The sequence below is a fragment of the Pinus tabuliformis genome, chromosome 7 (assembly GCF_031772625.1).
Source record: "Pinus tabuliformis cultivar Carrire ecotype Pingquan chromosome 7, CPIR1, whole genome shotgun sequence".
Classification (NCBI taxonomy): domain Eukaryota; kingdom Viridiplantae; phylum Streptophyta; class Pinopsida; order Pinales; family Pinaceae; genus Pinus; species Pinus tabuliformis.
Window position 1 is genome coordinate 921,875,919 of NC_142293.1, and position 72,089 is coordinate 921,948,007.

Genomic DNA, 72,089 nt, shown 5'->3' on the forward strand with positions numbered 1-72,089 from the left:
GATTATGGACAAGTCTTTCTTCTTGCCCCCTTGACTCGAATCTGATTTGGATTGGGATTTCTTCCCTTTCCATTTCTTTGCCTTTCTAGCCGAGGCACAATTCTTCTCATCCTCGCCCTTGGATGAGGTGTCGTCTCTAGTGTTCTGCCTTATTTCTTCCTGCACTAGATCGGACCATAATCGCTCCCAACTTGGTAGTTTCTCTCTACCATTTATGGAATCTTGATAGCTATGCAAACTCTTGGGAAGGCCCAAAAGGGCTAGAACTACCAAGTCTTCTTCAGGGACAGTAACATAGATCCCGCCATGTCAATCATGACACTGTGTAAACCTGCTAAGGTACTGCAGAATTGTTTCGTTCTTTTGCATCTTGATTCTTCGAAGCTTGCCCTTGAGTGCCAGCTTCATGTGGTCACTATTGTTCTCGAATAATTCGATCAATGCTTTCCACATTGCAAATGAAGTCTCTTTTCCGTTGAGATTCGAGACAATATGATTCTCCTCACTTTGGCCTCATCCTTTTTCTACTGAGCGAGATTTTGGGAATCAAATGCTTCTGGTTTTGCTACATCTGTCTTAATGTATTCTAACAACCCATTATCATCCAATACTGCCTCCATTCGGTCCTTCCATGCAATAAAGTTTGAGGTGCCTTCCAAGGCATACTCGAGCCCTAGTCCATTGAAAGCCACCTTCTCAGTCCTGAAGAAAACCTACAGCAATGATCTTCAAACTTGAATCTCCTGCAATGACAACTTCGAAATCTCTTATCTACAGTGATTCCAGCTCTGATACCATGTAGAAATTATGTGTAGATTCAATATTGCTCATGAAATTTGCTAAACCATGAGACTTGAAGCTACACTATTGATATGCGGAAGTTAATTCACCATCTAAAACAAGAATCATTGACATGCAAAAGGAAACATCACACATACACAGAGATTTATCCAGGGGAAAGAAACTGCTCAAAACCCCTTACTATCTATATTTCATTAATCAGGGAATAGAGAAGAAATACAATGCTTGCTCAAGCCTGAGCACACTCTGCAAGTGTGTAGTCTATCTCTCTGTTTGACTAATTGAACCTGGTCCAACAATTAGCCAATTTCAAGACTTCTCAAGATCTTCTTTCCTTGCGTTGTTCCCTTGGGAAATTGCCCCTATTTTTTTAGGAATTTCACACCAAGGAATTGCGTAATAGCCTTAGGGAAATCTTTGACTGCATGCAGCACCTATACACATGGGAATATGCTACAACTGAAAGTACACTTCCTTGGAATCTCCATCTCAACTGGGTAACTCAAATTATCTACATGCAACAATTATTTTAGGTTAATTGATCAGTTAACTCATTGATCACTGAGTGTGGTTGAAGTTACACATCCATAACTTGACCTTCACTAATTCTTCTGATAGTTAGAACTAGTTAAACTGACAATAACTCAAATTAATTGAAACAGATTGCTACAAATTAGCAATCAATTATGTAGAACTAAACTCAAGTGTCTCCAACTCGGATTTACTAAGTTCATTGAGCGACAAGATCTGTGTCACCTCAGTTAACTACCTCCAAGTATTCTGCTGAAATAGAATTTCAAATTTTAAGCTAGTTTGACCAAGACAAAGTCACAACTATATATATATATATATATATATATATATATATATATATATATATATATATATATATATATATTGTTGGCTAAAATATTTTCATTAGTTCATAAAAAAGTACAACAAATATTCTTGAAGACCTATGCTCTCCTGGCTTCACTTCGACCGAATTTGTTAGCTAGGAGAACAATGCAGAAGCTGAGAAGAAATTGCCATTTTTTCCATGAATCCTAAAGACAAAAAATCCAGGTAACCCAAAACACTTGCAAAACCAAAAAACAACCAACAGAAAAAATAAGTTAAGGATGAGGATTCAGTGTATGAGCAACACCTGGGGCCGCATGAGGGCCATGGCCTTCGTGAACATGAAAATCAATATGAGCGAGATGAACTTCCATCTCGTCCAACCATTAGCTAACACAACATTGGCTTCGATGCATAGACACTAGACAGTCCAAAATGTCCCCTTAACTGTATTGAATGTCATTTATATAAGCAATGGTCTTGTTCCTATCTTCATATCTCTGTTGACGAATAACCTCCAGGGTAGTCGAGATATTCCGCAGTTGTTCGACGATAAATTCCAACATGTGCGTCTACTTCACGTGTCCCAGTGGCTGAGCACGTTCTTGAGCAACTTCCCCTTTCATGTACCCACCACCCACTGCATCTTCCTACATCTCCTCCGCTAGACTGACTCACTCCCTAGGCTGGTCACAAGGCCCTACTCCTCGTTGGGTGTGACCACGTTGACAGAACACAGTCACTGGGCCGTCTAAATACCATGGAGGGGGCGTCAAAGAGAAAAAGAACAACATATTCCCCCAATCCTTTTATTATCTCTCTTGAAAGAGCACAACTACACTGAAATTCCACTGCCCGCTGTCACTTCCGACACACATGTTGTAATTCAAATTAACACCAACAACAGAAGAGGGGTCCTTTGCAGAGCCTCCAAGATGAAAGTACCACACAAAATTGCCCCTCCAACACCCTAGAACATAATTTAACCACAAAACTACACCCTTCCTAGTAGGGAACACATATGAAATGACTAGACACTTGCGAAGCACAAAAATAGGAAGAAAACAAGATTGGATAGGAAGAAACCTCCTTAACAATTTTCTGTCGAGGGCTGAAGGATTCGCCCGAGGAGGAGCGTTGCAAAATGATACCACACCGTGGATGCTGTCGTAGCACACCGCATGCACCCACAAGCTCTCTTGCCTGGATCCCACACCACCCTAGTTATTCGAACAAGCCCATAACTATAAGCATAACATCTGCCACTAGCATCTCTCACTATGACACAACCCAGATAAACAGGCATGCACAAGTGGAGACCCTATGGACACTCAACCTTAGAGAAACCACAATCCGTATCGCCCATACCAAGACTCCAAAAATCACTGAAACAATTGAGTTCCTCGCTGCATCTTCTTGGGACTTTGATCTTGTCACCACTTGGCTTGGTAACCCTCCCACTTCGACGAACACGTCATATTGCATTCTTCGCCCACTGCGAGTCAGGCTCCATACTCCTTGTTCACCCACCCCATCGGGGTATATATATATATATATATATATATATATATATATATATATATATATATATATTTATTTATTTATTTATAGGTTATTGCTGAAGGCTTCTTATTTCAACTTAAGGTGGATGAGGATCTGTTGACTTTTTTTTATTTGTTCAATTTCCGGCTATATTGATGCTCAAGTGAATATACTCAACATATGCTTCATGTGAATGCTTATCAACCACTGTAGTGTGTTACATAGTTTGTTAGGTTGCATTAACTTTTAATAAATTATAAAAAATAGATTCGTGCCAAGTGGCTCCTTCCCACGAATTTCCTAGGGATTTGAGATTATTCCAATTCTAATAAATTCATATTCAAATTAGATGGGGAAATTAATATAAAAGCAGATTTCATTTAGCAAAATGATCCATTTTACAATAAGATTTTTGCTAAAGGCTTCTTATTTCAACTTAAGGTGGATGAGGATCCGTTGACTTTTTTTTATTTGTTCAATTTCCGGCTATATTGATGCTCAAGTGAATATGCTCAACATATGCTTCATGTGAATGCTTATCAACCACTGTAGTGTGTTACATAGTTTGTTAGGTTGCATTGTCTTTTAATAAATTATAAAAAATAGATTCGTGCCAAGTGGCTCCTTCCCACCAATTTCCTAGGGATTTGAGATTATTTTAATTCTAATAAATTCATATTTAAATTAGATGGGGAAATTAATATAAAAACAAATTTTATTTAGCAAAATGATCCATTTTAAAATAAGATTTGTAATTTTTTTTTTTTGTTTCTCTAGTTAAATTAGATTTGTGTCACTTGGCTCTCCACCCACCAATTTCATAGGGATTTGAAATTATTCCAATTCTAATAAGTTCATATTCTAATTAGATGGTAAGTTAATATATAAGCAAATTTTATTTAGCAAAATGGTTCATTTTACAATAAGATGTGAAATACCTTTTTTTTTTCCTCAAGTTAAAGTTGATCCATAACCTTTTTATACATGGTTAATCTGGTCAATGTGTGTATTGGTAAGACATTCTTCGTGTTGCAATAGTTTTTTTTGTTATATTTATGAAGCCTTCGGCTATATCAACTACATTAATATTTTTAATGTGGTTGTACTAGTAAATATTGTTACTAGATAAAATTAAAATTACATTTTTATATATTTTTAGTTTTAATGAGAAAAATGAATTACAATTATCTTAAATTTAATTTGAATAATTAATGAAAATAACTGGGCCACAACCAGGAAGATTTGAACCTTGGGTCTCTCAGTTATGGCAAGAATCACATTACTTCCCTCACCAATTAAGTTGCCCCTTGAAACTAATAAAAATATAATTAAAAATATATGTTTTAACAATTATATAAAATTGCAAATATTTTACATTTAGTTTAAACCATTAATAAAAATTATACATTAAAAAAATATTTTTTTTTTTCCAAATTTTTAAATTTATAATTAAGATATTTTTTTTTAACAATGTTATGTTAATTAACTTAAATATATTTAATATGATAACATTTAACAAAATTGTAATAATATTAAAGAATCTCAATTAATTTTTTTTTTTAAAATTTGGTAAACTATATTGATTTTAATAAACATTCATAATCATCATCACTCTATCAAAATAATATTTTATTATAAATTATATATTAGAAAAATTAATATTTAAATATTTTATTTAATTAAATAAAATTACTTGAAAATTATGTTTTTAATTAATATAAAATATAAAATTTTATTTTAAATACATTAATACCATTTAAAATAATGTAAATTGTTGAAATTTTTAAATAAATATTTTTTTAAATAATTAAAATAATATATATATATATATATATATATATATATATATATATATTTTAAATATAAATTAAAATAATATTTATTTTATTTAGAAATAAAAGTCATTTTTAAAGAATTATATTATCCCAAACCTAATCTAAACTACCGCTTCACACAATTCTAATAATGGCATCTAATAAGTATATCACTCGTCTATCCCATAAATAAACTAACCTTACATTAAATAAATAACATGTTATTATTATCAAAAGTATATTTAACTCTCGTCATTATAATATATATATAACTTATTAGGTTGAAATTAAAAAATAAAATCAGTTTATCGATGATGATGGTATCTGTTTAATAAATTTATTAAGTTGAATTTGTCTGAAAAAGAAAATAGTTTGTCCATTACCACATTTAACTCCTCCCAATATGACACCATTTTTTTAATTCTGTCAACTTATTAAATTAGATTTGTCCCAAAATACTCAGTTTGTCCAGTTCTTTCTGAAAGATCGATAATAATAAATTGGATCAGGAAGGTAATTAGTTCACATGAGGCTAACCGTTAGAAAAGCATACCATTATTGTCTAAACCACATTTAAGCCTCCCCTGTCAATCGCAGTTTTCGTCAAATCAAGCTACAGGCCCAAGAAGAGCAAGCTGAGGAACAGCACGGTTCTCAATGGGAAAAAGGATGGCAGTGCAATGGACCCAATCAGAAGGCTGGCCTGTCCCTCTTTCAAACTGTTCACAGCACGGAACTCAAGCCTCCTGCTTGACAGTGCCCATATACATAAACATATATACATACATACCCTGTCACTTCAGTCTCAATTGCCCGCTTACCTCCCGCTATCACCAACATTGCCCTGCTCTGCCCTGGAGCTACAAACCCCATAAAATACGATACAGCATTCTAGGATAACATACATTGCTGGTTGAATTTAAGGTCAGCCTTTTCTCTGTGTAGGCTTTTGGATACTGTCGTTGCAATGATACTGACCTCCCCCTAAAATCACAACTTTGACGTCAGAATCAGACTACCCATATTGAATCCCAGGTGGGTGTGGTCCTTTCAGCCGCGAAAGAGCAGTATTGTGAAGTCTAATAAGCAGGCAGGATATCGATTAGACCAGGCTTCTGGGTCAGATGGCTCGTTGAAGTGAAAGGATTGGCACCCATTACAATGGAGAATACTAGTACATGGAATTCTCTCCATGCCCTTTGATAATTTGTGTTAAAGACGGGGGCAGTTTATTTGCAGAACTACCATGTGTTCTGTATCTCAATACAATAATCCAGCATAGCTTCCACACCATGGCTTAGAAGCTGCTAATACTTCACCGTAAGTTTAGTTTATATTGGTTCAGGTTGGAAGCTGGTGTCGAAAAATAGAACGTGGGCTGAGGTTAAACTACAACTACTATCTTAATGTACTAAAATTTCACTGTCATTTGACTTGGGGGAGTTTATCTTCAAATGTGTAACATCATGACTTGCTCTCTGGAAGCCAAGATGTTAACTAATGGCACTGGCTTACTCTCTGCTTCTGCAAGTAAGAACATGAATATGAACCATAATGGTGGTGGTTCCACAAAGTTAGCTGTCAAGTGGTGGTCGAGATCTGCAAAGAAGCAGAATTCGTCAGCCTGTCCACAGATTGGACAAACATGGCACACAAAGGCACTGGCTATATGGGTTCTGGTTGCGTTCATAGTATCTGTGTATATCTTTCGTTCCATGAATACTGATATCATTGAAAGGAGAAACGAGGTGCTGGTTAGTATGTGCGATGAGCGTGCCAGGATGCTGCAGGATCAGTTTGTTGTTAGTATGAATCATGTTCATGCCTTGGCAATACTGGTTTCTACTTTTCACCATAGGAAAAAGCCCTCTGCAATTGATCAGGTCGGTTATCAGTTCCCTTTTTTTTCCCTTTTTATGCCACCTTTTGAGTTCATAATTACAGAGAAATTTTCAAATTGTTCAGAAAAGAGAAAATAATATGATAAATTCAAGCCCTAGAGACCTGTGTTCTTCGCGTCTACTATAACGGCGTAGGTGGTCTCTGCGCTTTTATTCAAGTAACGAGTTTGTGGGCTATGAAGTATTAAGCACCCTGTTTGCAACTAGCATCCTTGACTGCTTGAGCGGCCACCATAAATAGCTTTGAGTTGATTTTCACTCCCAAACTTTTCAGCCTATGCTGTTCATTTGAGTTCTGTTTGTCAGCAGCTTGCCTTATATATGGTCGTGCAGCGTTATGCCATGGATACCGGTCTTCGGATGGCCATTTCCTGCACTGTGTGCATTGCATGACACTTTTTCTTGCATCCTGGCAGGAAATTGGACGTTGGCCGAGCCTATTATCTGCAGAACAAGTAGGATTGAATTGACAATTTCTTTCTACTTTAATTTAGCAGATCCTATCGGTCAAATAGTGCTTGCTATTCTGATCCATATCATGTGCATACACAAATAGGCTTCAATCTAAGAGGTGGATATAGGAACTGCAAGGCAATTTGACTTGTTTGTATTAGCTCTGTCTCTGTTTTGAGATAGTCCTAGGATATATTGATAACGTTTTGGAATTTTCCCTTTGGGTGTAGAGAAACCTTAAAGGAATTTAACTTTTGACTTACCTTTGTGTTTCTTACAGAAAACTTTTGCTGAATACACTGCAAGAACTGCTTTTGAGAGGCCCCTAATGAGTGGTGTGGCATATGCCCAAAAAGTTCTACATGTGGAAAGGGAAAAGTTCGAGAGGCAGCAAGGATGGACAATCAAAATGATGAAGTCCAAGGAACCTTCACCTGTGCAGGATGAATATGCTCCTGCAATCTTTTCACAGGAGACTATTTCCTATATAGCATCTCTTGACATGATGTCTGGAGAGGTATGAGCACGGACTTCAGGTTATGAATCTAATTTTTAAGCTTCAATATGGATCAAAATATAATTACATATTTATTGTAATAAGGCTATGCCTCTATTATCAGTGGATGAGCTCACAAATCTATGTTGTTGTGTAAACAGGAGGATCGTGAAAATATCTTGCGAGCCAGAGCTACTGGAAAGGCAGTCCTTACAAGTCCCTTCAGACTTTTGGAGTCAAATCACCTTGGGGTTGTTTTGACATTTGCAGTCTATGATACTGATCTTTCTCCAGATGCTACAGAAGAGGAGCGAATTAAAGCAACTGCAGGGTTGGTCATAGACTTCCAAATTCCTAGTAATACTGATTTTAATGTCCTGAATTTTAGATATTCTTTCTGATAAAGGAAATATGAATTGTGTCATTTCAGTGATCATCTTGTCTGGCTAACTTGCCCATTGGTTCCAACTCTGCTTTAATGCTGCATCAGTAGAACTCTTATGACATTGCACTAGATTACAGTACCTTATCAACGAATTTGACCTTCTATCTGATTTATTTGGAACTGGAGAAGACTCTGAAGCTTCTATTTTCATAAACCTTAGATCATAAGCCAGGTTTCGTCAAAGCAGGTGCCATAGTAACATACAGCCAGTCATTCAAAAGTTTCTAAAAGCTCAGTCCCAAAGTAATGTTTGAGTAGTCCTTACACACACAAGTGTCATTGGTAGACCTTCTGATTGTAAACTATATAGAATGGGAGGCATATTTAGACCGAGGCGAGGAATAAACACATCTTGAATGATTGGGTTATTTACCATAGATTTTCCAATCTAATGGAAGTAATATCTAAATACCACACTTCTGTTAGATAATTTTGATACACGAAGAGGCTGATACTGACCTTTGGTGTGACTATATATGATTCATAATTTTGTGGGTGCTGCCATTTGGAACTTGAGGCCTGGGTGAACCTCAGGTTTAGGGAATTTTCCATTTAATAGGAAATAATTTTAGTCAAACTTCCTTGGCAGCTGCACTTCCTGGGTGAACTTTGAGATAGTATGCAACAAGAAGTGATGGTTGGAGATTTCTTAAGGATTTATTTGTGACCAGATAAGGATTAGATACCAGGAAATGAGAATGGTTCTTTTTGGAAGTGCAGGTCACGATTGGACTCTTCTGAAACATGCTCTTTGCTCCTATAGTTTTCAATATCTTTACTATGGAATGTCATTGCTTGAGTTGTATTTTGAAATTGTACACGTACCTCACTTGAGCTCATTGTACTTGAGATTGGTTTCAACTTCCAAATTTAAATGTCTGATCTTTGAGTTAAACAATACTGGTGAAGTGCTTGGGCTTTGTGAAGTTCTTAGCGTTAGATTTGCTAGTAGGAGAAGGACCACAGAGTGAAGATCTTAATTCACAAAGATATTGCTGTCAAGGATGGTGGATAGGCAATGTAACCATTCCTTGGACCATAGATGGCTAGGTGATATGTTAGATTAATGTCGTGAACATTTCTATTAAAAAAGGGTTGCTTATTCTTGATTGGATGAGTTGTCTAATCACATGCATCCATTTGCATTGGCAATTTAGCCCTTTGATGGCGTAATGTTCCTGCAGAGGGATTATCTTCTCCGTCATCTGTGTTTTGAATTTTGCTTTGATTTAATGGCTATCAAAAGACGCAAACATTTTATATGCACGATGTTCATATAATTATTAGCCTAGTATCTGGTTCTGGAGTGTTCATCGTTGGATTCACTAGCAGGAGAAGCGCCAATCAGAAGATTAGGCCTCACATGTTGTTGCCAAGGTTGGTTATAATGTAAAAATATATTATACCATGGATGGTTGAGAGTGATGCGAGGCAATTACTCTGGCGTTGTCTACTCATACATATGCGTTCACATTAATAATTCAGTCCTTCGTCTCCCATTATTTTTCTCCATTGTGTTCCGATTGGAGCTGATATCCGCAAAAGGATTATCCTCTGATTAACCCATGTTTGAATTTTAATTTACGGTTGCAAATAAAATTGCCAACCCTCTGTAGCAAACCGGATTACCTGGACTGTTCTTACAACACTATATTCTTCTCAACGCAACTTGATTTGCACTTTTAGGGGTGCTTCTTTGTAAAATTTGAGGATTAAATATTTTAACATGGTTTTGGTGTTTTGCATTGAATGAATGTATTACAGAAAGATGCAAGGGCTTAATTTCCAGGACCCCATATTTCCATGAAATTTTAATCTTATTTAAGCTCTGATGTACGTAGATTGACTTTTAAACTTTCTTATGGTTCTGAAAAGTCTTTGAGGAATTTTGTACGATGTATTTGCAGGGACATGTTTGACATTTTTGAGGAAGATTTGTGCTACCCATATTTAAAGTGGATTAGGCATTTTTTTTTAAATTTTTAATTTTTCCCAAAGTCACATTTCTCGGGGAAAACCTTTGAATACTTCCCCTCATTCCAAGGATGATAGCCAGGGTAAATCCTAGAATGTTCAAGGCATAAGGTTGGTCAACAGTAACGTTGAAAACCATTACAACAATATACTCATTAAGAGCTCATCATGTTACTTGTGCGAATTGAACTTGAGTGGGGAGGATAACAATCATTCCTCCCAATGACCTGAGCTAGACCCATTTGACAACTTAAGCAAATTAGCTATTCATAAGGAGTTTATATAGTATATATTTGTATACTACCTCATGAAGGCATACTTTACGACAAAGCCATATGTTGATAATTTGTACTATATTTGTGGACATTGTTGTATTATGGCTTATATTGATATAGTATGCCATGAAGATGTACTTTATCACAATAAGCCATATGCTGACAGTTTGTAAAAAATCTGTGAACATAATCGTATTATGACTCGTATCTATAGCTTCATTCATTCTACAATGATTAACTATAGAGTATAGCTACTCACTCAAGCCTTCATTTATAGTCATCTGGCTTTTCTTCTTGGAAGGATCCTCCAAGGAGATTCTTGTATAAAACTTCCTGGTCTATTTATACTTACTGTTTGTACCTTTTTTCTAAGGAAAAAAGCAAATAATTTTATTCCTGTGAAGAAAAAAAATTACAACTGTAAATGCCAATGTAATTCTCTTTGCTGATAGCCCAACCTCTCCAATCATAAAGAGTCTCTTGCTGGCAATAAATTTCAAAAATATAATCAGCTAGAAGCTGTCTTATAATCACAATCTTGAAAACAAAGCCAAAAAGACCTGTTTATCAGACTTTCCTGTACATCAACCTGCAGGAGTTCATAGCTGTTCATATACATTATCATAATATATTCATCAAAATTGTCCCCATACATTCAGTTCAAAAACTTGTCTATTCACATACTTTAGAAAACTGTTCACACAATGGATTTCAAAGGAATAAACGATCTAAATCATCTTAAAGGTTCAGCTGCCCAGCTTTGGAGCCAAGAGTTGTGAAAGTATTCTGAAGAGACTTCCTGGGTTTTTTCATATATCTTCCATGTGCCTATATCTTGACACAATCATGGATTAGATCAGAAAAGATACCAAGCACAGTGTGTTAGAAGGTTGGTGGTGCATTACAGAGTCCAACAGGTACCAATGATTGAAAGTGGGGTGAGAGATGATTTGTACTTCTTTTCATATCCTGAAAGAGAGGCATAAGAGAGTAATTATGCAATGGGAAGTCCTCATTCATCCAATTGATAACAAGAAGGGAGTTGCCATAAATGTGTAACTAGGAAAATCCTTTTTCCCTGGCTAGATGCAGAGTGAGCTTTAAAGCCATTAACTCACTATAGTTGCTTGATGCATGCCCATTTCCGGCTGAGAAAGATATGGTCTGTTGTTCTGCCAGCCCCTCCCTGAGAGGGATTCCCTTGGGGCAGCCCCATCAAAAGAAGCCTAGGTCATGTCCTTTTGTATTATAGTGTCCTGGCATGATCTCAAATACGCAGGAGAAGAACTTTGCATATAGGCTGATAAGACAGCAAGGTTTTGGAGAGCACAATGCATGGGAGAGGAATATTTGTCATCAAATAGAAAGTGATTCCAGGCAATCCAGATACCCCGAGCAACAATAAAGAGGAGAACTTTAAAATTTTTTGTATGTTGATTGCATATCCAACTGTTTAGGGCTTCAACGTTAGAAACTCCACCCCATCTACAAGATGGACCTGTTGTTCTTTGTATTTCAGTCCAGACTGCTAGTGAGAAGTTACAATCAAGGGTGAGATGATGATTTGATTTAGTGTCCTGTCTCCAGAGATTGCATCTTCTGGGACCATTAAAATTTCTGTGTTGAATTTTATTCCATGTGGGAGCCTTATTATGTAATAGAAGCCACATGAACCATTTTGCTTTGGTTGGGCAAATTTATTTTCTCTCACCATGGTGGAGTATCTGCTCTACTTTCCTGAGTCGAGGTAGATTAACCAAGCCTTGGAACATATCCACCAGTGGGGTTGAGGGACCATATGAGATGATCCTCCTAGTTTGATGAAGAAACAAAAGTGTCCTGAAGTGTGTTGATATAGTGATTCCATGGGGGTGCATAGTCAGCTCTGATTCCAACTTCTTTCCATGCCATCCAATGGCATTGATGGGTGGTGTAATCCCTTCTCATGATTTGATTAAGGAAGTAAAGCCCTCCCCTGTTTGGATCTCTAACCCAATGTGGAAAAAGTCGACCTCGAGAATAAATTGGTAAGGGTTCGGAAATTGAAAAAGTCAATAAAGTCGGGAGGTTTTTGAAAAAATCGACAAAAACTCGGCAAAATTTAGAAAGTACAAAAATATTCATTTAAAAAAAATTAAGATGTAAAGTATCTACAACATCAAATAAATGCATTGCCACATAAATATGAAAAGAAAGCTAATATATAAGATGTATAAGAAGTCTAGTGCTACGTCACATATCAACAATGAAACAAGTCCTGAATCTTGAGTCTTGACTCTGTCTCAAGAGTCAAAATATCATCAAAAATAATAATAAATGTATATCATGATCATGAGTCACCCACATGTCATAAAATAATCAGTCACTGAGTTCCTCTGCCCCTCCAAATCCACGAAACAACACTGGTAAATATCCTCCTCTTGGGCAGTGAAAAACACCTTCTCTCTCCATAGGCTCAAATCGCAAAGGTTAGAGTGCAAAATGAGTGGAAAAATCACCCTTTTCTTAACTTATATGTGGCCCGACACCTCACTCATGAGTTTTTCGATAAACTCCCGATTTTATCCCGAGTTTTACCATTAAATCTCGAGTTTTTCATTTTTGAAAAAATTGTGAAAAACTTGGCCAATAACATCGGCGAGTTGAAAAGATCGCGAGTTCCCTATGTTATTGCGATTTTATCGAGACTTTTTCCACAGTGCTCAGAGCATATGGTTAGGGGGTAAGTGATTGTTGTTACTCCCTATCTAAGGATCCTTCCCTATTAGAACTTGGACCCCATTTTTGATCCTCCAGATCAACCACTTACTTGTGAGAGGGAAGGCATTTAAAATGACTTTCCATATGACAGATCCATGTGGCACCTTTTTAACAGGTTTCGTTATCTAATCCACTAAGGAAACCTGAGGAAAGCATTTTTCTTTCAAAATTTGTGCCTTGTATGATACCCCATACTTTTTTGGCAGCCAACATTTCTGAGAAGTGAAATATGTTTTCAATCCCCAACCCCCTAGAGTCTAGACCTTTCAGATAAAGAGGCAAGCACCAAAGAAATGTTATTATTCTATTTTGATTCAGAGAAATCTAAAAGAAAACTGCTTGATTTTGCCCAAGATGACCTTGGGAATTTGGGGTAGTGAGATTCAATACACTGGGATGGCTTCTCAAATAGCTTTCACCAGAACCATAGTACATGCTTTATAGTGCCACTTATTGCACCAAGTGTTACTTTCATTTGCACCCTTGCTAGTAGCCAAAGGCAAGCGAAGTGGAAAGGAGGCAAATTTGTCCATCTTCTAGCCACACGTGTGAACTATGGTTATTGTAGAAAAGGCCGAAATTGCAGAACTGCTACATCAAGCCGAAATTCAAAATAAGGGCCGAAATTTGAGGTTGTGAAACAAGTTTAACTAGTGTTGTCTTGAAAGAAGAAAAACAGGAAAAACCATTGTCGTCATCATCAAGGAATCAATGTGATCTCCCTTTGAGCCAAGGATCACTTCTGAAGAAATACATCTTCACCAGGAAGACATCTATTATCTACATCATCATCAAAATCAAGAAGGCACCAAGCTGAAGATTTCATCATCTAGGAATATCTTCACTTGACAAGTATTTTAATATCTATATTTGAATATGTCAAAATGACTTCATATTGCAAGGAGAGCAACAAATTGGTTGGGTTGTCAAACTTTTTTGCATGGAAGAAGAGGATAGATTTGATCCTCATAAAAAATGAAGTCGTCGGTTATGTTAAGGGTTTAATTGTTGAACCGCCGAAAGAAGAAGCTCAAGCTCTACAAGATGAAGATATCAAAAGAAGAAGGAATAACCTCATACTTTATGAGGGTGTCAAAAATAAGAAACCAACTCCAAGAGTTGGGAGCAATAATGTCTGACAAGGAAATGACTAACATAGTGCTCAATGCACTACTATAGGAATGGGGCAACTTCACATCAAACATCTATGGGAAGAAGGAAGCTACTCCATTCAATGAACTATGGTCATTGTGCAAAATCAAAGAAACTAGGCTGAAGGCAAAAATTGATGTAGAATCAAGCGAGCAAGCTCAAGCATTTGCTTCCATGGCTAGAAGAAAAGGGAAGTTTGGAAAGCTTGGTTCAATGCATTTGTTGTCATGAATATGGGCACTACAAGAGAGATTGTCCAAAGCTCAAGAAGGACAACAACAAAAGAGGAAGGGAAGAAGCCCATATCATTGAAGAAGTGGAAGAAGCTGAAAAGAAGAAATCCAAGAAGGAGGAAGTAAAAGATCTCTACTATGATTGAGATAGTCTTCCTCACCTAGTTCTTTTCAAGTTTATGTTTCAAGTTTTTTGTTATAAAGTATAACTATCATGGTAGGAATCATTAGAAGCATGATAGGATGCATCATGTTAGGAGATGGCATCATAGAAGCATACGATTGAAAGCAAGAGCTCGTGACATCATCATAAAGAAGCATGAAAGATAGTTGAAATAGAAGTCTATGGTTGTCACCTATAGAAGGATGTAGCTCTTGGTAACCTCATTAGAAGCATAAGTAGTACTTATGGGAAAAATAAAGTCATCTAGTATAGAGCTCATCATACATCATTCAAAAAGGAGCATTTGCAGGATGAGGATGATCAAGATCCTCCGTTGGAATCTTCATCAGAAGGTTCACCTACTGGAAGAAGCAAGTGTCTCGTCGAGAATTCCACCTTGTATGGGATTCATGGAATGATGGTATGATGTCAAAAGAAGTGAAGCAGGTCAAGGTGATTGAAGTTCTTTCAATCAAGGAAGCTGCTGAAGGAAGTCTAGATGACCAAAAGGAAGAGATGAGGTATGTATGCTTGTATTTGATAAAATTGAGTCATGTCATATAGTTGCAGATAGCATGGATAAATGCTCCACCTCATGAGCATGATCAAGAGAAAGGGATCTCCTCCTTTGGAAGGATGCATAAAGGCATGGTTCACATATTGACTAGATGAAATCAACATAATAAGTCCTCATATGGAATATGAGGTGGTTGATAAAAATGAAGGAACTATGAATGGAAGTTCCTGAGAAGCAATATGTGAAGAAAGTAAGGAGAGATTGTGAAAGATGCAACTACTGTCACATAGAAAAGGAAATCAACATCTGATAACTAGAAGAATTGATCGTGACATCTCCATGGAAAAGGTATGAAGACTCTGAAGAAGTCTAGAAAGGAAGATGACCCTTGACATTTAATATCTTTTTGGAGATGTGTCAATATGAATGTAGGATGTTGATACAACAAGCAAATGTCATGATGTAAGACCATCACAAAGGTAATTTGATGTTCATTTTTTATTATTTTTGAACAATATCTAGATGGGCTAATGTAGGGCTACCAAGGGAAGAGTTGTAGATGTCATCTACAACTGATACTCATGTGGTGGGATGATAAGATCTTGAAGAAAACATGATGCGGATAAGGTCGCTGTATGAAGGAAAGCCAGATATGGATTAGTGAATCACTTTCCGATGAAAGAAAGGATGACATGACTGACATGATTCATGAATGAAAGTGATGGATGGTCGATGCCCTATGAAGAAGTCCCAAAAGATGTAGGCTCCATAACAAAGAAGAAATTCATGACATCGAAAGAGGGAGTCCTACAAGCAATTGGTTGTCCCATGATCTCCACCTAGAGAGCTGCTGGAAGCAAGTCCCTGGTTAAGGGGAGGCTTGGTCAAGTCCTTGGTTAAGAGGGAGCTTGGGTACATTCCTTTTATAGGAATGGGTGCATTCCTTCATTGGAATGGGTATATCCTCCCTAGTTGAGAGGGAGAGGTAGACACATCATTCTTGTCTTCACTTGGGAAGAAAAAATGGAGGATTGGGTAAGGATCTGGCATATGATACTCTTTGAGAATGTGGTAGGGCATCCAAGATAAGAGTAGTCATAGAGGACCAATATTCTTTGAGGATTGGGAATCCAAGATAAGAATAGTATTGGTGGAACATACTCTGAGAGAACCCGGGTGGGGTATGTTCCGAGAGAGACAATAATGAGGGTGTCATTAAATCATTGGTTTTGCCAACATTGCACTCTGATCTTGTGGAGAGATAGGGCTATTAGTCAAGGCCTTGCTATGTGACAATGTTGGATGATATGATGCTATACAAATGGGCTACCAATCCGACTTTTCTTATGAGAATTCTTCAGATTGAGAATGTCCAAGTACCTTGCATGGATTATGAATACCTCCCTAGTTAAGGAGTGTTGAAATATGTAACTAGGTTCAGCCTTCATAATGGCATATGTAATCATGATTTTATGTATTTGATGAAAAGAGAAAAATAAATTTATTATTTGTGTTCTTGAGGCATGGATTTCATGCTCAAGGGAAATTTATTTTTAGGTCAAGCACCCATTGAGTGCTTCTAGGTTTGTCATAAAGTCAATTCAGTCATTGTCATGTATTTAAGACCCATTTGGGCATGTTACATATTGTAAAGAAAAATTTAGAGTCAAAATAGAGTCAAAAGATCTTCCAAGGCCTCATCATGGCACAAAGATCAATTCGGCCTACACGAAGGGACAAGTTGGCCTCAAGATAGCAATTCGTACCTCTAACAAGCTTATAAATAAGAAGGAATTCAACCTCATTTGTACACTCACTCAAGCAAGTTCAATCTCCTCAAGATAGAAGCTGGAAACGGATGAAGAAGAAGAAGATCAAGTTCGAAGTTTTTGGCCCTCTCTCTCTCTCTCTCTTTCGTTAGGGTTTCTACAGTTTCTGGGCTAGACGAAATTTTGAAGCTGCATCAAAGCTGTGAAGCTGCAAGATCGACGCTACTAGGTCAAAACTACTAAAGCTGCATCAAGGTCGAAGCTGTGACGCTGCTAGGTCGAAGTTGTTGAAACTGCTAGGTCGAAGTTGTAGAAATTGTTGCTGGGGTCGAAGTTGCTAGAAGGTCGAAGTTTGGCGCTGGAAGCTATGTAAGGAAAGCACATCAAGAAGGAAGGATGACTTGGTCTTGGAGGGTCTTGGTCAAGGGTCATAGGTCTTGGAATTTGCCAATTGAAGTTCTATAAGAAGAGAAGGATTTTGGTGGGTCTTCCTCTCAGTTGGAGAGGTTTTGGCCCTGGCTGATCCCCTATATCTTGTGTCCTATTGCCTCATTGTTCTTTATGATTTGGTAGCCATTTGATGAAAGAGAACACTAATAATAATAAAGGAAAGAAGAATTTAATCAAGTAAAGTAAAAATACATCACAAGCAATTATCACAGTAAGAGAAATCAACTACACTTGTTACCCCCTAGATTTCTCAATAGGAGTGATTCAAGTTTGGTAATGAAATTGTGTGATCACCAATTTGACAATGCCAATGCCTAGTCCTTGGGATGATAGAGTCTATGGATGTGAAAAATTTTCTAAACCTTGGAAAGGAGTAAGGATATTTGATGCCCTAGCACAAAACCCTAGCCATTATCTTTGTGAAGGATGAAGGACACTTGGGAGAGCTATTACAAAGGTTCATCAAGGGGATTGCCATTCACACGTCATACATGAGTAATGCATTCAATGATGTTATCTAGATTTTATACAATTGATCTTCAATAAATAAAGGCACAATAGAAAAACCCTAGATAATCAATTCATTCCATACATTAGACATAGGATGTATTTGTTAAATACAAGACTTACTTACAAGACAAAATGCCTGAACAATCCGTTATTGATCCAAGATAACTTCTCCAATGCCAAGAAATAGCTCCAATATAAAAAAATGCTCCATAGAATCACTTCTCCACAAGAAACAAAGAAGGCCGAAATCCTATGTTGCCAGGAAACGTGGGTACGGGGATGGGGACGTGTTGGAAAATGTAACTAGGTTCAGTCTTCATTAAATGTATTTGAGTCATATTGTAATGTACTTGTCAAAAGAATAAAGAAAAGAATTATTATTATTATTATTGTGACTTATTAAGGCATGGGTTTCATACTTGGGTCACCATGTTTTAGCTCAAAGTCCCCATTGAGGACTTCTAGGATTTATTCTGAGTCAATAGAGTCATCTTACTTTTAAAGAGACCCTTCTTGGGCTTTTGGATCATGTAAAAAGGTTTAGTATTGAGTCAAATATAATTTGTGTATCCTCCGCATCAAGTCGGCCTAGAAGAGATCAAGTTGGCCTAAGGGCATCAATTCGACCTCCTTTGAAGCCTATAAATAGAAGCAAGTCGAATTCATTTGGAGTATCTCATCTCAAACAAGTTCGATATCTCTAAGGAAGTCCAAGAAGTGCAAAGTGTGTCTAAGGAAGCCAAAGGAAGTGTGAGTTGGGTGGAGTCTAAGGAGAAGAAGAAAAACGAAATTTTGGTGCCTCTCCCTCTTTCTTTTGTGCCCTAGTTTGGGAGATCTAAGTCTTCCAAGTTTTTTTTGATGTCGGACGCTACTTGATGCCGAAAGTTGCTACATAGTCAAAGTTGTCGGAAGAGAGGTAGAAGATCTGGGAGGTTGACTTAGTGTGGAGGGAAGGTTTGGTCATTTTCTAGGGTGAAGAGTCTCAAATATACTATTGAAAGGAAGAAAATTTTGACTCGGTTTTCCCCTCGAGGGAGGTTTTGCCCTGGCATAGTGCCTATATCTAGTGTCCATTGTTTTACGTGCTTTTGCTTTGGTAATTGTTTGATGAATTAAAAGAAAGAAGATATAAAGAAAACCTAATAAGAAGTCAAGAACATCACAAGTAATTATCAAGTATAAGAAAATATTTCTTCCTTTTTGTTTTTCTAACATGGTATCGAAGCTTTGGTGAAGAAAGAAAGAAAAAGAAAAAAGACAGTCTCAAGCGCTTGATCAAGGAACCATTAAAAAGGATTATCTCAGGGAAGGAGTCTACTATATTCAAGGAAGATGTCTAACACAATCAAGGGAGAGAACAAACTTGAAAGAGCCTCAAATTATAGATCTTGGAAGAAGAGGATTGACCTCATCCTTGAAAAGAACAAAGTACTTGACTTGGTAAAAGAAAAGTAAAGAAGCCTATAGATGACTCTAGTGATGTTGACAAAGTAAAGTTCAGGGAACTAGAATTGGTGGCCATGACTCTAGTGGTGGAAGGAATAAAGGACAACCTTGTCCCATTTATAGACAACATCAATCATGCTTAGGAAATGTATGAAACCTTGTCAAAGTTATTCACTATTAAGAACATTGGTCAAGTGGCAAGCTTGAAGAATGAACTAAGGACCACAAAGATGACTAAAGAAGATACAATGGTCTCCTTCTTTGTGAAAATAACAAGAATTAGAGATGATCTTTTGGCCATTGATGAATTTGTTCCAGATAAAGAACTCGTGATCACTGCTCTATTAGGATTGCCACCTACTTGGGGTCTTAACAGTTGGAAGGAAGCTCCCACTTTTGAAGAACTATGGACTGCCTGCAGTCAGGAGGAATTGAGGATATCATTAGTTGCCAATTCTGAAGATGTTACAAATGCCTACATTGCTCAACATAAAGGAAAGAAATCGAAAGGACCAAGGAAGAAAGTTGACATGTCCAAGGTAGAATGCTATCAATGTCATAAGAAGGGTCACTACAAGAGTGATTGTCTTGACAATCCAAGAAACAAGAAGAGAGAAAGAGATCAAGCCAATGTTGCTGAAGAGGAAGACCTAAAGAAAGCCAAACCCGAAGAATCTGACATAAGGGACTTACACTACTAAGTCCTTTGCTTGTAGCCTTGGATATCTTATTTTATATTTTTGATGTTTTAGAATTTATAGGGTTTTAACATGTTTTTGGAAAAATACATTGTTTGTTTTTGTAAGTTTATAGGTATCCCTCAAGCTTTGGAGGGAGCCCCCAACAACTCCCAAAGATAAGTATCTCATTTCCTTTTAGTTTTTGGTTTCATGTACTCATTTAGTTTTGATTATATTAAATACTAATCATCATTCTCCCTCTATTGTCTTGATTAGGAAAACATTTGCTATATTCTCAAGAAGTATGAAAGAGGACCTCTCAAGACAAGGTTTGTCAAGAAAGAAAGGTATGCTTTAAAACATTGATTTCTTTATAATAAATGTTTATTCATCAGAGAATCCATTACTGACATTGTTGTGACTAGCTATAGTGAATCATATTGATTCTTATTTTGGGTGATTCATCACTTGATAAATCTACCCCACTCCTATTCTTAACTAATTTTATAGAACCCTAGACAGGTTCTCTAGAAAACCCTAACTTAAGGGTATGCTAATGGTAATGTCTGGAACTCTAAATTGCTTAGGGTTTTTGAGAAATGCTATTTGAAGTTTTTATTGATGATGTCATGTTTGAGATTTTGGTATGATTAGGAAAACCTAACTTGTTAGGATTGAATGATAAAGTCTAAAATCTCGGACCTTTGAAAATTTTGGTAATCTTGGGTCTGTTGGAATCTTGGGACCTTTGAAACCCTAACCCTTTAGGGTTTGGTGGAATGTGTAAGGAAGACCCTTATAATGTCTTAGAAATAACTTCCTTGGTATGTGTGTGTTTGTCTGATCAAACCCTAGTCTAATTAAGTTTGTTGTATGTCTAACTCTTATTGATATTTGTGAAGTTGGGTTTGACTAACACATGATATGAAATGCCTATGCATGATGATGAAGTCCTAGATGTATGAGCTGACCTGTTTGTTGGTGGTCATGAATCGTAGGGGTTGGAAACAAGCTCTAGTCAAAGTTTGTCTTTCTAGGATGATAGTATTTGTGAAATTCTAGGGTTTTGGAGTTGAACCTTAGTAGAGTTAAAAAATCTCTGATGTATAATGACAATATGATGATTTGAGATTTGTGTAAGATTGTTGAAATTTGAGTTTTGGTTGGGATTGATGTTTGATTGAAAATCTAGGGTTTGCAACTAACCATAATGGAAGCCGATCATGCTGTGATTGGTTTTGATTGATTCTTTTGTATGAAATCTAGGATTTGTATGAATCCCTAGTGGAAAGTCTACCATATGAATTTTGAAAGCTGTTAGATGCCTTGTAGATCTATATTTGTTTGAATTGTTTCTAGGGTTTGCTATATGTTGTAGTAGGGTATGTCACACCTTTGAAAGAAGCATCGAAACCCCAAATGGAATGAAAGTTGTTATGAAGTAGTCTAGAGTTTATGACAAAGTTCCTAGCAAGATGTTGAAGAGTATGTGTCTCTTGTTTAAGTTTGGGTATTTGATATATGAAATGCTTCCGTAATTCTGATATGGCTAACTTCATGCTTCTATAGTTTTGGTTGTACTTGCTATCTAAGTTGTGCAGGTACACAATCTTCAATATGGTGAAGATGTTCGTTGATGTGATAAACATGATGGGGATGATGATAAATTTGATGAAATGGTTGGAAGCCATGAAAGATTCTCGGATGACAAAAAGAAGAAGTTGATCTCCCTGAGTTAAGAGGGAGTTTGGATAAATGCTCCCTAGTTGAGAGGGAGGGCATAGCTTGGTTTTGATTGAAGGATGAATTTTGGAGGATATGTTGCTGCATGAGAAGTAGGAAAGGAAATTGTATGATTGAGGAATCTTTTGTCAGAGATTCGGTTGATAGTCCTACTATGAAAAGTTGAGAAGCAACATCAAGTTGTCTGGAAGACCCCGGAGGTTTCTATTTGATTATGTACATATGAAAGTGTATTATTGATTGGGGTTGTGTTTGTATAGGTGAATCTCTCGAAGGTTTTGATAACATGTTGGTTACCAATCAATTTGATTGGGAGAGATTGGTCATCCTTGATCTACTGGATCAAGGAGTGTTGAGGCTTTGTGAGTGAAGCATTGCCTAGGAGGACATATGGCCGACACATTGTGTTGATGTCTAGGTCTTGAAGTTGGAAAGGTGGCGTTGGTCTTTGAGCTTTGACATGCACCTGGATTTCTGGGTTGATGGTTAGCAAGTAAGCCTGATGGTACCTAGAGAGGCTGAAAGCTCGAGTCCATCTTAGTCCCACTCGGATAGATTGCCCTGGTCAGAAATCTAGTCCATGGCATTGTGGTGCCTAAATTGTTGAGAGACTAGTGGATAGATTGCCCTGGTCAGGAATCTAGTCCATGGCATTCCGGTGCCTAAAGTTCTTCATGGTTCATATAGTTGAGATCTTCCTTGTACTTGTATATGATGAATACCTCCCTAGTTAAGAGGGAGTGTTGGAAAATGTAACTAGGTTTGGTCTTCATTAATGTATTTGAGTCATCTTGTAATATACTTGTCAAAAGAATAAAGAAAATAATTATTATTATTATTATTGTGACTTATTAAGGCATGGGTTTCATGCTTGGGTCACCATGTTTTAGATCAAAATCCCCATTGAGTACTTCTAGGATTTATTCTGAGTCAATAGAGTCATTGTACTCTTAAAGAGACCCTTCTTGGGTTTTTGGATCATGTAAAAAGTTTTAGTATTGAGTCAAATGTAATTTATGTATACTCCACATCAAGTCGGCCTAAGGAAATCAATTCGACATCCCTTGAAGCCTATAAATAGAAGCAATTCAAATTCATTTGGAGTATCTCATCTCAAGCAAGTTTGATATCTCTAAGGAAGCCAGAGAAGTGCGAAGTGTGTCTAAGGAAGCCAAAGGAAGTGCGAGTTGGGTGGAGTCTAAGGAGAAGAAGAAAAACGAAATTTTGGTGCCTCTCTCTCTTTGTTTCGTGCCCTAGTTTGGGAGATCGAAGTCTTCCAAGTTTTTGCTGATGCCGGAAGCTGCCTGATGTTGGAAGCTGCTACATAGTCGAAGTTGTTGGAAGAGAGGTCGAAGATCTGGGACGCTGACTTGGTGTGAGGGAAGCTTTGGTCTTTGTCTAGGGTGAAGAGTCTCAAAGAATACTATTGAAAGGAAGAGAATTTTGATTGGGTTTTCCCCCCGAGAGGGGTTGTTTTTGGCATAGTGCCTATATCTGGTGTCCATTGTTTTATGTGCTTTTGCTTTGGTAATTGCTTGATGAGCTAAAAGAAAGAAGATATAAAGAAAACCTAATAAGATGTCAAGAACATCACAAGTAATTATCAAGTATAAGAAAATCTTTCTGCCCTTCTGATTTTCTAACAGGACGGGGACGGGGACGAGTATGTCACTTTTTGAAACAGGAAACGTGGGTTCGTTGGGGGTATATATATATATTATTTTATAAATTATGAATTTATAATATATATGAATTTGTATATTTTCCAACTTTAAACAAGAAAAATAAAATATTTATGATTTAAACTTTAAAGATTTAAACATGCACATCATTGAACATTTGTCATTCACATTAAATGTCAAAGTTCTAGTTTGATATCAAGTGAAAATTGGAGTTTACATATTAATAAGAATCATGATACATGTCCATTGTCATACTACATTCAAAATTTGCCTTAAGGCATCTCCAAACATGAACTAGGAAATTTCAAAACAGTGAACAATGGCTTCCTCAAGCCACATCATTAGCATCACTTAGCTCTTCAGTTAGCATGCTCTCTAGGTAGGAATCACTCTCATCTTGAGGTTCCTGCTCATCCATAGCAATTGGAGGTAGCTCAATAAGGCTATTTGGTTGTATCTTCCCATCCACACACATAGCATCATCTGTGTATTGGTCCCATCTCTTGAAAGAACCCTCCTTGTACCTAGGGTCTTTTTCTGTTGAGGAATCTAGGGCATCGAGATTATGTGATTTCTCTTCTATTGATAACTTTCTTGTGAATGCTTTTTACTTCTTAGATTAGGATCTTATTTTACTTATGATATTATATTGTTATTTTTCATCAAACAATTACCAAAGTGTAAACCATAAAGAGACAAGAGACAAAATATAGGATATCAACCAGGGCCAAAACCTCTCCCACTTGAGAGGAAAACCCGAACAAATTCTTCTTCTTATAGAGACTTAAATTGACGAATACCAAGACCAAGACCCTTGACCTATTTGCCACTCCAAGATCAAGACACAAAGCCTCTTTGATGAGATCCTTAGTTAACCTTCTGCTCCTTCCTTCTTCTCGGCTTCTCTTCAACTTCGGCTACCTTCTGCTTCAAACCTTTACTAGTTTTGATTTCCTTGAATAGGCCTTCTCTTTTGCATAGGGACTCCTTCTAGCTTGCCTCGGCTTCCCCTTTGACTTTCCCTACTTTCAATTCGGCTACCTAAGAGGACTGTAATTCCTCTCGGCTCTCTCTGCAACCAACATCCTCTTCCTTCTTCGCATGTGTGTCCTAAAGCAGACCCAAAACATATCCAAATGATACCAAAGACCTCGCTCTTCTTCTCTCCTTTCTTCGCTGATGATAAGTCTCCTTCCCAAGTGATCTTCACGCCTTTTTGATTTCAGACTTGCTTCACTGAAATTGTGTGTTTTGAAATGAGGCTGAGTTGCCTATTTATAGTTGTTGGAGCCTCCATAATGAGCTGACATGAACTGAGGGTGAGCCGACGTGTCCTTTTGAGAGAATTCATTATTCTTTTGAAGCCGACTTGAAGGAGGTGACTTGTGCTTGTCTTGGAGGGCTACTTGACACTTTCATTGACTCATATACAAATGTAACATGCCTAAGAAGGGTCCTTAATATATGAATTTGACTCAATTTGACTTTTATGACTAGATGACAAAACCTAAAAGTTCACAATGGGAAGCTTAACTAAAATAAAATTCCTTGATCATGAAACCCATGATTCAAGTACAACAAAAATAATTTTATTTTCTTCTTTCATCAATTACATAAAATCACATTTACATATGTCATTATGAAGACAACTAGGGAGGTATGCATAATGGTACTTGGTCATTCTCGATCTAGAGAATTCTCATAAGAAGAGTCAGATTGGTAACCCATCTGTATAGCATCATATCAACCAACATTGTCACATAGCAAGGCCTTGATTAACAACTCTATTGCTCCACGAGATCTGGAGCACAATGCTGGCAAGACCAATGATGTATAGACACCCTCATCGTTATCTCTCTCGGAACATACCCCACCCGGGTTCTCATGGTGTGTTCCACCAGGACCATTGTTATTTTGGATTCCTAGTCCTCAAAGAATATCAGTACTCTACGACTACTCTTATCTTGGATGCCCTAACTCATCCTCAAAGAGCATTGGATGCCAGATGTTTACCTAATCCTCCATTCTATCTTCCCAAGTGAAGACAAGAATGATGTGTCTATCTCTCCCTCTTAATTAGGGAGGACATATCTATTCCAATATAGGAATGTACTCATTCCTATGGAAGGAATGTACCTAAGCTCCCTCTTGGCTTAGGAATTTGGCTTCCAAGTTTCTTCCAAGTAAGAAACTTGTTTCCAGGCTCCCTCTCAATTAGGGACCTACAACAACTCCTTAGGTGGAGATAATGGGACAATAGCTGCTTGAAGAACTCCTCCTCACAATGTCATGAACTTCTTTTCATTATTCAGGAGTCTTCATGTTTTGGGACTTCTTTGTAGGGCATAGATCATCCATCACTTTCATTGGAAAGTGATTCATCAGTTCATATATGACCTTCCTTCATGCCATGCTGTGTTCTTCATGCCATGGATCCTTAAGGATATTTCATCCTACTACATGGGCATTGGTGGTGGAAGACATCCATAGGTCTTCCCTCGGCAGCCTTGCATAAGCCCATCCAAATATATGTTCAAAAAATAAAGAAGTGAACATTAAATCAAAATTACCTTTGTGATGGTCTTTCATCATGACATCTTCTAGTTTACATCAACATCCTGCATATATATCGACACATCTCCCAAAGATATATATATTATCAACGGTTTTTTTCTTTTCCAGACTCCATCAGAGTCTGAATATCTTTCATGGAGATATCCTAGTCAAATCTTCTTGGTCTTTGGATGTTGATTGCCTTTACCATGGTTGCATATCCCATGATCGCTTCCTTCCTTTCTTTACACATTTCATTCCCAGGAACTTCCAATTAGAATTCCTTCAGTTGTTGTCAACCACCTTATATTACATATGAGGACATATTATGTTGATTTCATCTAGACAATTTGTGACTCATGCCTTCTTGCATCCTTTCAGAGGAGGAGATCCTTTTTCCTTTTGATCATGCTCTCAAGATAGAGCATTGATTGATGTTACCTGCAACCATATGACATGATTCTTCAATATTGAATATAAGCATACATACCTCATTTTCCTTTGGGTCATCCAGATTTTCCACAACAACTTCCTTGATTGAAAGAGCTTCAATCCCTTGATCTGCTTCACTTTTTATGTCATCATACCATCATCCCATGAATTCCACAAGTTTGGAATTCTTGATAAAACACTTGCTTCCTCTCTTGATTGGTGAACCTTTCGATGAAGATTCCATCAAAGAATTTTGAGGATCTAGAGTACCCCCATCTAGCATATGCTTCCTTTTGACAGATGTATGATGAGTCTTGTACTAGATGACTTTTAATTTCTCTTCCATAAGTGCCACCTATGTTACAAATGAGGTTTCTAAGAGCTATATCCTTCCATAGTTGATTGCTATGCTCCGTCCATCTTTCATGATGCTGTCTCGGGCTCTTGTTTTCAATGCTTATATGATGCCATGATATTTCTCTTAGTAAATCATGATAGCCATATCTTTCAATAGAAGACTTAGGAACTTGAAAATAACTTAGGTGAGCAAGACTATCTCAATCATAGTAGAGATTTCTTATTTCCTCTTTCTTGGACTTCTTATTTTTAGCGTCCTCCACTTCTTCGGTGATATGAGCTTCTTCTCTTCCTCTTTTGTTATTTTCCTTGTTGACCTTAGGATAATCTCTTTTGTAGTGTCCATATTCTTGATACCCATAGCATTGAATCTTAGTCATGTCCCTTTTCTTTTTTCGTGAACTAGACTTTCCAAATTTTTCTTTTTTTTTCTTGTCATTGTAGTATAAGCTTGATTTTGCTCACCTTTGGCCTTTAGTCTAGATTCTTCAATCTTGCATAGTGACCATAGATCCTGGAATGGAGTAGTTTCTTTCTTCCCATAAATACTTGAAGTAAAGCTACCCCACTCCTCCAGTAATGCCTTTAATACAACTGTAGTCATTTCTTTATCAGACATGACTTCTCCCAGATCTTGAAGTAGATCCTGGATCTTAGATATACTCATAAAATATGAGGCTATTCCATCTTCCCTCGATATCTTCAGCGTGTAGAGTTCTTGCCTTAACGAGATGACTTCTTCAACAATGCTTATGGAATACAACTCTACCAGTTTGTCATAGATTTCTTTTGAATTTTCGAGTTTTGATACGTATGAGATGAGGGGATCCTTGATAGATTCTATGAGAATCCTTTGAGCCCTAACTTCCCCTTTCATATATTTTGCAAGAGCTTGAGCATCTTCCTTTCCTGGTTTAGTGATAGATCCTTTGACATGTTCCATAACCTCATTTTCAATGAGATTCAGATCTGTCCTTTTCTTCCATGCAAGATAGTTTGAAGCCCCAACCAATTTGTTGCTTTCCTTGCAAAAAGACATTTTGATAGATTCAGATGTGGACATAAATATACTTACTTGATAGGATGCTCCTTCTCCTTGCTGCTTCCTTGATGTTGATGATGATATAGAGAATAGAAAACTTCTTCTTGGTGAAGATAGTTTTCTCCAATAAAGATCCTTGATCCCACGAAGAGGGAGATCTCTTTGGATCCTTTGATGGCGGAGTCTTTGTTGATGACTATGAACGATGACTTCTTGATGATGTCTCCAATGGTAGAAATCTTGCTTCAACGAGAGAGAGATTGCCTTAGAACCTTGATGATAACGTTTTTTTGATCTAGCTTGCTTTGGATGAATAGATTTTAAGATACTTCAACTTAGGAATGCTTCTTTGATTGATGATGATATGATCTTGATCTTGAAGTGCTTTTCTTGGATGAATAAACTTCAAGCTTTCCCTGATTTGTAGATCTCTTGAGTAGATGTAAGGTTTTGGCCTTTTTTCTTGATGATGATCCCAATACATCTTTGTAGACTTTTTCTTTGATCTAGGGTTATGATGCATCCTTTGTAGATCTTGACTTCAAGATGATCTTCGCTTTGATGCCTTCCTCGAGATTTGATCCTTGAGTGTCCCTTGATAAGATGCCCTTCCCTGAATTTGTCACTTTAGCTCTGAAACCATGTTGAGAAATCTAGGGCATCGAGATTAAGTGATTTCTCTTTTATTGATAACTTGCTTGTGAATGCTTTTTACTTCTTAGATTAGGATCTTCTTTTACTTATGATATTATAGTGTTATTTTTCATCAAACAGTTACCAATGCATAAACCATAAAGAGACAAGAGACAGAAAATATAGGTTATCAGTCAGGGCCAAAACCTCTCCCACTTGAGAGGAAAACCCCAACAAATTCTTCTTCTTATAGAGATTTCAATTGACGAATACCAAGACCAAGACCAAGACCCTTGACCTATTTGCCACTCCAAGACTAAGACACAAAGCCTCCTTGATGAGATCCGTAGTCAACAATAGTCAACCTTCTACTCCTTCTTTCTTCTCGGTTTCTCTTCAACTTCGGCTACCTTTTGCTTCAGACCTTTACTAGTTTCAAATTCCTTGAATTAGGCCTTCTCTTTTGCATAGGGACTCCTTCTAGCTTGCCTCAACTTCCTCTTAAACTTGCCCTACTTCCAATTCGGCTACCTAAGAGGACTATAATTCCTCTCAGCTCTTTTTGCAACAAATGTCCTCTTCCTTCTTCCCACGTGTCCTAAAACAAACCCAAAACAGATCCAGATGATAACAAAGACCTCGCTCTTCTTCTCTCCCTTCTTCGCTAATGATAAGTCTCCTTCCCAAGTGATCTTCAGACCTTTTGATTTTAGACTTGCTTCACCGAAATTGTGTGTTCTGAAATGAGGCCGAGCTGCCCATTTATAGTCGTTGGAGCCTCCATAATGAGCTGACATGAACTGAGGGTGAGTCGACTTGTCCTTTTGAGAGAATTCATTATTCTTTTTAAGCCGACTTGAAGGAGGTGACTTGTGCTCGCCTTGGAGGGCTATTTGACACTTTCATTGACTCATATACAAATGTCACATGCCCAAGAAGGGTCCTTCATACATGACATTGACTCAATTTGACTTTTATGACTAGATGACAAAACCTAAAAGTTCACAATGGGAACCTTAACTAAAATAAAATTCCTTGATCATGAAACCTATCATTCAAGTACTACAAAAATAATTTTATTTTCTCCTTTTCATCAACTACATAAAATCACAATTTACATATGTCATTATGAAGACCGAACCTAGTTACACTTCTCAACATTTTTGATATATAAGACAAAGTGTGCTATGAATGTATACCAAGTTCTTTGCCTTCTTTGATCCCAACCTATTTCTCTTTACTGAATGGATAAAGACATAAGTACTCTAATTTCTCTCGCAAGATGAGGAACTAGCTACCTGAAAAATTTGGGGAAGCCCATTAAATTAATTAAAAATTTAAAAATAAAAAACTAAAATGAAAATTTAATATAGAAATTGAGAAATAAGATGAGGAACTCCAAACTAGCTACCTATTCAAGTAACCGTATGGTGAATGGATGCAACTCAGGAGCATCAACACCATCAATTAGATCCTCCTTGTGTCTATCGACCAAAGCTACATGTGAACCAAATGTGAAAATTTGGAGACCCAAATCCCTACTGCTGCAAACTCATATTACTTCTCCTACTTGTTAATTCATGCAAGTGATTTATTGTGTTACACTGTAAATATCGAAGTAAATACGACTGCAACCTTCACTAATTAAATTATATGTGAAAACAAAAATTGAGCAAGAAGAAATAACCACACACACAATTGACACTGTTGTTTTTGGACAAATGTCTCCAGAAAATCCCAATGCGGAAAAACCGGTGCAACAACTGAGGGTTTGTATTATTATGTAGTAGTTTATGAATACAATCTTTGAATGCTTTACTGGCTATCCGATATAGAGAATCTGACTGACAGAGAAATTAGTGAGAAATACCTCACACTATCACTAGCGAATTGACACTGATCGAGGCCTTGGATGGCTGGTCCCACGCTGACTCTACGCAGCCTTTGCGTCAGCCTCTCTGGGGTTTATGTCACCTCTTCCGCGGATCTTCTGCTATTTGGAACTTCCTTCCTATGGCCCTCCGGTCTCACACCTCGGCTTTTGGCTCTGGAACTCGACTTCCCAGTTGAATCTCAGACTCCCTCTGAAGCTCTGCGCTGCCTCTTTTGGATCTCTCTCTACCTTCTCTGCAATGTGTCCCCGGATCAAAAAACTCTCCAACCAAAAAACTATCCATGCTCTTCACTCTAAGAATCTCCTCGATGATCTCTCCGGCGTCTCTGCACTGCTCTCTTGAGAAATCGATCTCTTGATCCCATTTGATGTGTCTTCCAAATGCCCATCGAAGTCCTTATAATATTCTCGTTGAGTAATAAACGACCCAGATTAAATTCTAATCAATGGCTCAGATCATATTGACTTGATCTTTGTCTTTTTCTAGAAGATTCACACCCAGTTTTATTAATACCCTTTAATTATTCTAATTTCCTTGGTTTAGACTTGGGCATCCATTAAAAATAATTAATTATTTTAATAAAACTGTCTCCGGGTGGAATTTCCCAAAAAGATTTTTGGGTATTCTGGAATACATGTGTCCTAGCCTCCTTGCAAATTTTGTGGCTTAGAGCACATCTAATGCTACCATAAATCAACACTCCCTCTTAGCAAGGAATGTGCTTTAGTAATGCAACCTGCTGAAGCATCACCATGATTCTGTAACATCTCCCTCTGCGCTTGTGGTGTAGGAAGATTCTCTTTGTGGACAGAGACAATCCCTCTAGCCCAGGGGAGAGGGTCTAGCCACAAACAAGACAATCTAATGTAAATTTCCTTAGATTAGAATCGAATAAGAGGGCCTACCTCTTATAATGCTAATCCACTTGATGGTGATCTTGCTTCCTTGCTCCAACTTCCTTTCGTTCCTTTTGTTCAAGTACCTGAAACTAACATGCAAGAAACGACAACAAACGTGATAGCATAAAATCGAATCCAATCTACTTAAGAGGCTAAGGAGTCTTAGGCTACCAAATACAGTATTGCAATTGATATAGGAAACAAAACATCAGTTGTTTTAATATGACAAAAAGGAAATTACAACCTTCGCCTCTGCGTCGCAGGTTTCCTTCGATGGGTCCGGATCCCAAGCATCACTCTAACATTTCCTCAAACACCTCAATCACGGGAGTTTAAGGTCTCTTTCTCCTTGTTCACACCAAAACATTCTACAAGCTATTCTCCCTTTAACAAGCTTTTAACAAGCATAAACTAAGAGCTAAGACTAGCAAGCTCTCCAATCTTCCAAGCTGAATCCAAGCTACATCCAAGACTCTATCTCGACTAACCATGTACAGACTTCTGTTCACGGAGCTTGTAGACCTGGAAGCCTCGACTCCATTTTTAAAAACTTTCCAAAAGAGAATCAGCGCGGGTAATAAGGGATAACAACGCTGATCGGCGCGGGGCTCAGTGTTATTCTCAACAAATCGGCACGGGGAAGAAACTGAGGAATAGCGCCGGCCTTTAAAACTGGTTTTACAAGAACTATCTCTGGAAATGATGTAAGGGGAAAATACTTTGTAGATGGAAAGTGACTCGGAGAGATTTTCTTCATGATAGGGAAGTACACAGGGTTTATTGTAGAGGTCCTCCAAGATCAAGGAACATGGAGTACAAGGATAGTGACAAATTACTGTGTAACAGATGCCCCCTAAAGCATGAAGTCCGAACAAGAGGGGTGAAATACTTTACGAGTGATGCAAGGAACCGGATACCGTTTTCGGAAAACCTGCAAGTCAAACATACATATACATATCTGAACTCATAGTCATGCCTGATAAATCAGAGAGGCATATAACAATACATGAATCCATGGTATAGGCGCAACTATCCATCAAGAAAAGGATCATGTGCATGAATCCTCGGCATGGACGCAACCATCCGACTGAGGGGATAAAAATGAGACCCACGGCATGGTCGCAACCATCCGTCTAAAGAATCATGTATACAATTATGAATTCATCACTCCTCGCAACTTGGACTTTTGTAATCTAAGCCCAGGGTCTTGCGCTTCAACACGACCCGATCGAAGTACAAATTCTAACATGTGAATAGACGCGCTGAAGTCGAACATGCTAGAAAGTTGCTTGATTACCAGCGAATGATGTGAACCATTAACAAGTGCGAGAGAAACCACCCATAATGTCAATGGCTCTCAAGGTACTATCAGTGCAATTCATGAAGTGTGAATAAGGAACTAAAATCGAACACCTGTGAAATCACTCAATCAATGGCCAATGATGAGAACCTGTCGTCGAGTGCGAAGAACTTGCCATTGAGGCATGCAAGCTCTAAGGTACTGGAAAGGAGTTTCTAGATCAACTTCCTAGATAATGAGCTGAAGTCGACAGGAAGTGATCTGTCGAAGGAAGGTCACAATGAATGCTTCATCATTGACACGAAACGGGAAACGGCAGCATTTGACATCATAGGATCAGAGGTCATGTTGACATGGCAAAGATCATATGAGAGGTTTAAAATGGATCACCCAAAACCCAGGGAGGCAAGTGACAGAGTGAGGATGTCCCAAAACCATATACGAACAACAGATGGGTGTCAATGTTCAAGAGCGACATGCTGCCTTAAGTGAAGAATACAACTGATGAAGATATTTCCAAATTCCCCCTCACCATTTCTGGCGAGTACCTAGTTATTTTTACACAAGCTTGACGGGGATAGCATATGCTTGTAATAGAAGTCCATCCTTCAGATGGATCCATCCTAGTAAGTTTTACAAGCCCTAGGAAGGAGTAGCTCAGTCTCGTCATAATGACAAGTCCTATGTCATTTAATCTTTTAACGAGTCCGACAAAGGTGAAACTCGACATCTTTTTCATTTTTTAGAGAGTTTGAAAAAGACATGGAAAAGAAAACTCCAAAAGGTCCCTTTTCGTAAAGTTGTCTCTCGAACCCGAAAGGTAGAAAATAATACTCGAGAGAGCCTCCTGAGTCCTAGCCATGTTTGACTAAGGTGTACCTTTTTCATAAATAGTTTATCCTAGCCCGAAAAAGGGGTAAACGTATACTGGGTAAACGACGTTTCACAGCCTTTAACGAGTTCAAAACGACAAGAGCTCGGCAATCTTTTCATATTTTGAGAGTCAAAAAAGAGCTCAAAGATGACTCCCTGCTTTTATTTGCTTTAACGAGTCTAAAAGGGAAAAATACTCGGCAATCTTTTCATTTTTTACGAGTCAGAAAAGATCTTAAAGGTGACTCGTCCTGGAGGAATGAGTGGTATAAAGGGTAGCAACTGGTTCCGGTAATGATGGAACTGCTCAAAACATGTAATGGTCAAGAGGCTAGCTAGCAAAACCACTCATCGCTGTGGTTCCTCAGGAAAGGAAAAACAACCAAGTTCGGCAATCACGAGATGTAAATTGGGCATGGGTTCATTTTTACACAAGCTTGAACCATGGGGAACTCTGCTTGAATTCGGTTTCATGTTTACACAAGCTTGAAACGAAAAACTATGCTTGAGTTTGGTTTCATTTTTACACAAGCTTGAAACAAAGACAAACTATGCTTGAGTTAAGTTTGCATGCCCCCAGCATAATGACTCAATTCGAGGTACATGCCCCCCAAGCTTCATTTCATTCAGCTAGGTGGATGGAATGAAGGTTCACTTTCGAGATCCAGGAAAGAATCGACTGGGATTTTACAAGATCTTAATCAAAGACTCGATTTGGAAAAGGGAGTTGTTTCATTTTTTAATGAGGTTGACACAGTAAAAGAACTATCCTCAGACATCTGTTTCATTTTTTAACGAGGTAGATACATGAAAAAAAGGTCCTCAGACTCCTTGATTCATTTTTTAATGAGTTTGACACAAGACAAGGAACTATGCTCACACCCCTTGTTTCATTTTTTAATGAGCTTGACACAAGACAAGAAATTGTGCCCCTATGCCCTTGTTTCATTTTTTAATGAGCTTGACACAAGACAAGGAACTCTACTATGAGGTTCTTGTTTCATTTTTTAAGGAGCTTGACACAAGACAAGGAACTATGCTCCGACACTTTGTTTCATTTTTTAACGAGGTTGACACAAGACCAGGAACTATCCTCATATCCCTTGTTTCATTTTTTAAGGAGCTCGACACAAGACAAGGAAGATTCTCTCTGCGGACAGAGACAATCCCTCTAGCCCAGGGGAGAGGGTCTAGCCACAAACAAGACAATCTAATGTAAATTTCCTTAGATTAGAATCGAATAAGGGGGCCTACCTCTTATAACGCTAATCCACTTGATGGTGATCTTGCTTCCTTGCTCCAACTTCTTTTCATTCCTTTTGTTCAAGCACTTGAAACAAACATGCAAGAAACGACAACAAACGTGATAGCATACAATTGAATCCAATCTACTTGAGAGGCTAAGCAATCTTAAGCTACCAAATACAGTATTGCAATTGATATAGGAAACAAAACATCAGTTGTATTAATATGACAAAAAGGAAATTACAACCTTTGCCTTAGCATTGCAGCTTTCCTTCGATGGGTCCGGATCCCAAGCATCACTTTAACATTTCCTTAAACACCTCAATCACGGGGGTTTAAGGTCTCTTTCTCCTTGTTCACACCAAAACATTCTACAAGCTATTCTCCCTTTAAGACGCTTTTAACAAGCATCAACTAAGAGCTAAGACTAGCAAGCTCTCCAATCTTCCACACTGAATCCAAGCTACATCCAAAACTCATCCAAGACTATATCTCGACTAACCATTTACCAGACTTCCGTTCACGAAGCTTCTAGACCTGGAACTTTCACTCCATTTTTAAAAACTTTCCAAAAGAGGATCGATGCGGGTAATCAAGGGATAACAATGTTGATCAATGCAGGGCTCAGTGTTATTCTCAGCAAATCGGAGCGGGGAAGAAACTAAGGGATAGCGCTGGCCTTTAAAACTAGGTTTACAGGAAGTATCTCTGGAAATGATGTAAAGGGAAAATGCTTTGCAGATGGAAAGTGAATCGGAGAGATGTTCTTCATGATAGGGAAGTACACAGGGTTTACTGTAGAGGTCCTCCAAGATCAAGTAACAAGGAGTACAAGGAGAGTGACAAATTACTGTGTAACAACGCTACTGATTTATGACATCACTGCCCACCAACTACTGCACAAATGCTGCATCTGTGCTGCTGCTGACTTTGCATGCTGCTACCAATTGCGTCTGCACTACAACTCCCTCTCATTTGTTGCTGCTACAACTGAGAAACCATCCAAAACACTGAACCAAAGGTGTTCATCGTGATGCATCTGTCGCTGGAGTTCTGACTGTAGTTAGTCTCTGCGCTGACCCTCTGAAGTCTTTGCGTTGCTACTGACTTTGCACTGTGCCAACTGCACAACTGCCAACTCTTCTCTGTGCTCCTAGCCACTGCAATTGTCACTCCGACACTCTTCTGCACCAACTGACACTGGTCCATCCTGCTACTTCTAATATGGGCAATTGTAGCAAGGTATTGATCCAAGAGGTGGATTCCTCAAGGATCCTGCCAATTTGCAGTTCTTTTCAACTATAGTACTAGATCACCCCACCTCTCCCCTGGAGATATCTGGGCAATCATGGCAAACTCCTCCTCCTCGATCCTTGCGGTTGCAGCCCGCGGATCATGTTTCTCGTCCTTGTCCTTCTTCTTGAGAGGATATTGCGTAGCGTAGTGACAAAATTCACCACACTGGAAACATTTGATCTTAGAGACGTCCTTCTTTCGCCTCCGCTACTCTTGTTGTCCCTTTGATGCAAGGGCTGCATTCTCCTTCTCCTCCTTGGGCTTCGTCCCATTGTTGTTGCTGCCATCAAGTTTGCACTTGACTAAGTTTGGCCTCATCTCTTCCTGTTGAAGAGCGACCCACATCCCTTCCCAATCCAACAATTTTTCTTTGCCCAGGATACTTTGGACAAATACTTGCCAATCTTCTGAGACTGAATTCAGGGCCAACCTCACCATCTCTGTAGGTTGAGGCGCTGATCCTACAACTGCCCATTGATCTCAGACTTCCTGAACCTTCGATAGGAACGGATCAATGCGTTCCCCTTTTCGCATCCTCGTGATCTCATTTTCTCCTCCAAGTACATCTTCCGCTGCTTGGAAGATCCTTGATACAATGTAGCCAAGACATCCCACATCTCTTTGGCCGTTCCTTTGCCAACAATGTGACATACAACATGATCCCTCACTTCGTCGAGGATCAACCGCTTGACCTTTTCCATCTCAACCTTGTACATTTCGAGCAGATCTTCATCGACGGGTACAACTACCACACTATCCACATAGGTTTTGAGATCATTCTTATTTAGAAGGCAGGAGATCCTATCTTTCCAGATCACATAGTTGTCGCCCAATCGATCTTGGTCTCTCAGCCCATTAGCTGCCATCTCTGTCAACAAAAGTCGAATTGCTCCCTCTCTCCTCTGCGCAGCTGCTAGGTTGGCCTACGTACTCCCTACTGGAGCTAGTAGATCTGCTATTGTTGCTCAACAACTAAGAAATAGAATTCCTTAGCTCAAAATTCACTGAGGAAGAAATTCCCTCAAAAAGTGTCTTCTTCCTTCTTCTGACGCTTTTCTGACCTAGTAAACGTTGCAGAAAACTGCGTCCCACCTGAAGATTGCTCTGTGTTGAATCTGTTGCTGCGCTGCTCCCTTTGCCACTGACAAAATCACAAACTGAAAATCTTACCTCTTTGTCAACTCACTTAGAGAGAGATTTTCCTCGAGAATCTTGCCCTCCTGGCTTGGATTGCGCAATCCCTCTAGGGATTCGATCTGCTGTCTATGCAACACTTCGATCTCCCTCCTCTTCAACGCCGACCTCTTCCAGTATGCTCTCTTGCTTCACCTGCCCTTTGATACCATGTGAAAATTTGGAGACCCAAATCCGTACTGCAACAAACTGATATTACTTCTCCTACTTCTTAACTCATGCAAGTTATGCACTGTGTTACAGTGTAAATATCGAAGTAAATACGACTGCAAACTTCACTAATTAAATTATATGTGGAAACAAGAACTGAGCAAGAAGAAATTACCACACACACAATTGGCACCGTTGTTTTTGGACAAATGTCCCCTGAAAAACCCAATGCAGGAAAATCGGTGCAGCAACTGAGGGTTTGTATTATTATGCAGTAGTTTCTGAATACAATCTTTGGATGCCTTACTAGCTATCTGATACAAAGAATCTGACTGGAAAAGAAATTAGTGATAAATACCTCACACTATCACTGGAGAACCGACACGGTTCTCCAGTTCGAGGCCTTAGATGGTTGGCCCCATGCTAGCTCTGCATAGCCTTTGCATTAGCCTACACAGATCTGCGTCAGCTTCTCTGGGGTCTGCATCACCTCTTAGATGTATCTTTTTCTGTCTGGAACTTTGTTCCTCTGGCCCTCCGGTCTCACACCCCGACTTCTGGCTCTGGAACTCGACTTCCTAGCTGAATCTTAGACTCCCTTTGAAACTCTCTGTTGCCTCTGCGTGGCACTGCGCTGCCTCTTCTGGATCTCCCTCTGCCTTCTCTGCAATGTATCCCTAGATTAGGAAACTCTCCAACTGGAAAACTATCCCTGTCCCTCACTGTAATAATCTCTTCGATGATCTCTCTGGCTGCTCTGCATTGCTCTCTTGATCCCACTCGATGTGTCTTCCAAATGCCCATCGAAGTCTTTCTTATAATCTTCTTGTTGAGTAATCAATGACCTAGATTAAATTCTAATCAGTGGCTCAGATCATATTGACTTGATCTCCGTCTTTTTCTAGGAGATTCACGCCCAGTTTTATTAATACCCTTTAATTATTTTAATTTCCTAAGTTTAGACTTAGGCATCCATTAAAAATAATTAATTATTTTAATAAAACTGTCTCCAGGTGGAATTTCCCAAAATGATTTCTGGGTATTCTGGAATACATGTGACCTAGCCTCCTGAAAATTTTGAGGCGTAGAGCACATTCGATGCTACCAGAAATCAACACCAAAGACACCTCGACCATGTGAAAATTGGGCAAACTAAGATCATATGTCAGAGGCTTCTTCTGTACAACTATAAATTCTCTTGACAACGGTCAAGAATCCTTTGAACACCTCTCTATCTTGGGAAGGAGGCCTCCTTCCTGTTGCGGGATCATACCATAGTTTTAAAACCCCGACTCCGACTCCGAGTCGGCCGAGGATCGACTCCGACTCCGAAACGGTAATGACTCGGTCGGCTTGATTTCAGTGACTCGGTCGTTGTAAAAAATACATTAAATATTTATTTTTTTTATAAAAAAACATAATTTTAAAGATTTTCATTCATGTTTCCAAACACACAACATTATGATATAGATGGAAGACAACATGTGATCAAAGTAGGCTCATGAACCAATCCATTATATCAAAATGGTACCCAATGGCAATACATAGTCATCTGTCATACATGATCAAAGACTCAAAACAAAAAACACATAACCAAGGAGGCTAGAAATGGCCTCTACAACAAAAGTAAACTGTGACCAGACTCCAGTACTAGTACTACAGCTACTGGCTAGTAGCTACTACTAGAGGAGCCAAGATCATGTCGATCAATCTCTGGATCATCATCAGAGTCAGACAAGGGGCCCCATGGCTCCTCATCAACATCACCATCTCCAACTGCAGCTGTAGAAGTGGTACCACTAGCAGGCTGTGCAACTGCAGTAGATGCAAGCTGAGATAGAGTAGATATGCGGCTACGCTTCTATCGTGGCTGAGCAGAGGAAGCACCTACAACTGGAGTCCTTGTTGGCTGTGAGACTGAGGCTGGTGGATTGGGATCTGCGTTCAATTGAACAACATGTTCAAGTTCAACTGATGTCTCGATATCTAAATCTAAATCAAGATCCTCATCAGGATCAAACTCTACTGGACAACTCTCCACTACCCAATCTGATGTTGGATCAATGTCTTCCAACACAATGGGATCTGAATCAGGTCTTTTGTTTAGCAAATGGTTTCGTCTGAGCCGGAGGTTGTATTGGACATAAACTAGATCATTTAACCGTTTTTGATCCGAACGGTTTCTCTTATTTGTGTTACTTGGGAGCAGGAGCGACATTTTTAGAAGCTCCTGGTTTGGGAGCGAATCCCAGAGGAGTTCAACAACCAATGTCACTAACATCAAGGTACATAGAGGGATTGGTGCTCTTGATTAAATACGAGTTCCATATCCTAATACATGACAAAATTCAATGGAAACATTGCAATCCTCCAATCTTGAAATCCTGAAAAAGTGATAAGTCTGCTGGATTTTGAATGAAATCTAAAATTCTACTTTCTCCATATGAAATCCAATGAGGCCGAAACCACTCTCAAACATCCTGAGTCATTTCATGGTAATGTTAAAAATTTAAGTAAAAGGATGAAAATGAAGATTAAGGAGAATGTCACTTTTACTTTAAGAATTTAACATTACCATGAAATTTGAATAGCATATCAATAGTAGAGAGCATTTGAGTGTGTTAAATAGGGTTTGGGAGGGGGAAATGGACCCCAAATAACATTTAGCTAATTCATAAAACATCTTGAAGTCCAAACCAATCAGCAAACCCCTTAAAATTTCATTAAAATAATGTTAAATCGCTCTTTTAGTGGGTTACGGGCCACTGTTTGTGACTCGGCCGAGTCAGTACAAAAACGGCCGAGTTGGCCAAGTCAGCCATGACTCGGCCAACCGAGCCGTTTTTTGTATCGAGTCACTCCGGAGGGCAATGGAACGGACCAACTCGGCCGTTTCCGTTTCGAAATGGCCGTTTTTTAAAACTATCGATCATACCATTTTGAATTAACTGCATAAGATGCCATATGAAGAGGGGTGTTCAGTTTATTCCACCTCCCATGTATAAACTCTTTCAATTATGGCCATAAAGTAGGATCCTTCATATTTGTGATGGTTTGGATCCTCTCACACATGGAGTCCATGTTCTCATAAATCTCACCTAAACATGGACCATCTGTGTCTGCATAGCGGATCATATCACAAATTGATTCTATAAATTCTACAACAAATTCGGCATCAACCCAAAATGATCATCCAAAATCAACATCTTCACCTCCAAAGTTGCATGTGAGGTAGATAACCTCCATTGGTCCCACATGTCATTGACAGTTGTGGCAGATAAAGCCACCTCCATCTCTACAAGCCGCCTAAGTAAAATGTAGTAAGGTGAAAATCTAGTATCTGTTGGTGTGAGAAGCTCCATTTTGGCACGCTTGTAGTAAATGGCTTGTGATTGATGATGGTTGTATATAAACATTTGAATTTTGCGGCTATTTTCAATTAATGCTCGAATCCATTCGATTTTCCCAATGTCCTTCAATGCATTATTCAAAGAACGCTACACATGGTGTCCAAAAAATATGCCGGGTACATCAATGGCGAAATTAAAATATTAATAAATAAAAATGTTTGTCCAAAAAATATGCCTGGGTATATCAAGGACGAAATTAAAATGTTAATAAATAAAAATGTTTATTGCTAAAAATTAGAAAACAAATCAAACTTGTAATCAAAATTAAAAATGTAATTCATGTAATTTAAATATAAAATGAATCAAACTTGAAAGTTGAAACTTGTTAGTGGGCACTAACCTGTACTCTTTCTAAACCATTACCCCTACTGCTTTGCACAATGGAGCTGCATTAGTGATAACTTAGACAACATTGGATGGCCCCACCTCTGCAATGACATCACATAGTTGGTCTTTCAAAAACATAGTGTTCTTTTCTTGACCGAAATAATCAATGCCCCTAAGAAAATAAGGACCAGACATGGAAGAGACAATGATGTTTATCAATGGACAATTCCTACAATCAGTTCATCCATCCATGATAATTGAACATCTATCTACACATCAATATGCCTTCAAAGGTGCCATTGTCTTCTCAAGATGAGCTTTCTCCTTGTCCACCAACACAGTTTAAACCTTTTCATAACCAAATGCTTTATACCCTGGAGGTCTATTATTAATAGCACAAGCCATTTGCTCTAAATAGGATGGACGGGCTGCATTGAAGGGAATGCCACATGCAAGAAAAAATCTTGCTATTGCAAGATCAACACCCTCCCTTCTTTTTACATCAAATATGTCATGAAGACCACCAAGTTTAGCCTTCTTGTGTGCATGACTAGTAGTGTTTTTTGATGCTCTAGATGGCACATGCTCATCGCCAAATTGAACTTTATCATTAGATGGTAATTCTTCCTCATTGGAGTCATCATTTTCATCAACTTTATGACATGGCTTGGAGATTGCCTTGCCTACTTTACCATCATCCCTTTGTTGCTCTCTTTGTGCACTAGGGAGTCTAGTGGGATCATCTGGGTTTTCGGTGCAAGCATCAACACCCTTCCTTGGTATCTTTATAAATGATCTTTAACCTTTGTATGGCTCCCTTTCTATTCAAGCTGACAGTAATGGCATTTTATTGTTGTCGTCCCCCCAACACTTTTTGGAGGTTTCTGCCTTTTCACATATTCCAGTGTGGATATTGTGGATTTTATGAAGACATTGTTGATTTTGGAAATTAACCAAAATGCCAAATCTGAAAATTAAAAATTAAAAATTTGAAAGGCACAAAGCTATATATCCTTAGTTGGATTTTACTAGCTTCATTGATATTGATAGCTATATTTGTGCAGGGTATGAAGGATATAGTTACTGTTAGTGTGTTTTAGATTTGTTGAGATGGAAAGTATTAACTTGTGCATTAACAATTGTAATTTTAGTGTAATAGTCAATTTATGTGATTGCTATTTGAACCTGTTCTTTTTGTCCCGAAGATTTCAGTCTACTGTGCGATGTATATCAGGCCTATTGCCTAATCTATTACTAAATTCATTTTGTCATTTAAGTTTTCTATGACAAGAGTGAGCCACCATTAGTAAGCTATAGCTTCCTTTTACGATTTAGCAATTTTGTTGGAGCAATCTATTATTTGTCTAAGTGGATTGGAAGAGGGAGTGCAACGATTTGCTTTCCAGTGTGGATCAATTTGATTGAAGAAGCAGCCACAATTTTCTCCCTTACGCTGTTGATTTCCTCTTCAACATTTTCAGATTTATCATTTCTCTTGCGCTGAAGCCTAGTCTCATTGTTCAAATATCTCTTTCAAGTTTTCAACATTTAGAGTTTCTCCTTGAGCAGGGGTCCTTCATCTAGAGTGTGGAGGCAGGGCTAAGTCTCAAGGCTGTCTTTTATCTGAAATCGAAATAATTGTTGATTTTTTAATTTTTGAGTTGATTTTTTAATTTTTTATCTTCTTTCTTCATTTCTAGCCTTCAAAGTTAATACAAAAAAGGAACTTAATATGGGTTGTTCAACATAAATTGTGAACTTTGATAGACTTGATAAGCTGTCTTTTATTTTTTGTTGGGGAGACGTTTTTGGCCATCACAAAGATTGGTGTTGCTTGTAGGGCAATGGGTTTGAAGTTCAAACTCATCATTTGGGCATGCAATAATTCATAAACCATAAAAAATTAAGAACAAGTTTAAGTGGGTCAAATTTAATGAGAAACCCTTACTGTAGGTTGCCAATTTTTTTTGCCAATTGAAAACTGTGGGAGAGCGTTTAGGATTGGCGTTGAATCGAAGGGTCATACCTGCTTCTTGCCTCAAAACTCCAACACCGTAACTCGTGGGCATAACAGTGTTTGCTACTGGTCGTGGAACACTAACAGTCACCGATTCACCAAATATTGCCCCGCCCTTGTGCTGATTCACCAAATGCTGAGCTGCCCCTGTGCGAAAATGCAAAATAACAATGCAATTAGGTTGATGATTGGTTCGATCATAAACTTATATGTTAAAAGTCGATGTTTATTTAATAAAAAAACAAATTTTTATTGCCTGCCGCATCAAACAAATCCTCCACGCACCCGAAATCGAGGTTCGTCGAACCCGTTGCAAGGAAAGAACCCATTCGACGATCTCGGTTCGTATGGGTTCTTTTGAGACGTCTTCGTTTCAGAACCTGGTTCATGGGGACGATAACCGAGGATGGGTTTGAGAACCCCACTCTTGGGTGCACGAACCCCTGCTACATAGCTGAAATCTCTAAGAGGCTAAATTCAAGTCACAAGTGATGATGATGAGATACAATGATCCTCTCCTCTATTTATATGAGGATTATGACTACTAATTAGCCTAATAACACCCCTAAAACAAGTTTGAGCCATAATGCACTTGGGTTACAAGGCAACCCACTAACATTATGAAAATATGCCTCAATCAACCCACACGTGTGAGCCACAAGCTCTCTAGGGCCGACGTCATCCAATGTATGAGCTCCAAATGGTATGTCCAAGGGTTATGAGGTGACCAAAGTGGTGTAGAAGCATGTCAAGTCCTTGATTTGAGGGTTGGCCTTCAAATCCGCCTCATTGCCTCCTGTGGGGTCCCAAGATCCAGTTGGGGTACCACAAAGTGCTTTTCATGGGTCTCCAAATGTCAAAAATAGCCTCCTCTACTCCAATGTCGAGGGCTTCTCAGGTGCAACAAGCCCTCCCTAGTCTCTCATGGTGAGATCATCCTCCTTTAGGCTCTGAATTGGCTACCATCCGTCAATTGGTGTCAAGGCCGACCTGGGGCATGTTGGGTCCAACTTTGTCACTATGAATAATCATCAAATATGGTACAAAGTCTTCCAATGTCTTGGGTGTAGGGGGTATCCTGAGACATGTGTCATCTGATGTTCTTGCTAGGAGGCCGAAGAGTCTCAATGCTTCACCTATTTGTGCCAATATACTCCTCTAAGGGGTCTGGGTACTTGTGGAGAAGGTGCCCAAGACCTTGGCTGCTAGAGCACCTAACAAGAATAACATTGATTCTAGTGAAAAAACTAATCATTAGGGAGATCATTAATGCATCTAAGTGAACCAAACTTGAATGTCATGGGCTATTTAATACTTCAAACAAGGATCCCTTTCCAAAGGCAGGACCCTGATCTTGCAATGTCGTTTTCTCCTATGTAGGGGTGGCTAAATGTCAACCGTATTAGGTGTTCCCTGCCCTTAAGGGGAAGTAACATTTCCTTGGTCCACCCTTCAATTGATAAGTGTTAGTGAATAGTAATGATGGTAACGGAGGGGATAAGACTTCATGGCTAAGTGCCATGGTCAAAGGGACCAACTAGTGTGGGTGTCCACATCCTAAGTGTATAGATGTGAGGAGGGAGCATTCATGGATGAACGAGTTACCAACTTGGCCTTTGCTTTTCCACCCCTCTTGTGCGCCTTTTACTACTTCTTGATCTTTCTTTGTATTAGTGCTTATAGCTCAGGGGTTAGAGCTTGCTTTGTATGATGTCATTATTGTGTTACACCTTTAAAATGAGTCAGTTTATCGCTCATCAGGGTTGGGACATGCAAGGGTTCCTTCTTTTGATGTGATGGAGCAATAATTGCTTAGGAACTGGGTGATGACCATATGAGTGAGGTAGAGCTCATGGTATGCTTTTGCCCACATGCTACTCTTTATGTCCCTAGCCATCGTTTGCATTTTGATTTTTCTTTCTTTAGTTTTATTGTGGCCATGATATGCTCTTTCTGTTTCTTTTAGTTGCATCAACCTCCCAGGGCAAAGTTTTTAAGCCCTACCCAAGTATGTGGACAAATGAGTGCCAAATCCCAAAGTAATGATGACAAGCTGAACCCGAAGAATGGAGGCGAGATATGGGCTTGTAATGTAAGATGGAAGGTGCTAAGTATGACAAAGGGGAAGATGGAGCTATGCTATCTCAATCAGGGCTTTCCCAAGTAGTGCCCCTCCTATGCCCAAAGGGCCTTAAGGGAGGTCCCACTAGACTAGGATCAAGGATTACTCCCCAGCATGTAAGGTGAGAGAACAAGATCACGGTCAAAGTCTGTCAATCTTCCAGATCACCCCATAATCCATACTAAATGCCCAAGAACAAACAAATATAAGCACCCTATTGGAAAATGATCAAAGTCCCTTTTGAGTGGAAGCCCACCTTCGTACATGTGCTTGGAATGGGTGAGAAACAAGTGGCTGATGCAAGTGGCAGAGATATATGCCATATCATTAGCTAGTGGTGGCTGTTAGGGGCTGCTGACTGACCGACTGGCTGTCAAGTGTAGGAGAAAAGTTTTCTCCCATGGTGTTACCCATTTTGGTGGGTAACAGGTCCTACATGAGATGATTCTTCTGCAAATATAGATAATCCATCTTCTATAAGAGAGATCCTAGTTTGTATCCTATGCAGGTTTTCAATAGTGATAGAAGGGAAAAAATGATAAATACTCTTTTCCACATGGCATCCTTTATTTTATAAAACAAAATGGAAAAAACGAGAGGCCTTCCTGACAAGATAGAAACATAGTAAACATATTCTTGACAATTGTGAAGATCTATGAGGTCATGGGAGATAGCAAACAGATTCTTGACATTTGTGAAGATCAGAGATCATGGAGAGGAGGCATCACTTAATTGAAACCAGTTTACCACTTTCGCTATGCATATATGGTGTGAATAGTGAGCATTTTGCACTATAGGTATGGATCCTGTCCCTTAGGATCCCACTGGCTGTCAGACAATTCATAGTATGCATTCACATTGGCTGTTATTCATAACTGGTTCATTCATTTGAGAGCTTGAATTGATGTAGTTTCTGGTTCTTTTTTCTCAATATAGATAAATTGGTTAGAATTATAGACAGTGGACATCTTGGCCAACATGCATAGCAATGTTTTACTTATTTTCTAGAGACAACAGGGACAAAGAAGGTGTGCTGAAGAAGTGGGATCAACATTATGAAGATATGTGTTTGCAAGAGGAAGTTAAGACTGACCTGGAAAACTTAAGACTATTGAAACTAAACTTAAGAGATGGAATCTAATTGATAAGGAAAACATAAAATAGCACAAAAGAGTGCAAGCTATTGGGGATGGGTTTCCTTTAAAATGAGGCTCCTTTTATGGGTCATTCTGTACATGGTGCTCCCAGGTCCAACTAAATTAAGGCTTCATAAAATGGGATCAGTAGATGAAAATTACAGCTATTGCAGGAATCCAGAATATGTTATGTTAGCCATGTTTTCTAGAGCACGTTTGCTAAGGAGGTCTGCACTTGGATACAAGACCATTTTACAGGTATGTTTACACTTACGGGTGGGCTGCACTTCTTGAGGATCCTTGGGGCTGCCACAAATCTGTTTCTAGTGTCTAATCAGGATGGTCGCTCTCCACTATCTGTGGTGAAAATGATGTGCCAACACATTTGAAGAACTGCCCAGAGCGTTAGAAAATCAGAAAGGCAGAAATATTTTCTTATATATATAATTACTTGTGCTTCTTTTATCTTTATGTTCATCTTTTATCTTTTAGTTCATCAAGCAATTACCAAAAAATAGCACAAAGACACCGGATGTAGGTGGACAACCAGGGCAAAATCCCTATCTAGGGGAAAACCCAGTCAACAATTCTTCCTTCAATAGTTTCACAAGATAATCAAAGACTCTTGACCTAGACAAAGACTTCCTCCACACCAAGTCAGCCCTTTCTTCCTTCTTGCAGATGATAACCCTTCAGTAACAACTTCGACCTAGCAGCAGCAACTTGCAGTAGCAGCTTCGACCCAGCAACTAGCAGCAGCAGCAACAACTTTGACTAGACAAGAAAACTTCGATCTTCTTAGATACTCCACTCGAGTGAGAGATAGATGGCCCAAAACTTTGATTTTGATGTCTTCTTCCTTCCTTCCAAATTTCGCACCCTTTTCCAGCGCTTTTCCATTAATTGCATAGCATTGGTAGGGCAATATGGTCAAATACTAGGCTTAACCGCTAATAAATTATTGTTTTAAAAAAGAAAGCGTTCAAAGTTTCCTTCATAGCACTGTATGAAACCGGGTGGTTCAGTGAAAAAGGGCCGTTTCAGTACTGAACCAACCAGTTCCATACAAGAACCGGCCAGTTCGGTACCAAATTGGCCTTTCCCAGTCCATCACACTAGTTCAGACTGGTTTTTCCTTGAAAACGGTCAGACCGGCGGGTTCAGTCTGGTCCAGTTCGGTTCTGATAACGTTGATTCTTTCAAGTGCTGACATGTGCAGGCCTTTAAGTAATTGTGCTGACTAGACTGGTTTTTCCTTAGAAAACGGTCAGACCGGCGGGTTCAGTCTCGTCCAGTTCGGTTCTGATAACATTGATTCTTTGAAGTGCTGACATTTGCAGGCCTGTAAGTAATTGTGCTGAGAGGTGCTTTTTACAGCCCAGATGGACGAGATGCGTCATGTCTGTAATGCAAGTTATCTCAAAAAAAAATTAATCAATATAAAAGTAAAATATTATGTCAGCTCACAATTGAAAGAACAAGACATTAAATTGAACAAAGATTAACACCGTTATGAAATAGTCTAATAGACGCTTATTAAATTCGTATTGCAGATATTGTAATGTCCATCTCCATATGTTGGCCCAATATAGTATTTTACAAAATTAAATCTAAAGTAATAATAATAATGCAAAATTAAAAACAAAATGATATCAATAAAGCTCTAATCTCATTGGTACTTTCCTTTGTTGTTTCTTTTTGCTATTATTAGTCAATGAATTTGTACATCTGAGGCATTGCACATGAATAATGAGGTGCATCTACAGTCACGTGTCATGGCTGAAATTTAACAAATTAAGTAGAAAAAAATTACTGAAATTTAACGAATTAAGTAGAAAAAAATTACTGAAATTTAACGAATTAAGTAGGAAAAAATGAACTCGGTAAAAATGAAAATTTAATAATAAATTTCTTTTTTAAAGGTGATTATTATAATAAAATAAAACGGCGCAGATCAATCTTAATTCTGAATCTATCGAATTAAGTAGAAAAAAATTACTGAAATTTAAGGAATTAAGTAGAAGAAAATGAACTCAGTAAAAATGAAAATTTAACAATAATTTTCTTTTTTAAATGTGATTATTATAATAAAATAAAACAGTACAGATCAATCTTAACTCTGAATCTATTAAGTGCAGAGAGGAATAAAATCCTTTGTGGTGTAAATCATTTTTTGAAGTGCATTTATGTATCCTTCAATGCTTTTTACATGTATATATTGCAGCACCACGAAATCCATATACTCAGCAATCTGGGTTTGGAAAATTACTTGATACCTACCACATATGCAATCTCCAGACTGAGCAGGCTTAAGTTTGAATCAAGCTAATCAAGGGGATATTCACAAATCCATTTCTTTTGTATGGATTTCAGAACTAAATTTGTTGGCATCCACAAGTAGTGTGGACTGGGTGGCTATAGGCATTTCTAGACAAATGTATTGATATATCATGTGGATTTTTGTTATGTTGATTTACCATGATCAGGTTTTTTTGTATGGGCCAGCACAATTATTTATGGATTTGTGTCATAGCTTTGGGAGGAGTTGGTCATTGTCCAGGGATTTTGGTTGTCATTAAGTTAAGCATACATGAATTTTATCTTTTTAGTAATCTTGGTTTTAACCATGGAAGGCGTCAATGAAGATACACGTTCGGATTTTTTTTTCTTCTTAATTCCCTATCTAACAGATATCTATCGTATTTTGATTAAAATTATATACTCTGTCTTGCTTTGTTTCATCCCTGTTATATTTTTATAATCCAGTTTTTGGAGGTCATGATCCTTGTTTATTACAATTTGGGCTGCAATTTTCGAAATTATAATAGTTCCAATTCCATAGCAGCACCTAAACCATTTTGTCTATTTATGTTTTTCTGTTCCATGCTGTTTCATGTTTAGGGAAATGTTTTGCCACGTGAAATGCCCTTCACACGTCTCTTTTTCTTAAAAGTGAAAATTTAAAATACTTCGATCCTTTTTGTAAGTGTTTAACATTCAAGATCGCTTCAGTATTTTATCTTTTATGATATTAGAAGCTATTATTATTGATATTTAAAACCACTCTTTTATAGTTAACTCCAAACTTCCAAATTTTTGATTTGTCTCTTCTTCATCAGAGGGAGAGCATGACAAAAATCTTCCTGGAAAATTTGGTTTTCTTTCTTTATTTGGGATAGTTCTTTTTTCCGGGAAAACTTACAGAATATCTTTATGACGTAGACTCTAGAGATGCATTCGTGCGAGGTGCTTGCATCAGTCATGTCTTCTGGTTCTGCATCGGTATCCTTTCTCTGCATGAGAGTTCTGTGACTTTTTGCAGATTAGCAGCCTTCTTCTGAACCATAATTTTCCGTCAAATATTCCTTCTCTGTGGTTTCCCCTTTTGGTTCACTGTCTGTGACTTCATGCAGGGTTAAATAAAGGCTTAATTTCAAAAGTTGGAAACAGCGTCAGATGTTTACGCTTTTTGGTATAATCCAGAATATTTACCATCGAGCTCGGGTGTATGGATATTCCGATGAAAGTTTTGGTTCTTGTTAACAATATAACCATTTAAAGGTCATGCAAAACCAGGAGTGAAGATTGCCAGCTTATGTAAAGTTCAGCAAAAGACTTGAAGTTAACAGTTTGGGGTCATCCAGAAAATCCAAGGGTATGAAGAGAACCAAAGTACTGGCATTAGAGAACCAAAATATTCGAAAACAAACTGACTGCTCGTAGTTTCCTGGAGGTTTTCTGCTAGATAAGTCTGGCAATGTTGCCTGAAGGATCAGCAGTGGAATCGACATAGATTGTGCCAGGAAGATCATATATATTTTACAACATGTACAGCCTCCTTTTGAGAACCACATGGAATTCAATCAGCAGCAGCTTCAGGTTGTCTGCTATCTGAACATAGTGCTTCAGTTGGTTATCCAACTCGTTGCTCCACGCAACTGCTAGAATCTGTTTGTCCATGCTGGAGAGTGGCCTGATCTAGCTACAATTTCTATCTTCAATGCGATCAGAGTGCACACAATCCTTCACTGCCATCTTTGATGTATTCGAAGTTGTTCCCTGCTATGTTGATATCGAGCTCTCTAAGCTGAGAATCAACTATGATCAATTCCATCGTGTATTTCTAGAGGCCCCAGTGATCAACGATTCTTGCTTCCATTGTGCCTTCTTCGTTGGAGCTCTTGTTCCCTTGTACTGGTTGGAGGAAGTTGAACAACTCCCTTGGTGGCTCAGTGTTCTGGTAGTTCTTTCCTCGCCTATAAGTTGCAACTAAGGATGAACTTGGATGCCGTCTATTCTATATTTATCCATGCTGCCACTCTCTACCACCTGCTTTCATTGCCCTGTTCAGTGGATGTCTAATCTTCATTTAACATTCGTGCTGCCTCCCGTAATTGTCCACTTCTCCCTCTAGATGTATGAGTTCAAATAACTCCTCTCTTTTTGCTATCCTGATTTGACCTTTGTAGAGGGCAAAGCACGATGGGCATGGGATTGCAACCTTTCCCTGCTTGAAATGTGGTCTTGTATCTTATCATAGAGGGGTGGGGGTGTGGCAGAAGGGCAGGGGAGTAAAGTGCTTATGTAATGTTAGCAAATAAGAAACCTATCATGGCTACTATTAGTTGCAGATTCATCAATTCAAAAGGATCTGACACCAGAAAGTGCTAGTACTAGTAAGAGCCCAAAAATTGCTAGTCCTAGAAGGTGGTTCCAGGTAAAAGTTGAGCTTACACTTTTTTCTAAGAGTTTCCTGCTGGCGGGGGAGTAAAGTGCTTATGTAATGTTAGCAAATAAGAAACCTATCATGGCTACTATTAGTTGCAGATTAATCCATTCAATAGGATATGACACCAGAAAGTGCTAGTACTAGTAAGAGCCCAAAAATTGCTAGTCCTAGAAGGTGGTTCCAGGTAAAAGTTGAGCTTACACTGTTTTCTAAGAGTTTCCTGCTGATACCATTCCTTACTACCTTTCCTGGACCTTGTTATTTTCTATGTTTACTGTTGATACCAAATCACGGAAGAAGGCTGAATTCCTAAGCTGTCAAATGGTGTATAGGAGGATTTTTATTTGGGGCAAGAAGGTGCGACTCTCTTCATCCCCTAGCAGCTTGCCTCCTATATCCTGTGACTTAAGGCATTGAGGTGAGGTATGCACACTGAAAGCTGAAACAAACAGGTTTTGCACATTTTTTCCATAGTCAAACTACACATTTTGTGAAACTAATGAAAGTATGTTTTAATTCAAGCAGAGGTAAAAAAATGGCTTTTGTGTTTGGTAATCTGTGATGTGGTGAATGTTATATGGTATTTCTCATCTGGGATGGATCGTAATTTTGTAGCTATTGATGGGTAAGGGCTTGTTTGGTGTTTTGCAGTTTGTTAAAATGGCAATCTTAGATCTACCTCAAGCTGTAGAATGACATCTAAAATCTGTGACATATGAATTCGGATATCCATGTTACATAAGGCAGTAACATATGAGTTTGAATGACCATATTACACAAGTGCTTCCCTGACATTCATTATTTATCTAAATCTTATTGTTATTGGTCTTGAGCAGATACTTGGGTGGAGCCTTTGATGTGGAATCATTGGTGGAGAATTTACTCCGGCAATTGGCTGGCAATCAAGCTATTGTGGTAAACGTATATGATATTACCAACAAATCAATGCCATTGATAATGTATGGACCCCAAGTTAGAGAGAATGGCACATCACATGTCAGTGCCCTTGATTTTGGAGATCCATTCCGAAAGCATGAGATGCGCTGCAGGTGAAATCACATCCTTTAATAAATGAGATGAAGCTGTTCAAATGTGCTTTTCATGTGGTCTTCCCTCATTCTCAGTGCTTACCAAAAACCACTCTTCCAATCGAGTTAGCAAACTGCATTTCTTGTTCCCCTGTTTATGATAGTGTTTCTAACACTAGTGGGTTTATTTACAGGTTTCAACAGAAGCCTCCTGTTCCATGGTCAGCAATTACTACCTCCATCGGTGTATTTGTGATTGCTTTCTTGATTGGGCACATATTATACGCAGCAGTAAACCACATTGCCAAAGTGGAGGATGATTTTCGCAAGATGGAGGAATTAAAAGTGCGAGCTGAAGCAGCGGATGTTGCGAAATCTCAGGTTTTCAAATTTATCTTGCTTCACAGAAAGGTTTTCAACTTGATAGTTTGAAAAGTATGTTGAGAAATTATTCAATGACATCTTTGTTCTCTGCATTTGCAGTTTCTTGCTACTGTCTCCCATGAGATAAGAACACCCATGAATGGTGTGCTAGGTGAGTTGTAAAAACATAATAGTTCTTTATTATATAGGCTAACAAATTTTGGTGATCATTTTTGTTTTATCTTCCTGGCGTGTCATTTCAAGCGATGATATGATCTAAATTTTATTCTATTGCTCAGCTGGGAAATAATTCTGGCTGTTTTGAAAAAAATTGCTTTCAGGGATGTTGCAAATGCTGTTGGACACAGATCTTGATGCAACTCAACAAGACTATGCTCGAACTGCTCAAGCAAGTGGGAAGGCCCTGATAACATTAATTAATGAAGTCCTTGATCGGGCCAAGATTGAGTCAGGAAGACTAGAGCTTGAGACGGTACCCTTTGATTTGCGAGCGATTTTGGATGATGTGCTTTCACTTTTCTCAGGAAAGACTAGAGACAAAGGCATTGAGGTACACTCAGCATTCAGCAACCTGTAGCAACAAATATATCCTGATGGATTCATAGCGATGAAAAAATCCACATACTAGAGGCCACTATGTTTTCTGATTTAATTGGAAAGCTAATGATTTACATGTATATTTTATCAATAGATATTTGTGTGTAGTCGGCTGTCTCTGTTTTATTAGTGCTTGACTTATACATATCTATTTTTGCATGTGAATCCCTTGGGGAAGAGAAGCTTGCCGTATTTGTTTCTGATCAGGTGCCAGAGGTTCTTATTGGTGATCCAGGGCGATTTCGGCAAATCATAACTAATCTTGTTGGAAATTCTGTCAAAGTCAGTCTTCCTTTCATCTGTTGCTTTTATGCAGTTATATAATTATTTGGATTCCCTTCAGTCAAAACTAGAGAGCTATAGAAGAATCATTTTTGAATGTGAACATTAGCTGACCAAGTGCTGATTTTTGTATATTGTCAGATTTTGATATTAGTGGTTAGGCCACAGCCTTTCGTGCTAATTTATTTTTCTCATTCTTTCACTCTTTTACTTCTGGCAGTTCACAGAACATGGCCACATTTTTGTTCATGTTCACCTAGCAGAAAGAGTGAAATCTGTAATGGAAGCCAATGCTGAAGCATACTTGGAGAGGGCTGCAGAAGAAGTCAAAACTTGCTCAAAGAATTCATTCAACACCTTGAGTGGGCTTCAAGCAGCAGATAGAGTGAGTAGTTGGGAAACCTTTAAGTTGCTACTATCTGATGGCACACATCAGCAACTTGGCACTTCAGATAAAGAGAACTCTCTGGAGACATCTAACTCCGTAAATTTAGCAGTCATTGTGGAAGATACAGGAATAGGAATTCCCTTGCATGCACAGGAACGTGTCTTCATGCCATTCATGCAAGCAGACAGTTCTACTTCCCGAACATATGGAGGAACAGGGATAGGGTTAAGCATTAGCAGGTGTCTTGTGGAACTTATGGGTGGTGAGATAAAGTTTGTTAGCCGTCCCAATATTGGAAGCACTTTCACATTCACTGCTCTCTTAAGAAAATCTGATGCAAACTCCCTGGATGACCTGAAGAGGCCTCAGTCAGAATCCTTACCAACAAGATTCACAGGAATGAAAGCTGTTGTAGTAGATGGAAAACACGTCCGAGCACAAGTTACTAAATATCATTTGCAAAGGCTTGGTGTGCAAGTTGAAGTAGCATATGATGTTAAGTCAGCAGTGGCAGTGATATCTGGAAGACGGAATGGTGATATTTGCAGGTAAGATTTGCCATCTTAAAATTTTATTTTACTGTGAATCCAGAGCATTGGAGTTTCGTTTACAATGTTGTCCTTATAGAAACATTTATATTTGTTGAAAGATGGGTCTATTTTTTAATTCTGAACCGTGTTATGTAAATCAGTCAGATGAAGATGACAGATATGATACTAGTTGATAAGGAATCTTGGGGTCCAGGAATGGGTCTGACATTCCCTCAACTTCTGAGAGACTCCATACAGAATGGCAGAGGCAGATTATCCCTGGAATCACTGAAGATGATACTACTAGCAACCTCAATTACCAGTCTGGAGTCTGAGAAGGCTAAAGCAGCTGGGTTTGTGGAGACTGTAATAATGAAGCCTCTTAGAGCAAGCATGGTGGCAGCATGTCTTCAGCAAGAATTAGGTCTGGGCAGTAAAAGGCAGCAGGGTAAGGGGCTTATGGATGGGCCTCCTTTTCTGCAGAGTCTTTTGTTTGGGAAGAAGATATTGGTGGTAGATGACAATAGAGTGAATCGAAGAGTCGCTGCTGGTGCTCTGAAAAAGTATGGAGCAAATGTGGAGTGTGCTGAAAGTGGGAAGAATGCAATTGCAATGCTTCAGTTGCCACATAAGTTTGATGCCTGTTTCATGGATGTTCAAATGCCTGAAATGGATGGGTATATTTTAAGCTTTAACCTTTTTCTTGTCTTGATGTAATCCGGTATTCCTTTGACATCTTTGCCAATATTGAAACTGTAGTTCTGAATTTTGACTACACTGTTTTTCAGGTTTGAAGCAACTAGACAAATCCGTAACATGGAAGAAAAGGTGAATAAGCAGATTGAATCTGGGATTATTTCAAAAGAAGCATATGGTAATGTTAGGAAATGGCATGTACCCATATTTGCAATGACAGCTGATGTAATCCAGGCAACTTATGAGGAATGCTTGAGATGTGGAATGGATGGTTATGTGTCAAAGCCCTTTGAAGAAGAAGAACTCTATAGAGCTGTGGCCCAGTTCTGTGAATCTAACCCTTCATCAAAGCCTTAGTTGTTGGATTTGGACTAGATCAGTGGTATATAGATTCTCAAAGGTTGATCATTGTAAATCTACTATAATGTTTTGCAGTATGGAAGACTGGTGATGGCATCATAAATTCTTATTTCGAGAATTGAGGGCTGTGCAAGCTGCTCTATTAGTTCTACTTTGGCAGAGGTTTTCTTTCCCGAGGCAATCAAAGATCTGCCTAGTCAATTTGATTCTCAGGGAAAAGTGAGTTTTTAACCTTAATCTTTTCCATTTGCTACTGATGATTCCATGGCTACCTGTACATTCTTCTGTCACATAAGTCCCTCATGTGGTTGAACTGTAGCCAGATATTAATGTATGCTCATTGGTGCTGCTTTGCAGGCATATGGCCAGCTGCTGTCTTGCATATAACTGAATTTTTTCAAGTTTTATCGAGTCATTGACAACTCAAGCAGAATAGCTTGGACAAAAGAGTACTGTCCAGGCATTTATCTGCCCAAAGTTAGGTGGTTTATGCAGTATTTAAAGTTTTGTTAGCCTGTTTGCTTGTGTATACTTGTCACTATGATTCTTTAGGGCATTGCATAAAATATGCTTCCTTAAAGGTTTCTGTTAACTATATGTATAATTCCTCCAATGTAATGAAATCGATTGAGGTTGGAAAGGGAGTAAAACTTGTATCATTGTTAAAACTGAACTGACTTTAGATACACGTAACCAGTATGAATCAGAGTCGTGCTGCTGGAAATTCAACTGGCTGTTGTTTGCCATTGTATTCCACACACATTTCATCTCAAGACGAAAAAAACTACCTACAATTCACAAAGTTAAAGTTTCTAGTTAAACTCTAATGTAGGGTTTAGTGCGAATCCTGATTCATAACCAGGCTGATTCCTGTGATATGTAGCTTCTTTTTGTCATCTTCAAAATACCCATGATATTTTCCAGGAAGTGGGCTTGTACCAGTAAACATGTAAGATTGATATTATTCATTAGCAAAGTTTGCAACAATACGTTGCTTCAGTTGTTCGTGTTTTTCACAGAAAGTATTGTGCAGATGTGAACACTTGTTCCATATATACGTTTTCAGATATAAATCTGGGTGATGTGACGGTGTTTAATAACCTAGTGTTTACTTGATTTTATGTAAACCCACTGAAACTAAGATTGTATATGAGCTGTATTGGAATCACAAACCTTGAAAAGAACGAGACTTCAGTTTTCCTAATCCTTATACCTCACCATAATAATTTTTGATCAGTCCTTGTTTTCTTTTTATTCAATTTCCCTGTTGGGAAAGTACTTAATTATCCAGGTCCAAAACTATTAGTAGACAAGATGTATATATCTTCTTTTTATTCTATTTTTCTGTGGGGAAAATAAATTGATTATCCCGGACAAAAACTATAAGTAAACTTTGCTGTGTTGTATGTTTGATAAAACGCTTCCTGGTATAACTGTGGAAAACATGCTATATAGATAGATCGATAGATCCTCTATTCTTTTTTTCTCTGGAGAAAAGTAATTGATTATCCAGGACAATAACTATACTTAAACTATATCACCCTGTTATATATTTGACAGGATGCTTCCTGTTATAACTATGGCAAACATGCCCTTCCCCATTGAGAATATTACAATGGAATGGAGTTGGCTTGCATCTGTCTAGAAAGATCCCTTCGACCTAGAAGCCACAGGTTGATGTTATCCATTCTGCCAAATTCACCCAGGGCTTCCATTTGGCCCTAACCACATGAAATGTCAAATATGCTACTCAAGGTGAATTACGTTGCCGGGGGATTAGAATTTAGAACCTCGGTGAGGGATATGAAACACCCCCACTTTCCCAACTGACCAAGACACCATTAAAAGTAAATGATATTTCAATGATTCCTTTTATATAATAAGGTAAGACTCCCATGCCACGATAAGACCATCCGTATATAGGCATGGAGTTTCATTTGAGCATCAAACTTTGCTAGCTCAATAGTGAAAAAAATCAGATTTGGAGGACCTCATTGCAGCACCCTTATCTTCGAGTATAGCAATATTTTAATCGCACATCAATATATATACCCAAAGGAAGAAATGAAACCTACTTGTTCTTTAGACTGCTCTTTTAATCAATTATCTTGATTACATTGAACTTGCATAACTGAGTTCAAATGGTTTTAATAATTTTCGATACTGTAATTCTCCTAGAACCTAGAGTTTTGTCTACCCTTTTCCATAGTGTGGGTCATATGTCATAAAGACATTTCTTAATTATACCCACTGGGGCTCATTATAATCAAAATTGTTGTTAATCAGGCTTGTCACCTTGAGGTCCAAGTTAGCCATCATCTTTAGTGGTTGTATATATTTGTATTAATTTTGGACCTTCTTTGCTGATGTCATACTTGTAACTACTATCATAATATCACATCGTGAGTTGGGGAATTTTTGTTTTGAGGAGTTGCTCCTTGAAGTTTCAAAGCTCCTTGTTAATTTTATTCAGAATCACATTCATTTCTTCATCAAGAAGCTCTATAGTTACTCTCCACTCGCACATTGTTGCTATAAAATTAAAAAAATGTGTATACAGCACATTGAACATGATTTGGAGAGAACATTACATGTTAAAAAATTAATAATGTGATTAAGGTAGGCTACTTGTACCTATACATATACCACTCTTACCTATCATTTCACATTACATCCTTTATAGTACTATCATATGAGCACTTTATAGTACTCCGATATGAGCAAGTCTTCCACGTAAATTGCATTTGTTCCATTAAGATTGATTTTTCAGAAAAAATCTAGAGGGATTCATCGTTGGGATGAAGAGTTAATTTGTAAGCATAAAACAACATGTTAATTAATATTAAATTTCTTGCTCATTCCATGTAGGTTGCTACACTAAATCAACTTGCATACTTAGTACCCAAGGTATGGAGTGGTCAAAATTTAATATCTTAATGGAACCCGTATGGTTTGCTTGAAATAATTTTCCCACAATGATTTCTATTCAATGCCTTGTTATATCACCAACATGCTACTCCACGCATGGCCACTTAATACGTCAACATTGAAGCTTCATGAGAGACGGAGAGAACATTAAAATGTTACAAAAGAGTAATGTGGTGTGAGGTAGGCTATTCATGTCCCTGTTACAACAAAACCGAGCACCTTAGTGCAATGCCTCACTAGGCAACCTATATCAAGTGCAACAATTAGAGTGTCATTATTGTCACCTCAACAACTCCCCCCCCTGTTTAAGTGATGGACACAATCCAACACAACAAAGGCTTCCCTAGTATATCTCAGGGATCAAATAATCTAGTTAGCTCAAGCCAAGTGCCCCATAAGGGTTCTACAATGATTTCTACCTAGGGATAAAGATATGAAATCAGCGTTTAGGGTGGATTATGGAGCAACTTCAAGATATGAGTTCAAAAATTATTATGGTTCAGTCTAAAGGTTTAGGTCAATTGATAGAGGCTCAAATATGTTACCAAACACATAATAGAAAAATTACACTTGGCTGTCATAAACTAGCACATTAAATCATAATTCATGGCAATGAAATAACTTATAACAAAAGCAAATTTAGCCTTGAAAACTATAATACTAGAGTGTAAAATAAAGGCTACAAATATGAGTACACAGGAGAATAAATTACAAGTTTATGCAGTTAAAAGACATATGACAACACTTAAACCTTAGATGTTAGTCCTAATTAATGGTTGGGAAATACACAATAAATATAACGTTACTTATCCAATGTATTCCAAATGAGTCGTAATCACAGGACATCAATGTATAAGCCAATAAATGTTGAAAATAAGTGATTTTATTGTAACCAAACCCTAAATTTATCCTAAAACAAATAAATAATATAAGAAAATGATTTTAGGTTTTTAAAGGTTGATGTGAGAGATAAGTATAGTGCCTTATCAATCTAGGGCTAATGAAATCTAGGATTAATAATCCTTGGAAAGAGATGGATGTGGATTCCAAAAAATCATGGAAGTCAAACTAGTCTTCCATTATTCATCCTTAACGTCCTTCAATTCTCTTGGATAAATAAAGGGCGGGAGGTAGACCTAGGTCTTTCTCAAGAGAACTTGATGAAAAACCTTGTGCAAGGAGAATTTAGAGATATAAAACATGAACAAAACCTTGTTGAATATTTAATAACTGTAATCCATCAACAAGAAACAAGATTGGAAGAAAACTTACATGTCATTACATATATCATCAAAGATCATCATTAATCATCCATGAAAAGAGAACCATCCACAAAAAATCTGCCAAGTGAAAATTGTTCAACTAGTGAACAAGAGAGAAAAGACTAGTTTCCAAGAGTTGTGTGATCTACAAGTGTGACAATGATCCAAAAGAGCTAAGTGTCTCCCTATTTATACTAGGGAAACCAAGCACTTTTGCTAAATTAGGCTTAAAGTCCCTAGAAACATCATATCCATGATACAAGGTAGATAGGTCATCAAGATGATCCCTAAAGTAGCCTCATTAATGTCAAAATAAAAAATTCTCCTCAAATTAACCCACATGTGTGAGTGAAAGTGCCTCCAATGGTGACATTTTCTCCAAATAGGGCTAAAGACATTTTAAAAATTAATTTAATGAGGGGGCAAAGTGTTGAAAAATGTGTAACTAGGTTTGGTCTTCATAAGTATGAAATGTATTCTTGTAAATATAAAATGAAAAAGAAATTATTATTATTATTGGAGCATGGGTTTCATGCTCAAGTTCTTTTATTTTATAGGTCAAGCACCCATTGAGTGTTTCTAGGGTTTGTCCTAGGTATAAGAGTCATTGTCATATATTGAAGACCCTATGGGCACATTGTAAATTGTAAAGAAAAAAATATTTTGTCTTTAAAGTGTCAAAATACCTCCAAGATCAGGTCGGCCTAATGCGCTGTCAAGTCAACCTACATGAAGAGCCACATCCACCTTTGAAGACGCCGATATATAAGAGGAAGTCATCCTCCATTTGGATCACTCACACTCTCATCTCTTATGCGAAGAAGTAGAAGAAGGAGAAGTCGAAGAAGGAAGTGTGAAGAAAAACTCTGTGTTTTGGGGCCTTATCTATTCTTTTGGAAGATCGAAGTTAGGGTTTCTGTGCTGGATCTTTTGGGGTTTGATTTTGGAAGAAAAAGAGAAGGGAAGGCAAGCGAAGGTCTCTTAGGGCATCTTACCAGCCCTAGGACTCAAGTCAAGACGAGCTAAGTCAAGAGGAAGACTATTAGAGGGAGATCGAAGTATCCTAGAGAAGCAACAACAGTTGCAGCAGTTACTGGGGAGCAAAATTTTAGATCTATTAGGAGGTCGAAGATATTACAATAGGGGGCCGTGGTAGACTTGATCTTGGAGGTTATTTGTCTGAGTCTAGGTCATGGTATTCGTCAATTGAAAGCTCTGAAAGATAAGGAAGAGATTTACAGGTTTTCCCCTCAAGAGGAGGGGTTTTGGCCCTGGCTTGCAGCGTATACACTGTGTCACTGTTCTTACTGTTTTGATAGCTATTTGATGTATTGCACATTGGAATAATAACGAACAAAGCTAATAAGTAAAAGGTAGCATAAATAGTTATCAAGTTAAGAGAATTAACATATCCATTGCCCTATCGAATTCTCAACATGGTATCAAAGCTTTGATTCTCTAAGGGCATCATGAAGATCTCCTCTTCAATGAAGAAGGTCATCAAGAAAATTGCAAGCCAACTCAAGAAAGGTATCAAGGAAGCATGGAGTTTCTTATTCTCTTCAAAGAAGGCATCAATCAATGAAAGGGATGAAGGTCTCTTCTCGACTCTCTGGTACATTCTAAGACGAAGGCATCTGGGAAATTGATAGTGGTGCATCAAGACACATGGCTGGCCACTCCAACCAACTGAAGTCCTTATCAAAAGAAAAATCTGCTTACTCTGTGGAACTTGGAGACAACAAGAGCTATCCTGTGAAGGGAATTAGATCAACTTCCATAAAAGTGGAAGATGGAAGCAACATCCACCTCAAAAACATTTTATTTGTTTCAAGGTTGCACAAAAACTTACTTTCTATTTCAATTTTAGAAGACAAAGGAGATATAGTAGCCTTCATTGATGGAAAAGTAGTTGTTTGGGGAAAAGATTCCAGCATAGATCAAACAAAACTTATTGGTATCCGAGAAGGAAGGTTTTACAGATTAATATCTCCCGTAAACCAAGCCCTAGTTCACACTGAGATTAGTCCATGTGAACTTTGGCATCAAAGGTTTGGTCATCTACATTTCAAAATACTTCCAACTTTAAGTTCCATAGTTGATGGAACGCTGAATTTGAAGGAGGATCATGAAGGTGTCTGCAAGGGATGTGCATTGAGCAAGAATACCAAGAGACAATTTGGAAGAAGTGCTTCACGGTCGAAAGAAATATTGGATCTCATTCACTTTGATGTGTGTATTTTTATGACTCCAAAATCCCTTGGAGGTCATCTATACTATGTCACATTCATAGATGATCATTCAAGAAAGACCTGTGTTTATTTAATGAAAACCAAGAATGAAGTATTTACAAATTTCAAGAATTCAAGGTTGAAGTAGAGAACCTTAGAGAAAGAAGAATCAAAACACTGAGATTTGATAATGAAGGAGAATATACATCCAAAGAGATTAAGAGGGAGTCGATAGTCCCATATAATCCCGAACAAAATGGAGTCGCTGAAAGCAAGAATAGATCCATTTAAGAAAGTGTAAAACCAATGTTACATGATCAAGATCTACCTAAGTTTTTGTGGGGAGAGGCAACAAAGGCAACAATTTACATTCAAAATCGATGTCCTCCTAGATCTCTAGATAACAAGACTTTGGAAGAAGTGTTAACTGGGAAGAAGCCATTTGTAGATCATCTCTGAATCTTTGGGTGTCCTATATAAGTTCATATATCAAAGGACAAAAGAAAGAAGCTGGATCCTTCCGGTATGAAGGGAATATTTGTTGGGTATAGTAACTCATCAAAGGCCTATAGAATCTATATGAAAGATGGACATCACATTGAAGTTAGTCGTGATGTCATATTTGATGAGAGTATAGCATTCAAGAAGTCAAAAGAACTTTCCATAGATTCTGATGACGAAGAACTTCCGATATTTGAGGAGGAAGTTGACAAGGAAGGAGAATGATCACACCATAAAGAAGAAGGGCCAAGTGAACCTGTTCAACCCGTGGTCATTCCAGAAACAAGGAAAATACCTAATTGGTTGAAATCCACAATACTTGATGCAGAAGGTCATGGAGCAGCACAGGATCATTTAGAGAAAGTAAGAGACCCAAGAAATTTTCTGGGTATGCTGCATACATGACAAAATTAATAGAATCAGAACCATCCACCTTTGAAGAGGTTGTAGAACATTGAGAATGGAAGGATGCCATGAATGAAGAGTATCAATCTATAATGAAGAATAGATTATGGGAAATCGTACCTAAACTCGAAGACAAATTTGTGGTTACTTCCAAGTGGATCTATAAATCAATCATGCCACTGATGGAAGTATATATACGTAAAACAAGATTTGTGGCTAGAGGGTTCTCTCAAATTGAAGGCATTGACTATGAAGAGAAATTTGCTCCAAAAATAAAGATATACAACGATTCGATCATTAGTCTCTCTGGCAGCATCGATGGGATGGAACATCCACCAAATGGATGTCAAGACTGCGTTTCTGAATGACACTATAGATGAAGAAGTCTATATAGAACCCTTGGGATTCAAAGTCAAAAATAGGAAGAGATATGTCTGTAGATTGAAGAAAGCATTATATGGCTTCAAGAAAACACCAAGGGCATGGTATGCTAGAATGGATGCATACCTACAGAGAATAGGCTTCACAAAAAGTTTCACTGACTCAATCCCTTATATTAAGGTTGTAAACAATGAACCTATAATTATTTTTCTACATATATATGATCTTCTCTTGACAGGGGTAGAAGGTCGAATTGAAGAATGTAAGAAGCAACTGGTAGCAGAATTTGACATGAAGGATCTTGGGCTAATGCATTATTTATTTGGGACTAGAAGTCTGGAAAGGACCGGATGAAATCTATTTGGGTTAAGGAAAGTATGTGATCAAGATTCTAAAGAGGTTTGACATGATGGACTTCAAACCTATGACCACTTTGATGATCACAAACTTGAAGAGAATAAGGAGTTTCAAATCAAGCCTTATGGATCCTTCCAGGTATAGACAACTCGTTGGCTCATTGATGTACTTGGTGAATACTCGACCAGACATATGTTTTGCAGTAAATGTACTAAATCAATTCTAAGTGGAGCCGAAGCATGATCATTGGATAACAACAAAGCATATTCTGAGATATCTGTGAGGAACCATCAGCCACTGTTTGAAATATGATAGAAGGTATGATGTCCAATTGATTGGATATATAGATTCCGACTAGGGAGGCAATGAACAAGATGGAAGAAGAACTACATGAGGATGTTTTACTTAGGATCCTCCATGGTCTCTTGGATGAGAAGAAATCAAGACGCCGTTGCTTTGAGTAGTGCTGAGGCTGAATATGTTGTAGCATGTGAAGTAAGAAGAGAAGCAATATGGTTAAGGAAGTTGCTATCCAACCTGTTTGAAGGATTGATGAACCCTACAATGATGCTTTGTGATAACACTAGTTGCATTCGTTTGTCTGAGGATCGAGTGTTTCATGGAAAGACAAAGCACATCAACAACAAGTATCACTATATTCGAGAGCTAGTACAAAATGGTGTGCTGCAACTACGATATATCTCCACTGATGAACAAGTTGCTGACATATTGAAAAAATTACTTCCGAACAAGAAGCTTGTATACTTAAGAGACAAGCTTGGTTTGATGGATTTTCCCTCCCTAATTGAGAGGGAGAGATAAACACTACATTCTTGTCTTCACTTGGGAAGAAAGAATGGAGGATTGGGTAACCATCTGGCATTCGATACCCTTTGAGAATGTGGGAGGGCATTCAAGACAAGAGTAGTCATGGACCGATATTCTTTGAGGATTAGCTACCCAAGATGAGAATAGTCCAATGGGAGGTCATACTCTGTGAACACTCGGGTGGAGTATGCACCTTGGAGACAATGATGATGGTGTCTATGCATCATTGGTCTCGCCAACATTGTGCTCTGATCTTGTGGAGAGATAGAGCTGCTAGTCAATGCCTTGCTCTGTGAAAATGTTGGTTAATATGATGCTAGACAGATGAGTTACCAATCCGACTCTTCTTATGAGATCTCTTCAGATTGGGAATGACCATGTACCTCGAATACCTCCCTTGTTAAGAGGGAGTGTTGAAAAATGTGTAACTAGGTTCGGTCTTCGTAAGTATGAAATGTATTCTTGTAGATATAACATGAAAAAGAAATTATTTTTATTATTGGACCATGGGTTTCATGCTAAAGTTCTTTTATATTATAGGTCAAGCACCCATTGAGTGCTTCTAGGGTTTGTCCTAGGTATGAGAGTCATTGTCATATATTGAAGACCCTATGGGCACATTATAAGTTGTAAAGAAAAAGATATTTTGTCTTTAAAGTGTCAAAATACCTGCAAGATCAAGTCGACCTAATGCACTGTCAAGTCGACCTACATGAAGAGCCACGTCCACTCTTGAATAAGCCTATATATAAGAGGAACTCGTCCTCCATTTGGATCACTCACACTCTCATCTCTTATGTGAAGAAGTAGAATAAAGAAGTGCGAAGAAGAAGTCAAAGTGTTTCTGGGCCTTATCTATTCTTCTGGAAGACTAAAGTTAGGTTTTTTGTGCTGGATCTTCTGGGGTTCGATTTTGGTAGCAGAAGAGAAGGAAACGCAAGTGAAGGTCTCTCAGGGCATCTTACTAGCTCTAGGACTCAATTCAAGGCAAGCGAAGTCAAGAGGAAGGCTATCAGAGGGAGATCAAAGTCTCCTAGAGAAGCAACAAAAATTACTAGGGAGCATAATTTCAACTCTATTGGGAGGTTGAAAATATTGCAGCAGGAGGCTGTGGTAGACTTGATATTGGAGGGTATTTGTCTGAGTCTAAGTCATGGTATTCGTCAATTGAAAGATCTGAAAGATAAGGAAGAGATTTATGGATTTTTACCTCAAGAGGAGGGGTTTTGGCCCTGGCTTGCAGCCTATATAATGTGTCATTGTTCTTACTATTTTGGTCGCTGTTTGATGTATTGCACATTGGAATAATAACAAAAAATGCTAATAATTAAAAGGTAACACAAACAATTATCAGGTTAAGAGGATTCACATATTCATTTCCATTTTGAATTCTCAACACAAAGGTCAAGTTAAATTTGCTTTAATGAGACCATGAACTTGAATAAATTTTGAATAAAAACCACACACATTTTTATAAGGCCTAGAAATTTGTAATTCCAACATTCATAACCTTTAAAGACATCAATTAGTGAAAGCACCGAGATCAAGCATACAATAATGAAGAAGTGATTTGTTTACAACTAATGTGAGGAAGAAAGGTGCACACCTCTACTCTTTTGGTCACAATGCATGTTTTGTAAGATTATAGGAGGGTCATCAGGTTCCTTACCAATGTTAGAGAATTTATGCACATGATCTATTTGAGGAGAAAATTTAGTCAATACAAGAATACACATAGAGACATTTACTTTAGCAAGGAAATTTCCAAAATCAATAATTAAAGCAACATCATCATTTTGTTGGGTTGAAGGGGGATTAGTATTGACATTCAAAGGTAAATATGCCTCAGTCCATCTTTTTGTTGGGTCATCATTACTACTTGTTTGAGGGTTTTCAGGTTGTTTATTTTGTCTTTCATATTGCAATCCCCTATTAAATTTATCCCTTGTTTCAGCAACATTTACATCCATATGAAGGTTTTTAAGACATCCTTTAACAAATTTATCATGTTGTTGCTTTCCAAGAGGATACATTCTATTAGGGAAAACAAAAAGAGGACAAGGATCATTTATCATATTCAATGCTTAAAATGTTACACCCTCATATCCTTGGTTGTAAGGATATTCATCCTCCCTATGTGCTTCATTACAATAGTGGTACTAAGGACTTCCTTGTTGATTAATCACATATGAAGGATCAAGGATGTTAAGAACACTTTGTTGAGGAGGTCTATTATTGTTTAGACCTTGATTCCTTCTTGGTGGCCTATCCTTATTCAACTAGGGTCTAGGAGGATAATTTGGACATGATCCTTTTTTCTATTATTGTTTAGACCTTGATTCCTTAGTGGTCCATCATTATTCAACTAGGGTCTAAGAGAATAAATTGGAGATGATCCTTTGTTCTTTCTAAGACAGTTAACCTGTTCAATAAAACGAGTTTGCTTTGCATAATTTCATTCATTACTTCATCAATTTTTTGAGCAAAAGAGAATAATTGATCTGGGCAAGATCAACATGATTCATGGATTTAGGTTTGGTCTCATATTTGGCTCTAGGATTAGAGAAAATATCAACTTTGGAAGCTAAAAGTTTTCTTCAATATTGGTCGCATACTCCCTAGCTTGGGAAAGAGTAGTAAGACCTTTATCCCTTAGCACATAACTAAATTGTCCCTCAAAAACATTAATGTATTGCAATAAGATAACATCTTCTAGATGTTCAAGGTTTTTAGGGATCAATTTGACCAAATTGTCAAATATTTTGATTAAATTCTTGAACATTTTCATTTTCTTTCTTCTTCATTTCATGAAACCGGGAAATAAATAACCTTCCTTAATGAAACCATCCTGGAATTGATCATAAGTTTTGATGCCCTTATCAGGTATATCTTAGAACCATCACTTTTCACCGTCTTTAGGAGAAAGAGCAATTTTTTCATGAAAACACCATTTTATTCAATATAAAAGCCACCCACATGCCAATAAAATTTATCTATATTTCCTTCAACTGTGATGAATTTATTTCCATAGAATTTATGTAGCTATTCATCAAATTTATCAAGCATCTTGTAAGGGCATCCAAGAATGGCAGACATATCCAAAGGCATAAAGGCATTGGTATGCCGTGGCTTAGCTACAGGAGATACTCTTGGAGGAATATTAAAGAGAGACTTAACTATAGGAGACTTGTGTGGGGTTATTCTTTTATACCATTAGGAGGATTAAGAAATCTCATATTAGGTACTTGACTAGAAGTTCTTGAGCTCATATGAGATTGTGGAGTAGCCAGAGGAGCACACTAAACTAGGCATTGAAATATACTCATCGAAGAAAAGGTTTAAGCATACACTTTGTATCTCAAGGAGGAACCAACTCCTCCTCACCAATGGTTCCAAAAATGTTACAAAAAAAAATATAACACCTTAATGCAAAGCTTCATTAAGAAACCTAGATCAAGTGCAACAATATAGTGTCACCACTATCACCTCAACGACATCTCTCCTTGTTTTAGTGATGGACACAATCCAACACAAGGGAGGTTTACGTAATACATATTAGGGATCAAGTAGCCCAATTAGCTCAAGTTAAATACCCCCTAAGAGTTCTATAATGATTTCCACCTAGGGATAAATATAGAAATTAGGATTTAGGGTGGATTAGAGAGAATTCAAGATTTGGGTTCAAAGGTTCGTATGCATTAATATAGAGGTTTAGGTCAACCAATAGATATAAAAATTTTCCTCTGGCCCAATCACCAATTTTCAAATTCAATAACTTTTCTCAGTTTAATGCTCATTCATAAATGCATATTCATCTGAAATTATAAATGAAACTACATTGATTAATTTACTTCAAATACTAGAGGAAACTTAGAAAATCAATCACATAAAAGACATAAATTTTTGGGAAATGCCCCTGGAAAAGCCCTAGAGGGAAAACCAATAGAGAGAGTCAATTTTATTGTAGACTCATAGAAATGAGTTTACAACAAAATTTTCCAATAATAAATACGTTACTTATCTCGAAAATTGTGCCCTTTCACCACCTTGATTTATGTGCTAGACTTCTCAAAATTTGTGTTTGATTTCCTGTATGGCTTGTACAACTTGTATGGTGTGAATTGGAAACAATAATGTCCCTCATAATATGTGCATTGATGCCTCAATTTCTGTGACTCAACTTCAATGATCCTATCAACTGACGATACAAGGCAAGATACACCAACCCACCCTCAGAAGCACTCAAATTCTTCTAGTTGGTGATCATTGGTGTTGACATAAGCCTACAATCCTCCACATGAAATATTTTCAAGATGTCAACTGCATATTTCCCCTGTCTTAGAAAAATATGTCTTGGTTCCTGCTAGACCTCCAATCCCAAAAAATAATGCATGATCCCAATATCTTTCATCTCAAACTTTAAATAAAAATCTCGGTTACAACTAGCTATGAGCCTCTCTAACCCTGTAATAAAGAGATCATCCACATACAATATGAGAATAAGAGGATCTCAACCAACCACTATGTAATATAAGTTGGGATCTGTCTCCTCTTCTTAAAACCCATATGTTGCAAGTAGGTATCAATCCTTTAGTACCAAGCTTTGGGAGCTTGCTTCATTCCATATAAGGACCCTTTTAGCCTACACACGAGACTCTCTCCCATGCACCTCAAAGCCCTATAGCTTCTTGATATACACCTCCTCATGTATAATTCCATTCATAAAAGTTGTCTTTACATCCATCTAATGTATCCTCCATCCCATCTTTGTTGCAACAGAAATGATTGCCCTAATCGAATTGTATCTTGCAACTGGTGTGAAGGTCTTCGAGTAGTCCACTCCTTATATCTCTAAGAACCCCCATGCCACAAACCGTGCTTTCTAATTCTGAATGCTTCCATCCGCAACATGATTTTGTAAAGCGACCTAGAAGTTACCATTGAATTCCCCTCAGGTCTCGGTACAACCTCCCACACATCATTCTTTATGAGGGAAGTGTACTCTTCCATCATGGCATCCCTCCAGACCTATATCTTATTGGCCAAGGATTTAATCTGAGCCAATAGATCTTAGTTTTAAGTTACAATCATTATAATGAGATATATAAGGAATTTCTAGGGAAAAACACATCTAATTATTAAATAATGCATAAAAGTCACTTTAACTTTAAAACTTATAAAGTTAATGTTCTAGAGACCACTTTTTGAACATTCTCCCACATGCTAGACACCAAGAAAATGTGGAAGGCACTTTTCCAAGCTAAAATCTCAACAATAGATGCTTAAATAGGTTCCTAAACACACAAAAAAGAAATTACACTTGGCTTTCATAAACTAGCTCTTTAAACCATAATTTGTAGTGATGGAATAACTTATAATAACATCAAATTTAACCCCAAAAACTATGATAATAAATTGTAAAATAAGGGATAAAAGTACAAGTAAACAAGAGAATAAATTACAACAATTTTATATGGTTAAAAGACACGCAACAACACTTAAACCCCATACATCATTCTTAATTAATGGATGGAAAATGCATCATAAATATAACTTATGCTTATCAAATGTATTCCAAACAACTCCTAACCATAGGACATGAATTCATAACCCAATAAATGATGAAAATAATTGAGGTTGCTGTAACTAAACCCTAAATTTACCCTAGTACAAATAAATAATATAATAAATTGATTTAGGGATTTTAAAGATTGACATAAGAGATAGGACTAGTGCCTTATCAATCCGGGGATAATAATCCTTGGAAGAAAATAGATGAATGTGGATTCAAAGAAATGAAGGTAGGAAAATTTGTGTCCCTTACTCTTTTAACCTTAACATCGTTCTATTCTCTTCGACAAATAAATGGAGGGATCTAAACCTAGGTTAACTCAAGAGAATTGATGAAATACCTTGTCTAAGGAAAAATTTTGGATATAAAATATCAACAAAACCTTGGTGAATATTTAATAACCTTAATCCATCAACAAGAAAGAATATTGAAATAAGAGACCATCATCCAATATCACCATTAATCATCCATGAAAAGAGAACCATCCACAAAAATATCCCAGAGAAAATTGCTCAACTAGTGCCCCATAGTGCCGAAGAGAGAAGAGACTAGTATCTAAGAGATGTGTGATCTCCAAGTGTGATAATTATCCAAAAGAGATAAATGCTCCCCTATTTATATCAGGGAAACTAATCACTTTATCTAGATTAGTATTAAAGCCCTAAAATCCCCTTAAGACATCATATCGATGAAACATTGTGGATAGGTCATCAAGCTGACTCACAAAATAGACTCATAATTTAATGTTTTTTTTTTCCAAGGAAAAAATCGATAACTTTTTATTTAATAAAAATGAAAAGTTACACTAGCAGATGCATTGAAGCATTTCCGTAAGATTCCCTTTGGGCTCAAGTGATTTCGCACCCCATGCAATGTTACAAAACTAACTTGCATTAGAAGAAGAAAAAGAGAAAGAGAGAAGAAGGGGGAAAGAGGCAGAAAAACTGGAGTCCGGTAGTGAGTAAAGGACTCACCCTTCAAGTTGTTCTCCCCTTTTTCTTTTCGACCTTGCGCCACTCTCCTTGAGTGGGCTCAATCGAAGCTATGACTAACTGAGTTTCTGCTTTCTGTGAGGCTGTTTCCTTGTCTGAGTCTGAAGTGTCCGAGTGGTGATGTCTTTTGATCCCTCCCATATTTAGATCCTCGCTTGCCTTCTCTGCCTGATTTGAGTGAAACTGTGAAGCTTTGTTGTCTGATGTGGTTCCCTTCTGAGTCTCTATTTCTTGAGAAACCTCGACATTCTTTGCGGGGGTCTCTTCCTCCTCTGCTTCTGATTCTTCGTCCTCTGAGTCTGGGGGGGGAAATTGCCATCCTTTCCTTTGCTTCCCTTTCTGCTTCTTTTTACTGTTTACTTTGTTGGCTTCTGGACATGTGCTTTGCAAATGTCCTGTCTGCCTACAAAGCCTACATCTGAAAGTGGTGTTTTCATAGTCTAGTGCTTGCAACCAATTTTGTTGTTTGTAGATCAACCTTATGTTGTCCGGCAGCCCTTTACTTAGATCTACTTCCACACAAATGCGTGCGAAAGTGTAGACCCTTTCATCAATACTTTCCAGATCTATTTTGATATATTTCCCTATGCTGTTCCCAATGCCTTCCAGTACTCGTTCACTCCAAAAGTGAAGGGGAAGGTTGTATAGGCGGACCCAGACCGGCACTTTGGATACTATCATTTTGTTTGGATCGAAATCTGGAAACCATGGGGTCATAAACAGCCCCGTTGTTCCCTAAAACCAAGGCCCAGCACTGATGATTGTATCTCTGACTTCCTTGGATGCAAATATTACTATAAAAAACCCCTTGGAGCATATATGTATATCACATTCCATGGTCCAACTGGTGAAGATCCAGTGGAATAGATCCATTGGTTTTGGCCAAAAAATGTTAAAACGACAGATTAGGGCCTGTGTTTCATAGGACTTAACGAAATCATCAAGCCCTGTAGAATCAAAGTTGAGGGCTGGGGTTTTCCCTAGCTGATCTACTATGTATGGCCTTGGTGTATATCCGCCTTGATCTGGAGAGGACCCTGAGTCTCTGTTGCCCTGTAAAATGTTTTTGTAGGAGGAACCTCCCTTGGGTTGATGCTGAGGTGCTGTATTT

At 38.0% G+C, this 72,089-nt stretch overlaps 1 protein-coding gene across 1 annotated transcript; it reads left to right on the plus strand.

Annotated features, from left to right (window-relative positions):
* The first annotated feature begins 5,675 nt into the window (after positions 1–5,675).
* Positions 5,676–56,526, plus strand: LOC149250661 (histidine kinase CRE1-like). The gene is made up of 12 exons (XM_089459170.1): positions 5,676–6,880; positions 7,632–7,868; positions 8,009–8,178; positions 52,093–52,305; positions 52,479–52,665; positions 52,768–52,819; positions 52,989–53,218; positions 53,449–53,547; positions 53,768–54,483; positions 54,627–55,142; positions 55,254–55,740; positions 55,879–56,526. The coding sequence occupies exons 1-11, from the start codon at positions 6,452–6,454 to the stop codon at positions 55,516–55,518; spliced, it is 3,114 nt and encodes a 1,037-aa protein (XP_089315296.1). The 5' UTR covers positions 5,676–6,451; the 3' UTR covers positions 55,519–55,740; positions 55,879–56,526.
* The last annotated feature ends 15,563 nt before the right edge of the window (positions 56,527–72,089 follow it).

Bases quoted from the DNA above. Each gene is read 5' to 3' on its own strand.
- LOC149250661 (XM_089459170.1), top strand. From the start codon at position 6,452: ATGTGTAACATCATGACTTGCTCTCTGGAAGCCAAGATGTTAACTAAT. The intron at 7,869-8,008 runs GTATGAGCACGG...TTGTGTAAACAG, and splicing joins TTGACATGATGTCTGGAGAG to GAGGATCGTGAAAATATCTT. The intron at 53,219-53,448 runs GTACACTCAGCA...GGGGAAGAGAAG, and splicing joins CTAGAGACAAAGGCATTGAG to CTTGCCGTATTTGTTTCTGA.